Raw genomic sequence first — 72,089 nt, forward strand, 5'->3', positions numbered from 1 at the left:
TTTCAAGCAATACTAGACGTGCAGCAAATTTCTTCTTAAGTATCACCATCCATGAATAATATACCCTTATTTTGAAAAGAACCTCAAAGTCCGCTAGATGGACAATGTTGAAGATATTCTTTTGAAATAAGAAAAGTTTCTTGCAAAACATTCATGGCTTTGAAGCCACGTACTCAGGTGCTCATTGTATCACTGAGACCAAAACACAATTAAGGACCCTTTTTTTTCCGAAAAATACTAATTAGTCCCGAAAAATCCTGGAAATTTGCAGAAAATAGCAAATTTCGATACGAATTCATAGGCGCATAAGTCATTCAAATTGGAGATCAGAGCAAGCTGAACGAGCCCTACGAAATGATTGTTCGTTGCGCAGCATTTGCAGTTGCATGCAACTCACAATCTCGACTTCCGGAGCTCGGTTCTCCCTCTCTTGACCTCCAAATTTTGTGATTTCGGTGTCTATAGAAACCTTGGATAAGGAACCCTGCATTAGAATCAAAATCGTGCAAAATGATGAACAAATGAGATCGAAACATTGCTCCAAAGATCGTTGTTCATCAAAGGATGAAAATGAAATCCCTTCTTTCTCTCCTCCTCCTTTTGTCACTGAGCGTGAAAATGATTTATCAAAGAATGAAATCCCTATATTTGAAGGAGCATTTTAATTCTTACCCATAATACATTATCCTTTTCCTATTAATACGTTCGCCCGCCACTTTTAACGTTGAGTGAATAAAATTCTTTCCAAGTATTCTGCCCATTTCAATTCTTCCTTTCTCTTTTTCTCATCTATTCTCTCTTCTATTTCTCTCATGTACAATTCTACCTAGAGCTACAGTAAAAATCCCTTTTCCTCACTATCTTTGTTTCCCTTTGTTCCTGTTTCAGAAATCCCAACCAACAAAACAAATAAAAAAAATGAAATTCACACTACATACCTGAAATTGGTCGACAATCGAACCAGAGCAAGGTCGAGCTCTTCATTGTAAGAAGATTTCCTACCTCGACACTTCTCCCTTTCTCCCCCTCCCCCCGGGGTCTCTCTCTCTCTATGTTTTTGCTCTGTTTCTTCTTCGATTCCAGAACACAGTCCCCCAGCCCAAAACAAAATAAGGAAAAAGGAAAAGAGAGAAGTCAATGGCAGTGGATTCTCACGGAAAATGAGGGGAGGAATGTTTGGCCACGTGAGGCCCTTTGAAACCTCTTTTTTTTTTCCTGATGCTCCAGCCATATGTATATGAACATGTAAGTATATGTGTATGCATATATATGCTATTAAATTAAAAAAAAAATGTCAAGTCTCACATTACTATCAGATTATACAGATACGATTACATTTATATTCTTTTTTTATTAAAATATCTTAGTAATTCCTTATTTTATTGTGAGAATATTAAATAATAAAAGCAATACTTTTATTAAAGTAGCTTACTAATTTCTCATTTTATTGGAGAATACTAAATAATAATAAAAATATTATTATCATTTTTCTGATTATATAAATTAAAATATCCAACTAAATCACATTTATATTTTCAAATAATATAATTGAAGTATTAAACCAATCAAACGTAAAACAATGGATGGGTTTCATTAGTTTAAAAAGAACTAAAATGATGCATGCACTGTATTTTGAAATTGTATTGAATTCTCCAACTTAATTTAACTGTGTTAATTATATCGTTTTAAGTTACTTTTTAATTGTATTTTTCTTTCATGATCAACTCACACTCATCTATATAATATTTCCTTTTCTAACAACATTGTGTTTTCTAATATGATATTATAAATTTTTACATAGATTACGGTAAAGAAAAATAGTTGCTTTAATCAAAAAATTTATTCTTCTATTACTGTTTAACATGCCCTTTTCGAAAAAAGAATACTTTTAGAGGGGATAACCGTTTCGTGTCATTTTGAGAATAAATATGCATGAATATTAAAATGATACTTGCTTCACTTTAACAGGACATGACATGTTTTAGTTAATTGAGTAAACAGCTAAAATATGTAATATTTCTTTTGGAAAGAAACACGAAACTATCAGTTTGTTGATCGGATGATGAATGAAAAAGAGATTTCTGGCCATAGTGATTGTTGATCCGATGATGAATGAAAAAGAGATTTCTGGCCATAGTGATTCGTGTCCAGAATCATGTCCCGTCGAAAAGCTAGCTAGCTGCTAGAACTTAACTCCGTTAGAGGAACAACCTAGGAAAATCCTACTGTCCACATATTGAACGGTGTTCGAATTGAACTTCACATAACCCGGTCAACTTTGATATATCTTCTTTGCAAGATCATATAGAGTAGTCTATTCCTCCAAAGCCAAAAGTCATGTTCTATAAATTTTTCCTTCACTAGAAAGCTCATTAATTCTTGCTTCTTATTCAGCCAGGCTAACATCCATTGCCGAAGAAGATGATGAAGAAGAAGAAAACTGGCGGCCGGTGAGGCTACTGATGAAGCTTTATCAACAATATATATGTTTCTTACCTGGGGCTGGGGGCCGGCGAAGCTGCTGCTGAAGCCATTGACGGGGGCTGGCTGCCACGGCGCTATCAGTGGAGGTTGTGGGCGAAGAAGAAACTTCTGTGGGAATGGCCGGCCGGTACCAAAAGATAAAGGACCGAATATACGAAGAAAGCTCTTTTTTTTTTAATTAAAAAAAAAGTAGCCAGACTGTTTGGACTTGGCTGTGTTGGACAGTCGCGAAACGCGCACAGATTGGTTTTGGGATTTCTGAAAATCAAACCACCTCAACAGTTCACTAACAAGCTATTATATTATACATTTTATTGTCATAATCTCATTATCATTCAAATTTAGTATAACTTAATATTTTATTATTATTATAGGTTTGCGTGTCCTGAGCTACTTACTGACGTGCTGGTGATTAATCAAAACCTAATAATAAATTATAATACAGATTTGCGTGTCGTTGATCTCATCAACATCAATAATCAATAACAAATCAACTAAAAGGGAGCCGTCACTCCAGTCTCGAGTTAGTATGTCTAGACCCTCAAAATATACTTAGTAATGCACTCGAGACATAGTCAACAGTATCGTCACAATATACAGAAATAGCAACCTACATTATGGCCACAACTTTAATAATATCAAGAGATCTCTTCGCCATTCCACTTTCTTAACATCATCAAGATGCTTATTCATTTGATCACTACATATCACGAGTTTGGACTCTCATTTCCCACCTTTAGAATTTTCCTTGCATTCGTAACCACATGTATATATAAAGACACCTTTTAAATTGATCAAGTGTTTTGACTCATGATCCAAATTTGTTAAATCATTATTAGTTTGGCCAATATAGATCAAATTTTCAGACTCTGCCCTGAATTGGTTGATCATAAAAAAAACTTATTTTCAATGAATACACTTTCCTTTTTTCAATTATCATATTTGATAATAAGAGAAAATTCGATAAGCCTTAAAATTTCAGGCATATCTCTAAGTATACCCATGATTGCTCTTAATCCCAACTTTGGTCTTCATTGACCGAGAACACCATATGAGGCCAAATACCCCCACACTTTGAAATATTCCAAAATCGCTTTTCTATCCTTCCATAACTCATATGGAGTTGTCTTGGGTTTCCTTAACAGTATCCGATAATGGAAGTGACTCATAACCAATCAAGATAGATTTTTCATATCCACTGACATATGATCTTTCCTTTTACTAACCCCTAGTTTCACATGCATAACATAAAACATCTATTTTATGTACTATGTCAATATACTGTGAAAAATATCAAAAGTCATCACTTTTATCACTACTATTTTCGTTATGAGAAGCACTTCTATTTTTTGTATCACAAAATTGAAAGTAGCAGAGAAAACTCAGTCATCTCCAATAAATAAAAGTCAATTATCACCAATTACTTTAAATTATGCAAAATTTATGGAATTAGATGAAAACGAATTTTAATTGTTCTACAACATTAATCCTTCCACTGAGTGTATCATACGCATAATAATGTTTGGAAAATAATTTTGCACATCCGTTACTATGTGACCAATTTAAAATTATATGCAAACACACTCATGACCAAGGAGGCGCAAGCAAATAACTGCCCTTTGATATCCTTTAAAGACAATAAAAATAATAAAAGAAATACATGGAGACAAATTAATTGCCAAACAGACACACAGTAACTCCCACATAAAACCCACATACTTTCCCTTTATGGGCCAATGCTGGATCCATCAAGGAATAATATTTGAACAGAAGGAAGAAAAACAGAGACAGCGGACGGTGCGATGACTTTGATGAGTTCGATCACCCAGAAAAAATGCTCCCCTTTGTAAATCTAAAAAACAGATTGATGTAATAATTTTGAGATAAAAAGTAAAAAATCGATAAAGAAAACCACCGTCCGCATACTATGGAAATCAACTTTGGGTCTAATACTAATATTAGAAATACTCAAACTCAATATTTCCATCAAGGCACGCATGATAGAAGATAGATAATAGTGTACCTCGAACTTAACGGTAGCTCCACAACCATCTCAAATAACTCTTTTCGATTGTTGGGGATTTGTACCTGAGGGCGAATGATTTGAAGACGACGACGGAACCGAATTCGGATTCGAAGAAGGCGAACTTCGGAGACAGTCGAAAAAGACAACGTCGATCACGAATTCGGAGTCGAAGAAGATGACAAACACAATCTTCGATCAACAATTGCTTAGAGGCATGGGTCAATGCTTTCCGAAAAGAATTATTCGCCCCCACATAAAGTTGTAATTGGATTTCTGGCGAGTCTCTTCGAGAATACAACGAACCATTTATGTGTTCTACAATTAGCAGACTCTTAGAAAGCCCTAACTCTCTCACTCAATATTCTGAAATTATTTTGATTAATCGACCATATTGACTTTTGGCACGAAAGCCTCCATTATACATGGTCAATAGGCACCATCAAGGAAAAAAGACGTGTCTTTTATTTGGGACATATCTCACAAAGAAACTTTTTAAATAAATAAATAATTAATTAATTAATTTAACTTTCAGTCAAATGGTAGTTCGTCCCAGAATTACAACAATTTGTGTCCCTCACAATCATTGGTACTGTTTTGCATAAGGCAAAAGCACAAAAGACTTTACCATTATATATACATATACGTATATGTATGTATGTATATATATTAAATTCAAATTTTTTATTTCATTCACTAAGTACACGATTACACGAATAATTAATCGAAAAATAAGCCCATTAAATTTGCAATCTAATTTTTCAACCGATCATAATATTTAAGTATATATAAGATATCTCCTAAAATTAAAAAGATTTGCAATTTAAGAATAAATAATTAAATTAATAATAAAAAAAGAAACGGTAAAAGGAGAGACGGAAGTGAGTCATGGTGGAAAGAAAAAGAGGAGAGAGAGTTGAGAAGTTGAAAAAAAAATGATGGATTAGTGGGTAGTTAAAAATAATGTGAATTGATTAATTTACACTCAACTTCCGTGTAATTTAATTGTTCATAATTTTCGACCTTATTTTACTATGGGTAATATTGGAATGGAAATGTCGCCCAACCAACTCCTTCTCCGATTTGTAAGTAGCGCAGTAGCGCAAGCCTTCGCCATATAATTAAGAGGTTTCAGATTCGATATTCGATAGGACTACCTGTAACCATTTAATAGCTATTAGGATTTCTATTTCATTGTATCAAATCCATGAGCCTCCCTTATAACCGAAAAATATATTAACAAACTATCTATTTTAATTTTAGGGAAAATAGTAATATATGGCACAACCTCGGGTTTTACGTGGTACTATCCTCAAAAATTCTCTAGACAAACAAAACCTTTCTTTTTTGTATTAAATAATTTGGCACGTCAATATATTTCCATCCAAATTGATGTTTTGCTCAGGTAGCGTGCACATTTGGCGGATCGATCACGTGTGGACAAAGCTCGTGTAATGCAAATCAACAACGCATCTTAATCACTTGTGTTAACCTTGAAGATTTTTACTTCATTATATTATATTATATTATATATTGCGCATCGTATATGCATAGATTCAGTTTAATGATTTGAATAACTCTACAAGTCACTATGAATTAATGATTTTGCACATATAAGTTAATATTTGATTGCATAATTTTATTTTTATAATTCATAAAATAAATCGTACAATAAGATAATTATAAAAAGAGTTTCATTACTTGTTAAAAGAAATATTCTTGTTTAGAGGTCATTATATTTATACTGAAAATTTTAGCTAAGTTGAGTTTGAAATGCTAGTTTTACTAATCTAAAAAAACTAATTGATACACGGGCCGTGCGGTAATTCTTATTAATCTTTATGTCAGAGAGAATAAGTAATAAATGATTAATATAGATAAAAATAATAAACATTACAAAAATTATATATATAGTCTACCAAATAGAAATAATAAACATTACAAACAATGAATGGAGTTAAATAAATAAAAATTATGATGATAAGTAAATACTTACTCGAAATTCATGAAAATGCAAATAACATAAATATTAAGAGATAATAATCCTATAATATATATATATATATTTATTTATTTATTTATATAAGAAGAGTGGTATATGTGTTAAGGTGTTGGAAAACAATAGTGCGTTGAAAGAAGATGTGCAAAATGAATTCTCAAATATTCTATTAATGGGGTATAAAGCCCATTAAATTTGAAAAAAATTGCATATCTCAAATAATTCTTTTCGATTTTCGAGAAAACTTTTAGTTTTTCAAAAGACAATTTCATTGTAGTTACCACGTACAAATAATATGGACATGTATCCATTATCATTGAATATAACCCAAACAAAAACATGGTGATGATGCATCTATATATAATATAAAAGCAAATGAGCGGAATCATAAGAGCTCTATTTGAGAACCCTCTGCTCCTGGGAAAATATCATCAATTGCTCGAATTACTCCATTTGATAACCCTTAACTCCACATGAATTGACCTATCATTTTTGGTTAGATGAACTTATATTATATTTTATTGGTGTTATATTAAACGAACGCTATAAATTTGTCTAGACTATTTGCATATAATAATATATAATAAATTGCTTTTACAAAATTAGAAGTTTCCTCGATAATCAGAAAGAGCTCATCAAAATACCTGATATGTTTCAAGTTTAATGTGCTAAATTCTCTATAATATCGGGAATTTTTTATTTTATCCATAGTATTTCTATTCACTATGTCTTCTTCCTAAGCACTTAGACATATTTAAAGATTACGATCTCTCTATAAGCATACTGTTCGCTTTATATGTTTAGAGTACGTGTTTGTTTTATTATGATCATGGTTTTACTTATGTGGTTGTTTTTTATATATATTTTTATCTATATCCATTTGTAAGTTACATGTGTTGGTTATTTAATTTGTAAAAAATGTTGAAAAATTACTGCACAACACGCGAGGATCAACTATTTTAAATAAAATTGAAAGGTTGATTAACCTGTAGTTAAGGGTTCACAATACAGCTTAAGTGCGCGATCACACCTTGCACCTCAACTTTTATATACTGTAAAAATGATAATGATTTTATATGTAATGTCTTTGCAAATTATGAAAAATTAGGAGAAAAATAAGAAAAATTGATCTGGAGGTGTGTTCAAGTGATAAGAGAGAGATGATTCGGCATATAGAGAAGCACAAGCGCGGTTATAATGGGCCAAAACCACGAGAATATATAGTTTTATCGAATAATCAACTCAAAAGGTTACATGTTGGATCGATCGCTAGTTGGGATCTATTTGTAAGGATCGAAAGAGATTAGCATAATCTCGACAAAACAATTGAAAGGAGATAGCTTGCACATTCGTGTACGTGGTTCGGGCACATCGCCGCACGTCTACAGGCAAATGAGGCTTTGTCGGTTCTTCTTTTACAATGAGCGATGAAACCATAGAGTACAAAGTGTTCTCCCAAACCCCGATTACAATATTCTCTCTCTAAATCCTCTTTTCCTCTCACCCATATGTAATCTTATATAAGAAAAAAAGAATAAGGGAAAATAAATCCCATATAGGAAAGAAATCAACAGAGTAAGGAAATAATAAATTAGCCAAATCTGTTGAAATTGTGCTAGATCTCGCCCAGGGATTCTGCTGATTTCTGCAATCGATTGTTCGGCTTACCACAATCGATTGTCTATGACTTACGTCCTCTTCAGCCTATTCAAACTGCAGTTGGCTCTCTGTAGTGCTGCAATCGACTGTCTCAACTTAGGTCTTTCCAATTACCTTCATGTCTCGGAGTGAGAATTCGAGCCACACTCAACATTACATAATACAACCACCTACTTATAACCAAATAATATTTTACTTGGCAAATTAACTATATTTTCTAAATATTAAATCTATATGTTTAATTTGAAGATGAACATGGAGTGAAATATGTAGCTGAGAAATGCCGACTTTGACTGGCTGTAGAGGACTTGTGCCGTTCAACTTTCTATGATACCATGAAGAAATTCAATACAAAATAAGGAGGGTTGAAATGTATAGTAGTATGAAAGTGGTTTACGTTGGCCATAATCAAAACCATAGGAATTAATAATTTAATTAAATGAGCAATCCAAGAGATAACATAATACGTCAAATCTATTAATAGGCTTGGTGAAATGACTCAAATAGAAAATAAATAAACTCAAATAGAACCGGATCAAATTAAAGATACTTGCAATATAACTATATAATCTGCTAAATAAGATTTTTTTGATAAATTATCTATCTCCCAAATATATTTATAATGGGTACATCCTCTTCCACATCTTAAACAAGAGAGTTTTCAAAGTGAGAGTGAGTAGGGAAGAGAGACATGTAACGAGGGAAACGTAGAGAGTAGGAGAAAAATGTGAAAAAAAAAAAAACTTTGACCAAAACACAACATGCATGAATGAATATTATAATAACAAACGTTACCTTATTCCTGTGTTAGTAGCTGGCTCCCTAGATGCCGGCCATATTTATTTATTTAGGTCCTATTGCGTTTTTTTATTTTTATTTTGGTGGCCATGTGGATGTCATATATTAAATCGAATTTGTTATATGATCACTGCCCTTGGCTGGCATGGACTCATAGGGAAAGAAAAAATAATAAAAATCTCAGGCTCGTAGCAAAATCTAGTTAATTCATGTAATGTTATACACTGATCATCCGGTGCACTAACTAATTAAAACAAATCATGTTCTCCACAGAAGACGGGTCTTGAGCAGTTTAACTAACTAGATGACCGATCCGCGCATATGGGTGGGTTAGAGGTAATTCGCGTCAACAAATTTTTTATGATTGTTTAAAATCTACAAATATATAATATAATAATTAAAATTGAGAATGGACATATAGTTGAAAACGACATATCATGTACACATGCTGATTTATATAAGAAATATTCTTACACATATTTCTCTTAAATTCATTACTTTAGATCACATATTTACATAATGCTTATATTCATGTTCTTCTCTTTATCACTGATTTTTTACTTTTTTTCCTCTCACATCAATTTCAATCAAGTTGGTCCTTATTGCAGGTACTTTTTTTTCATATCGATTTATAATTTCAAAGGTTTGCCATATCATATGTTCATTGCCCAGCGATTTCACACGGTCGTCTCTTGGATCCTTTCACGCTTTCGATGGTAAAAATAACAACATGAGGTGTTTATCCAATTATTCTTTCTATTTTTCCCTTACTTAAACAATATGGTACAAATTTGCTCCTTTACATAATTAACAAAACAAAATTAATTCTTAAATCATTGTACCTTTTGATAAATGTCCATACATTCAAGCAATACGAGGAAAATAATTTTTCAAACAATATTTCAAGAGACCCTTGCATCCCCTAGGACTAAATGAAATTCGTATATCACTTAATTTTTTATTTTTATTAGAAAATTATATCTTCTTTAGTATAGTAGAGAAACTACAAAGATCCAATCAGAAAAATAAAGAAAAGGCTATAATTTAATAAGAAGATGAATTTAATAGTTAAATTAGTTTAGATAAATTTAATCATTAAATACTATTATGCTCTGGCTGTCTTGAGTAACTGCTTGAGGGACTTCCCGCTCTTCTTCTCGACCTCTAGTTGACAGAGGGTCTCATTCAGGTTTCAGCTCAGCTCCTCAGTCCTCGCCCTCCAGTCGACCTCCAGATTTGGCTCTTTGCCGCCATCATCAAGCAACTGCTCAGGCATGTCCCTATTGAGGTATCGCTGCACCAACATTTTGATTTATGGAGTCCCGAATGAGAATGGTTTCCCTGTTGGTGAGAACACCGCGATTCCAATCTTAGCTCCTCACTGAATAGCTAGCTCGCTTGCCTTCTTATAGATCATGGCCCTACACGAGAAATTCGACATCATAAGATGTTAGAGCACTGGAATCCGGAGTTATGCAACTATATAATCGGAATAGATGAAGTATAAAACATAAGCTAGCCTAGGAATGAGTTGAGCAGCATGAATTGATGTGGTAAGGGCAATATGTAACCAGACCATATTTGCTAAAAAATTAATGAGATATATAATATAATAAATTAAATTGTATTAAAATTACATGAATATAAAAAATTTGCAAGTGTGAAAAACTTTCATACTATTCTTCATAGAGCTCACAAAGATGCCATCTCTTAGATTTATATATATATATATATATATATTCGAGATATATAATATAATATATTAAAATATTAAAATTACATGAATATAAAAAATTTGCAAATGTGAAAAACTTTGACACTGCCCTTCACAAAGCTCACAAAGATGCCATCTCTTAGATTTATATTAATATTATATATAGGATATATTGCACAATATAATCTAACGTTGACAGATATTCTTAGATCTATCCCAACGTTATTTTTTTACCTGAGATATTATAACGTTGCTAGTTTGATGTTACCATATATCCCCAATGGGATAGTTGGTAAAACAAAAATAACAACGTTAGGATATCTCAGGTAAAAAAACGAAGCTTGGATAAATCTAAAAATATATGTCAACGTTAGGCTATATAGTGTAATAAACCCTTATATATATATAGTGTAAACTGAGAATATATATATATATATATATATATATATATATATTCAAACATCGATTTTGTCATGAATACAAATTGTTTTCTATTGGAGTAGAGTATCCGTCTTGAAGTCTTTATGATAAAAATCCTATTATCTATGGAATTGATTATTGGGAAAATTACAAAAAAAATCTAAATTTTGTAAAACGTCTCAGTTTTATCCTAAATTTTGTTTTGTAACAAAACAAACCATAAGTTTTCTAAATTGTCTAAAAAATGACCTCCGTTATAAATTCCGTCAATTTTGCATACGTGGACTGTTAACTTTAGACATAAATTAATAAACAAATAAGATAGGTTAAATAAAAAAATTCAAATTTTCAAAAAAAGTCTCAATTTCATCATAAATTTGGTATGTAATGAAAAAAATCATATGGTTTATCAAATGATGTGTAAATTTTGTGGGTCTCATGAAGTCTACGTAGGCAAATAAACGGCAAACTTAACAGAATGATAACAGGATGGCAAATTTGAGACGATTATCAAAACATGTGATTTTTTTATTACAAAACAAAATTTAGGACAAAACTGATACTTTTTACAAAACTTAGGTTTTTTTGTGTAATTTGCCCTTCATTATTTTGGGAAGTCATTGTCGGAATAATTGAGTTGAAAGTGAATGGGAAGACATGCATCCAAAGGGTAGGCGATACCTTTTTTTTTTTAGGGGAAAGGATATATTTTATGAATCAACAAATATAATATATATTAATTGACCACATGATACTGTCAACGCTTAACCCAATCACGACGCTGCTAGAGTCTATCCCAGCCATGACACTGCTGGTGTTTGTCCTGGCCATAGAACTATTGGGTAATAACATACCCTTTATTAAAACACCAACAAGGAAAACTAGCCGCACATCGTGCAAAAACCGATCACAATCGCATGATAATGCACAAATCAAACTCGATAACAGATCTTCCAATACTAACCAAGCACATGTACAATTTGAACAACTCATAAGCTCCTCTAAACGGAGACCGAAGGAAAATAGAATTGAACACGACCATAACATCGGACTACATTGGTAAATCGTTGAGGGTGAACGTCCGAGAGGCCAAAATTTTTAACTTGGGCTAGGGAAGAGAAAGCAATGACCATCAAGGGCTCTAGAATAATTGCGCTTGAGTCGGCTTGGTACGTCAAGGGTGACTTGAATCGATGCTGAGCTACAGGGGAATCGGATGGCAAAAGGTCGAGGTACAACGATGCATCGATGGTGAATCGGTTAGGTGGAGGACGAAGATTTGGGGCGGCAATGGAAAGCAGAGGTGGAGTGGATGTTGATTGACCGAGAAAGAAGAAGAGAAATGATCTTCGAGAGCACGGGATATATACTGCAAATATATATTTCTAAAATGAAGCAAATATAATTTATACATTCGGCTATATATATTAAATAAGAAAATATTGTGAATATATTTTTTCGACGAATAAATATTTCTTGATAAAAAATATGTAAATTTCCTTACTATATGGAAGATGATGTAGATTCATGAGAGAGCTCCGTTTCTTCTTTTTTTTATGACATGGCGGCGTGAGAATTTGGTTCGGACTTTATTTTCATATAGATATAGATATAGATGTGCGTGGGGACTTTTGTTTTTGGTAAGAAGCGGAGCCGAAACCCGATATATGTAGGGGACTTAGATAATGCTCTAAATTGCATGTAGAAATACATGGCAGGTTAAGCAAGACTTTTTCATTTTGTGATCTTTCACCCCTGTAGAATAGGAAGATTTCATTTCCATATTTAGCAACTAACGTAAATAATATATTTAATAGCGAAAGGCCCAACAATTTACACGTGGACGATCCTCTCTATCACCCGAAAGAGAAAAGATTAGTAATGCCCTAAAAGATATTTTTGGTCCTCAAATTTTGATAGTTTTACCATTTCCATTCAAAATTTTAATTTTTGTCTTCAGCTTTTGGGATGGTCCCATGTCCGAGTAGGCCCGTGAATTTTCCAACAAATGGTACTAGAATTAGGTTGTGAATATGCGTGAGTCTTCAACATGCCAAGCCCGTGTTCGAGTATGGCAGTATGCTCGTGGCAAGATGAGTGCCCATAGTTAGGGATGACAATTCGTGTCATGTCGTGTCGTGTTTACACGTGTCGTATCTAAACGGGATCGTGTCATCGAATTCATAATCCGTACACGACACAATTATTAAACGGGTCAAGTTTTATAAACACGAACACGACCCTTTATATCCGTGTCAACCCGAACACGATACGTTTAAACCTGTTTATTGAAACGTGTCATAATAGGTACACGTATTCATAAACGATGCGATTATAACCGGTTATCCGAACACGTTAACACGAACTGTTCAGGGTTACATGTAAGGATATTTTGGTAATTTTAATTACATAAATGGGTTAACAGGTTACACGATTAAACACGTCTAAGTAAACAGGTTTAATCGTGTATAATCGGGTTACACGGGTTCAACCCGGTAAGACACACTTATTAACCGTGTCTAAACGGGTTGAACCCTTTTAGACCGAATATCAAAAATACACAACCCGAACCGTTTAACTCCGTGTCGTATCCATGTCGTGTTATCGTGTCGTGTCAAATATTACCGGCCCTACCCATAATCCAGTGCGGAGCACCGAACGGGGCCCATTACTCGAGTATGGCAGTTGACCCGTAGTCGAGTTGGACTATTGTAGCCCAATGAGGGACCTTGTAGTAAGGGCGGGTTTATGGGCACGTGGTATGTGTAAGATTACACGTTGCCACGTGAGAATGGGTGTTGGGAATGAGGGCCAATGGTTTGTCCCACGTTGAAAACATGAGAAGAAATCTATGGGTATATAGGAGGCATAGGCCTAGCAACCTATTGACTTAAGTTTTTGAGTTGTGGATGAGCCCATATCCAAGTAGGCCCGTGGATTTTCCAACAAGATGGCATTTGGGTTTCTTTTTTCAATTTTTATAAATGCCAATACTGTAGAAATTCCTTAGGAAATTTGATTAAAAAATGCAAGAAGCATTCAAAGACTTGACCAACAAAGAAAGGAAAATGTTGAAAAATTAAAAATCAACGAATATTTTCGAAATAATAATTTCTCAAGATAAGAAGAGCTGATCGAGGAGAAAGGGAAAAGGTTGAAAAAATTAATGAACTTTTTTCGGTGAAAAGAATTAATCAATAACATAAATTTGCTAGGAAAAATCTGAAACGAAGGAACATATGCGGTAAACTAATGATATATGGAAAAGCTGCCCCATTATCCTCAGTAGTTTTAATGAGTAACAACTTGTATGGAAAAGCTCATGTACCCATGCAAAATGATATATCACATTGAGTAAACTGAGGAAATTTTGGTCACTAATTATATACCTGGTTTTAAGATTATCATGTCGTATATTCCAATTTATGGAAATGTACCTTAGACATGCTTTCTCGCAAAGCGCAATAGACGAACCTCTCGACTGCTTTCATTCACAATTTTGTCAATAATTTTTTCTTTACAAGTCCCGAACCTTCAAAACTGATAATTAATTCTGTCTTTCGGTTAGCACATAAAATCAAAATAACAAATAGATCATGTGGCACTTCAGACAATCAAATTTTTGCATTCCTTAATTCTTCTTGCAAGAAAAATTCCCTTGACAGAAACCACATATTAATACCAAATTATTCTCTAATTTATTCAATAGCAATTTCTCGAGTTCTATGACTATAAAAAAATTACTCGTGATGGAAATTTATAAAATGCTATAAAAAAACCGAAATTTGAAATGGGAATATATATATATATATATATGTGCAAATCTTCAAAGGGAATAGAATTGGCTAATTATAGGTACTCCTTAGGTGTTTGGCTCGTGATACTGTGGTCGAGAATCTCGGATTCCCGCCCACAATCCATGAACTTTCCTGCGTTTGACAGGAAAGTGGAGCCCGGGAATCCCACTTCGGGCTTTCCCGGGCTCCTAAATTTTCCCCGTCGACAATAAGGTGGAGTTGACGCTCTTGCCCCGTGCAAGAGCGCCAACTTCAATTTTTTTTATTTCAATATATATAATATATAAATATTAAATATATTTTATTTATATATACTTATATTTATATTTCATATAAATATTATATATTATATAAATACTATATATTATATATTTATATCAAATTTATGTAAATATTAATATAAACATATAACAAATACTTAAATATAAATATATTTAAAATTAAAAAATAATAAAATATAATGTATGGGTTATATTTGTAAAATTACTTTACTTTCTCATCGATTTATTTAATGTACCAAACGTACATAGTAATCTCACATCACCTTATACTTTTCCAAATACACAATAACTTATCAAACACAGTAATACCATATTCATTGTAATCTGATATTCCCAAGCATACTTTCTCTGCAATCTAACATTCCCTGTAATCTAACAATCGGCAAACCAAACTCCCCTTTACTAATAAATTAGGACCTCAATCTGGTAACATCACGTACAGAGAAAAAATTAGAATTGCACGGTAAAAGTTTTCATGATAAAATTATAACAATATATTTAACACTGCATTAGTACTTGAAAAGAATAAAATAATTCAATGTCAAAATTTTAATTTATGCATGTATTTAGTCACATAGAGACGCGCTTATTCACTTCATCTGCAATGACGAAATGTGCTCTTTTATACATAAAGGCACATCTTTTCTCTTCATCTATGCATATACAAGAGTGGCTAAGAGATGCGTGCTTCCATCGATGTGATACAATTCTCTTTTTATAATGCGTTTCAACTAATTTAATTAAAATTTTGGAATGTCTTCTTATTTTTATTTGGGTTGACTGCATCAATAATCATGAAATTTGCTTGATTTTTAAAATCTAGCATGAACCTTTTTTTTTTTTTTCAGAAATACATTGACGATCATTTGAGTATCAAATCTATCTTTCATCGATTTTTACATGACATTGCAATCGGTTGGTGAGATGATACTAGAAGAACATTAAACATTAAAAGTGAAATAAATTGCGTAAAAATCCAAAACAAAGAAAAATTCATAAAATTAAAGAAAAAATGAAATATAATATAAAAGTAGAAAAAAATTACAAATAAAAATTAGTATAATTCTGAAAAAATTTCAAAGAGCAAGGAAATTTAGAAATAAGGGTCGAACATAAATTCAAATAATTTTAAAAAATATCAATAAAATTCAAAGATTAATTACTTAACAGAAATCCATATATAATATATAAAACCCAAGACGCAAGATGTAGTTACGCCATATAACCCCGACTATATAATACTTAACTCATCGTTACATGACTTTTCAAATGAAGAACCTAATAAATTCTAAACAAAGATGCATGTATCTATGGATTTAAGTTAAATAAAATTTCCTAGATTTTATACATATCGGTCCAACGAATTTAGAAATTCTTCTCTACATTATATGTACCTAAGGATATAATTAGAGATCTTTTTAAAAAATTAAAAATTATCTTTGTAATTTAAAAGTTTTTCTCAAAATATGAAATGGTTTCCAATTAATTCAATGTACTACATGTCCTAAAATAGAACACAGAAAAATTCATTTTCTCCTCTACTTTTATTTCTCCCTACACCTTACCTTGATCCATATATCTCACACTCGGTACACTCTTACATATTTTAAATTTAAATTAAATTATTACTATTTCTATTATAATTTTTTTTATCCATAACATGTGTATATTATATAATATTTCTGGAATATAAATTTTTTGTGATCTTTTATTTACAGTAACAATCTCATACAAATTAAGTTAGTTCTTCCTATTCTAAATTTTAGTGGATAACTTTTCCTTTTATAGCAAAGCAACAATATATATATATATATATATATAAAAACAATACCACTTTTTTGTATGATTCAATTTTTTACAATTAAATCTTTCTTTCCTATATTACTTAGATTTACTATATTATCTATTTTAAACACATGAAAATTTTCAAAAATGCTATGCAATACGTGGTAATTGTATTTTGATAATTTTCAATTTAAGCTTTATTAATTTTTTATTTTATTCTCAATAAAACTCTAACATGTAATATTATATTAAAAATCGTAAATAAACATTTAAAATTTTAAAATGAAAACTTTTCTCAATTTAAAGATGTATTATAAGTTCCACAAAAAGTAATTAAAAATTGCATAAATTAAATAATCCTTACACCTCATACAAAGCGCGTGCATGTACCTAGTTTAAATTTAAAGAAAAACGAGGAAAAAAACGTAAGATTAATTTTGGATACATTCTTCGTTGACATCACGTGCGTTTTTACTAGTCCATATATAAGTTTAGCTTAATGAAACAACTTAATGACAGGCTGTTTAATGCAAGTTATTTAGTCAATGCTTAGAAGTTAGTGATAATAAGTATATATATAATTTATAATGAGCGAAAGGAGAACATAATCAGTCATCGGATCCCTCCTTGATCCTCCCTATTTGTTCCTACTCGAATTCAACATTTCGCCAAATACAAGAAACCTAAGGGCCCATTTTATAGTTCTCAACTTGGGGTGGTTTTGATAATTAGCGATTAAAAGAGTTTTACTTCTAAATAGGCCAATCCATTATGAATTTGAATGAGATGTTACCCATTAGACTTTCATAAGTGCATGTTTGGTCCGCAGCTTAGCACAGGTACATGGTCTTGGATGGAATATCATTCAATTCTTACTCTTAATTTCAAATCGAAAATGAGTGAATTATACTGCAATCTCTCTCAAATTAAAATTTCATTTCATTTCTTGCTACTTGGTTTGTATCTATCGACAAACAAAACAAAATATTTAATTGATAACTTTTTTCGCCACAATGTTAAATTGATAACTGTACTTTTGCTAAAATTTGCTTAGATTGATAAAAATCAATGTCAAAAATTTCGTTTAGATCAAGATTAAGTTCGATGCTTAACAAATAAAATATTACTACCAACTAATCAAAATAATATGCACTCACCTAATTGTTATTGTTTAGCGTGAAAAGTCCGAACTTTTTTTTTTTTTAAGGAGAGGAAGAATTGCTCCTTCTTCACCCTATCCAGACAAGAAAATTTTGTATAACATGTATATCACGCGTACAATTGTGTCATATGAGTTAACAATTTTTTTAACCAGTAGTTTGTCAAGCAATGTGAGTCAGTTCAAATGATTCAATGCTTGTTATCTTTAAAAGAAGTCACAGGTTCAAGTCTTGCAAATAAAGAAAATCCACTCTGAGAGAGTGTTAGTTGGGACTACCGAAGAAAAACAATAGTTTATCACATGCTTTATACCATTTATGCTGATATATTTAACAACCATTAGTTTATGATACGCGTCGCATGGTATACCCATTACCTAGCAGAGTTTGGCCAAACAAACATATAATTCAAAGACGATAATAAAAATTAAAATAGAAAAAGACCAGCAGGTCAATGCGGCTAAGGCTGGTCAATGTCGCTAAATTCAAACAAAGCACCTCGGCTTTCCCCGGCAGCCAAGTCAGTTCAATCATATCCTCGTCCTCAGCAAACGGCCCTTCATTCAGGGCCAAATAGCAATTGCAATATGAATGCCGAATTGCCGGCTTATCTTCTTGAGAGAAAGCTGTGGAACTTGAAGAAGCTTGTCGAAGATGAGAAGAGTGCATGCCGGTCGCTGATAGACCGCATCTCACAAGCCGTCAACATCCTGGAGCAGATCCGTAACTGTGCGAGGATCGCTAACCCTTGCCGATCAAGCAACTTGCTCCCAGAGAACGTGGATGAGATTTTGGCTACAATACGCTCATTGGACGATGCAACCGATAAGTTCCTGCTGGGCAGAGCAAAAGAATGCAACGGGCATTATCTGGTGGCTTGCTGGAGCAACAATTGCTTGGCCCGCCGGTTGGGATGGTTCAAGAAGGACAATTGAGCAGATATTTCCAGCTGCCACCATGGGTGCCCAGTGGAATAGTCCCCCTCTGCCCTTGCCTGACAGGCAACCCCCAGATGACTTGACAAACATCCGTCGACATTGCAGCTATAACTGTGATAATGGCAACAATCTGATGCCCACCCAAGATGAGGCTCGCCAAGGTATGTTCAATCGGTTGGTCTACTCAAAGGAAAGCCGTGTCCTTATCCTATATGGCAGGAGAGGCGCAGGCAAGACAACACTGATGAGGTATCTCTATGACCGAGGAGACATTATCAAAGATTACCCGTGCCGTGCTTGGGTTTCTATACACGAAAACCTCAGGTACAAGGACATTTTACTCGAAATGATAGGGCAGGTTGGCAAAAGCGGGACAGTAATAGACCATATGAAAGAGGAAGATAAGCTTGTTGTAGACCTTTTCAAATTGTTAAGCAGGTTTAACCGTTACCTGATAGTCTTGGATAATTGCACTCCCAAGATTTGGCCCAAGCTGATGGAATGCTTGCCGAACAAGGGCGACGGAAGCAGAGTCGTCATCACCACCTCCGAGCCAATACTCGGGTTTATGCAGAACCAGGGCAACATAAAACAGCGGGAGCCCACTTTCATGTCAGTCATAACGATAGATGAATTGAAGGCTCGTGAAAAGTGGAAATTTCTACTCGATCTGGTCAGGGAGAAGTCGTTAAATCAATATGACCAAGAACTGGAGGCCTGCATACAAGAGAGCTCACCACGGGCATCAGTTTTTCTGGCCGGAGCACTGAATACTCAATGGCAGGACAATGTTCAGCACTCTGTCGAATCAATTAAAGCTCGTGTGGAAGGAGCTTCCGACCGAAACCTGTCCCTAGAGGTGACCCTGAAATGGAGCTACCATAGCCTGCATCCTCTGGTCAAGGCCTCTTTCCTTTTCTTGAGCATCTTCCCCGAGGGAAGTGAGGTCCCATTGCGCAGAGTGCATTACCTGTGGCTTTCGGAAGGTTTCCTAGACAACGATGAAACGAACAGAGAATTGGCTCCACACCCGATGTCACCCAGACAGTTGGCCAGGGTGCTGTTTGGAATCTTAGTCAACAGAAAGTTGGTTGAGGTAACAAAGTGGAAGTTAGACGGGAGCCCAAAAATGTGCCGAATTCCAATCTCCGTGCACGATTTTGCCTCTGAAACATTGAAGAGCACGAGCCTTTTCAATGTCTATAACCATTCAGTGAACGGGGCGCCTTTGGAAGAGGGCTCCTGTGTCAGGAGGATGGTCAGCCACCAGGAGAGTGAAATCCCGAGGATGTCCATGCATCATCATCTCCGTGCATATGTGTCCTTCCACAAGAAAGCCGGAGGGAAACTAAATGAAGAGATCAATCTCCACTTGAAGACACTGACGGCGAAATGGAGCTTGCTGTTGTTGAAGCTGCTCGATCTGGAGAGCGTCTACAAGCCAAAGTTGCCCGACTCCATTGGGAAAATGCTTTATTTAAGGTTCCTGGGGTTAAGATCAACTCTACTCGATTCTATCCCAACTTCTATCAGTAAGCTGCAGTGCTTGGAGACCTTGGACCTGAAACACACAAACGTAACCAATCTACCCAGTTCCCTCGTCAAGTCCAAGCAGCTCCGACATCTTCACGCGAAAGAGGTACCGCTAGATGCCTTCATACCAGGGCTTTGTCAATACCATTGCCTTCCATGCGCTTGTGTTAACTGGCAGCAGTCTTCTTCAAACCTCGAGACCTTGACGGGCCTGTACATAGGCAGCAGCAATGTAGATGTAACCAGCAGCCATCTGTTGAGTAACCTACAGGAACTGGAGGTTACTTGCAATATACAGAAAACCACAGTCATTGAGCAACTCATCTCGGAAATGGTTTTCCTCCGGTCCTTGAAGTTGAACTCTACTGACACTGCCCATCAATACTCTTTCAACTTATCGGGCCACAGGAATCTAGAGAAGATATACTTGCGCTGCAAGTTAGAACGTGAAGGCAATCAGCAGGAACGGCCCCCTACTCGTGAGGGTGATCGTCCACCTCACCCACTTGAAGGTCGATTTCCTTTGGGGCTCAGGGAACTTACCTTGTCGATGTCTGCACTGGAAGAGGATCCCATGCCAATTCTCGGTGAGCTGGATTGCCTCGTTGTCCTCAAACTCTTTGCTAAATCCTACATGGGAACGGAAATGAAATGCAAGGGATTCCCTAGACTCCGCGTTTTGAAAGTGTGGAAGCTCCCTCAACTTGATCTGTTGACGATAGAGCCAAGGAGCATGCCCTGCCTCGAAGAAATGGAGATCAGAAGATGTCACAAAATGCAAAAGTTAGTCGGATCGGAGAATCTCCAAAGCACCATCAATGTGCTTGTATTATGCGACATGCCCAAAAAGTTCCGGGAGGAAGTCGAGAAACAGGAAATAATTCAGAAAACAACCATAAAACAAACCTCCGAAGAGTGTGATAACGTGAGTCATCTCCATTACTACAACCATCTGGATCATTAGTTAATATATCATTACAACATGTCTTCAGGAGCTTTATCATGATTAATTTTCTCCGTTTTTCTCCTCTCTTATTCCTCAGGAGGAAGAACCTGCACCAGCTCATCCTGCAGGTCAAGCGTAGCTGTAGAACTGCAGATATATCGAGCGGTGTGTTACTCAGCATCATCTGTTGAATTTTAACATCACGATCCACCACAAATCAAATGAACAATTTGGATTTGTGGGCGTACCGTGGTCTACTGAAGCTCGAATTGATACTTAAAAGCATGGGAGTGCTACTGCCGACTGAATCTTTACTCAGCATGGATCAATCGAGGAGTTCTTTCCCTTTCTCATTTGTGCTGTTCATCTTTCAGTTCAAAGAGTTTTTTCTCTGTTTTTCCTTCTTTTGTTTAATATGTGCACTGCCACTGTTAATATCGCTTGAGCATCGCTTGGTCCTGGTGAGGGCTGAGAAGGTGTTTTCAATGAGTTAGGAGTCCGTGCACTGTAATGTTGTACGTTGTTCTGTCTTATGTATTCATGGAGTAGAAAACCATGGAAACTAGCCGGGTTAAACCATGTTTAATGTTCTGGAGACAATTGCACACTCTTTTTTTTCCCTTTTTTTTTTCTTTTTTCCGGCGAACAAAGAACAAAAGCCTAAAATACAATTAAACTAACCAACATGGATTGGTTTAAGTGGTTCAGCACGTGCTCCGTTTAAGTAAGGTCTCGGGTTCGAGTTCTTGTGAATGCAGAAAATCTATATTGGGAAAACTTTACCCCTTAGTGGACCGACCCGGCTCGACTGGATTAGTCAAGGCTCAATTAGACTTCCGAATATTAGGGTTCATACCGAAAAGAAAAAATATATACTACACAAAAGCAGGATATGGCAGCCCAAAAGATATCGCTTAGTAAAAAGTTCTGGAGACTATTCGGTTGAGAGCCAAAATGTAGAATTCCCCAAGAGAATTAGAGGGACGTCCAAGCAAACCAATTTCCGCACACATTTCCTTCGGTATAGGTAGGAAGAACCCAAAGGCACCATTCTTGATCAATCAAAGCTCTGATAGAATAAACCAAGGGGGATATATACAGCAAACAATCCGCATGCTTCGTGATGAGACGCTGTTCAATTTCGGTTCTGAATCCACTTCTGCAATGATCTATCTGAAACTGAGAGCCCAAGCAATAACCACCCATGTCGTGCCGAGTGTCAAAAGGTTCTCGTGAAGGGAACATGTGCAGACTGGTTGGCGAACCAGGCCCTGCATGGCTGCACCTCCCGCTTGGCTGCCATGTCTTCAGTTCACCACCTGCTGAGATTGCAGCTCTCCTTCTTGGCCATGTCGCTAGGGCCTCATTACCCCGTCTTTCTTCTTCTTAGCTTACAATTATTCTTGTATTCAAGGCAAACTGTCTTCCTTTCTGCCGGGAAAAAAAATTACAATTTTTGGCTAAAATTATATAAATACATATTTCAGTTTTTTAAAAAACTTTTTTTTAATGGAGGTAATTTTCGTAAAAATCATGAATTCTCAATTCTCAATAAGCATTCGAACTTACATAATATCTATGACATGCGATACAAAAGATAATTTACAATTATTAATTACATTATAAGTCCAATATTTAAATCATATTGGGTCCGCTCACTCAATCTGTTTCATAATCTTGCAAAAAACTAAAATGAAAAAAAAAATTCTTTATGTTGTTATGTCTCAACAAATATATTGCTGTCTAGCAATTGAAAGTGTATGCAGCTGTAAGGTCAAGTTCATCCATCGATCCCATAGCATTCAGTAAGAAATGTATATAAAATGCACGGTGCATATAGTGTTCCGCGTATGATCCAATGTAAATTTCAAGCACCACTATTATGTTATATGGCGTTCATGGATAAGATCCACGAGCAATATAAGATCACTTGACATGACATTCATATTTTCCGAGAGAATTTTATGTATATTGTGTAACGTGATAAAATTGACGTGACTTGGCCAACAGGTACTGATAGACATATATTGTATTTATGAAAATGTTTTAAATAATTATTTCTTACAACAACATACTGGTATGAGAAATTAATAAAATTCTAGAGCGGATGCGAAAAATTGTCCCATGATTGGACGCTTAATTTTTTATTACATATAAATCCTTTGAGCATTAAAAGTACATTTTAACCTAGAAATATTTCAATTGCATCACAAATTAATCAGGCCACATCCGAACATCATGAACTTTTTCGATTGATGACGTGTCTTCATGACAAGTCACCACGTGTCCTAAAGGCTGACCCGGTTTAGTAGTGAATCGGCCAGTAAGTTAAAAAAAAAAAAGGAACAAAAATAGTTTTGAAACTGGACGAAGAAGATGGGGGGAGGAGGAGCCACCAGTCACCACAGCCCAAACAAGATCGCCGATGGCCTCTAGTGCCGCCGCCAACCTCGTCTGAGGGGGTGGTGGCCGGCACAGGGAAGCCACCACCCCCCTCCTCCCCCCATCTTCTTTTTCCTCGCAGAATTGCTTTTTTTTTCAACTTTATTTTATAAAAGACTTATTTTTAATAAATATCTATTAAAAAATATTTATATTACAAGAAATTTATTTAAAATATTTATTTTTCAACAAATTTTTCAACAAATTTTTATTGTTAAATATTTTTTACAATATCTTACAATTATTTTATAATATTTATTTTACAATTATTTTAGTAGTTGTAAATTACTAACTAGTTTTACTATTATTTTATTTTCATTATTATGTATTTGTAATTATTTCTAAAATTATTTTACTGTATTTCTAAAATTATTTTATTTGAAAAAAATTTATAATTTGCCAATTATCTTTTAACTTTATATATTTACAATTATTATTTCTATAATTATTTTATCTACAATTATTTTATTAATTGCAATTACAATTGATTTATTCTTACAATTACTGTATTTTTGAAATGATAGCTTGTAATAATTTGATTTATAAATATATAATTATTAAATTTTAAATTGACATATTAATGTCACATTATCCCAAATCAGTTTGGGCGGCCAATGAGGGTTGACGAGGCCAGTTGCAGCACCAACTTATGACCTTGAGGAAAAATAACAACCAAAGTTGATTGGCCAGCACCAACGCTATTATTGGCTCGGGAAAATAATAACAACTATCGTGAGAAACATTGCTTGCCTCCAACTTGCTCACAATGGTCATGGCACGCACACTGTGTCCTAATTTATATATCAAATACTACACATGTTTAACTATACAATATCAAAAATATAATAGTTGTGGTTGTATATAGTGTATACATGTAAGCTCGAGCCAATTATTATAAGCACTTGGGCCATTTAATAAAATATTATGAGTTTTGTTTTACCCACCAAAATAAATTTAGACTTATCATCCCTAACAGTTTGATTAGCCAATTAGCTCGAGCCAATTGTTTGAGGCCAACTTGTTTGTTGGTCCCCACCAAACAAGAAATCTTGTTCTCATTAATTTACAGAGAATATGTGTTTACATAGACGACATGAACGGGCCGAGCTCATTAAGAAACAACTGATGTAGGTATTTACATGACCCTATCAAGATATTTTGATAAATATTTAAATATACTAATATAGAATGTTAATGATGTACAATAACTACCAAGCTCTCCTGACATTCAGTCCACAATGGCCAAATCATTGTTTATTTTCTGAATCACGGTGCATAGAACATTGTGTATTTTTGCATAGTGAACAATTTATATTTGGAATTTCGTTCTTTCGAATGTCGATTCTCTTTAGCTTTTTATACTAAAGTGTATTATGGTCTAACATAATATATGAAATGGTTTGATTATTTCTTATACAATCTACTAGAGCGAAATGATCATCTAGAGCTAATCCAAACTACGCTCGCGATAATAGTTGGTTGGAAGGCATCGAACTGTTTGCTCATATCAAAATTTTTTTTCCTTTAGGATATTTGCTCATATCAGTTTCTTGTCAGGTTACTAATCCTACCTATTTTATTTATTATTTTACTTTATATATATATATATGTATGAAAACAAAGTCCGGGCCCGATTCTTACGCTACCACATCATTAAAAATAAGAAATGAAACTTTTTCGCTTTGCCACCCCATCAATTATGTATTAATGAAACTTTTATCATTAATTATGCAGTAGAAGGTCTATTATTTGCATATAACCTAAAAGAATATATATTATATACATTAGCTGCTACTCAGGAAATTTTTTATATTGTAGCAATCAAATTGTTATTCCTATATATTCTAGCAAAATATAGAGTTGGAAACCAATATTAATGAGGGTTTATAATATTTATAGAGTTGCCATTTGCATTATGGGCAAATATATTCTTATAATATTAACCATAATCAAAATTCCATTTCTATAATATTATTTGTTTATACAATCAAATATACTCTTATAATACTTATATTGTTTGTTTATTTATTTTTACTAATCTAACATTAAATATTCATAAGATTAGTAGAATATATAGATTATATTTTCTTCATTTTAGAATTATATATATTTGCAGTATATATCATTTGTTGAGACTTAGACTACTATTATCGATTATATATATGTAAAATATCCATTGGACCTATAAGCGATTGAGCCCATCTCTAACCCAAAAGCTCGAGCTGATAGATTGTAATACTCAATCTCTTATAAATCCATTGGATTCTTCTTAGTTTTTCCGTGTGGGATTTTTACTCTCAACACCCGCCCTCACGTGGCAACGTGTGGTTTTGATATTCACCTACACGTGCCACGTGGACTAGAACAACCCACCCTCAAGAACTAATTACGAGCCGGGACTGGACTTCCGTGCTCGGGAGGAGGGGGAACGACAATTGACAGTGAGGCCACGATTGGGCCGAACTAAGACGAGGCGGGTTTCTCTCCACACTCAGATTTCAAAGAGACCACGAGTTCCACACTCGGGCCAAACATGGGCGCACTTCGGCTGCCCATCGACAAAGAGACATTTCAACTGGCGTGATGTGAACCCACACACATGCGCGTGAAAGCGTAACCCGCTTTGATACCATGTAAAATATCCATTGGACCTATAAGCGATTGAGCCCATCTTTAACCCAAAAGCTCGAGCTGATAGATTGTAATACTCAATCTCTTATAAATTCATTGGATTCTTCTTAGTTTTTCCGTGTGGGATTTTTACTCTCAACAATATATGCCGTATATATCGTATAGTGGAACTTAGACTATTATTTCTTGAGATAAAAATTTCAAGAAAAATGAGTCTGGGCTGCCGATGAGGGTTGACAACGCTAGTTGGAGCACCGACTTATGACCTTGAGGAAAAATGACAACAAAAGTTGATTGGCCAGCACCGACGCTATTATTGGCTCAGGAAAATAATAACAACTATCGTGAGAAACATTGCTTGCCTCCAACTTGCTCACAATTGTCATGGCATGCACACAGTGGCCTAATTTATATATCAAATAATACACATGCTTAACTATACAATATCAAAATATAATAGTGCAATATGAATGAAATAGTTGTGGTTGTATATAGTATATACATGTAAGCTCGAGCCCATTATCAGAAGCACTTGGGCCATTTAATAAAATATTATGAGTTTTGTTTTACCCACCAAAATAAATTTAGACTTATCATCCCTAACAGTTTGATTAGCCAATTAGCTCGAGCCAATTGTTTGGGGCCAACTTGTTTGTTGGTCCCCACCAAACAATAAATCTTGTTCTTATTAATTTACGGAGAATATGTGTTTACAAAGACGACATGAATGGCCCAAGCTCAATAAGAAACAACTGATGTAGGTATATACATGACCCTATCAAGATATTTTGATAAATACACTAATATAGAATGTTAATGTTGTACAATAACTACCAAGCTCTCTTGACATTCAGTCCAAAATGGCCAAATCATTGTTTATTTTCTGAATCACGGTGCATAGAACATTGTGTATTTTTGCATAGTGAACAATTTGTATTTGGAATTTCGATCTTTCGAATGTCGATTCTCTTTAGCTTTTTATACTAAAGTGTATTATGATCTAACATAATATATGAAATGGTTTGATTATTTCTTATACGATCTACTAGAGCGAAATGATCATATAGAGCCAATCCAAAATACGCTCGCGATAATAGTTGGTTGGAAGGCATCGAACTGTTTGCTCATATCAAAAATTTTTTTCCGTAGGATACTTGCTGATATCAGTTTCTTGTCAGGTTACTAATCCTACCTATTTTATTTATTATTTTACTTTATATATATATATATATATGTGTATGAAAATAAAGTCTGAGCCCAATTCTTACGCTACTACATCATTAAAAATAAGAAATGAAACTTTCTCGCTTTGCCGCGCCATCAATTATGTATTAATGAAACTTTTTATCATTAATTATGCAGTGGAATGTCTATTATTTGCATATAACATAAAAGAATATATATTATATACATTAGCAGCTACTCAAGAAATTTTTTATATTGTAGCAATCAAATTGTTATTCATATATATTCTAGCAAAATATAGAGTTGGAAACCAATATTAATGAGGGTTTATAATATTTATAGAGTTGCCATTTGCGTTATGGGCAAATATATTCTTATAATATTAACCATAATCAAATTTCCATTTCTATAATATTATTTGTTTATAAGATCAAATATACTCTTATAATACTTACATTGTTTGTTTATTTATTTTTACTAATCTAACATTAAATATTCATAAGATTAGTAGAATATATAGATTATATTTTCTTCATTTTAGAATTATATATATTTGCAGTATATATCATTTGTTGAGACTTAGACTACTATTATCGATTATATATATGCTGTATATATCGTATAGTGGAACTTAGACTATTATTTCTTGAGATAAAAATTTCAAGAAAAATGAGTCTGGGCTCCCGATGAGGGTTGACAACGCTAGTTGGAGCACCGACTTATGACCTTGAGGAAAAATGACAACAAAAGTTGATTGGCCAGCACCGACGCTATTATTGGCTCAGGAAAATAATAACAACTATCGTGAGAAACATTGCTTGCCTCCAACTTGCTCACAATGGTCATGGCATGCACACAGTGGCCTAATTTATATATCAAATAATACACATGCTTAACTATACAATATCAAAATATAATAGTGCAATATGAATGAAATAGTTGTGGTTGTATATAGTATATACATGTAAGCTCGAGCCAATTATCAGAAGCACTTGGGCCATTTAATAAAATATTATGAGTTTTGTTTTACCCACCAAAATAAATTTAGACTTATCATCCCTAACAGTTTGATTAGCCAATTAGCTCGAGCCAATTGTTTGGGGCCAACTTGTTTGTTGGTCCCCACCAAACAAGAAATCTTGTTCTTATTAATTTACGGAGAATATGTGTTTACAAAGACGACATGAATGGCCCAAGCTCAATAAGAAACAACTGATGTAGGTATATACATGACCCTATCAAGATATTTTGATAAATACACTAATATAGATGTTAATGTTGTACAATAACTACCAAGCTCTCTTGACATTCAGTCCAAAATGGCCAAATCATTGTTTATTTTCTGAATCACGGTGCATAGAACATTGTGTATTTTTGCATAGTGAACAATTTATATTTGGAATTTCGATCTTTCGAATGTCGATTCTCTTTAGCTTTTTATACTAAAGTGTATTATGATCTAACATAATATATGAAATGGTTTGATTATTTCTTATACGATCTCCTAGAGCGAAATGATCATATAGAGCCAATCCAAAATACGCTCGCGATAATAGTTGGTTGGAAGGCATCGAACTGTTTGCTCATATCAAAATTTTTTTTCCGTAGGATACTTGCTGATATCAGTTTCTTGTCAGGTTACTAATCCTACCTATTTTATTTATTATTTTACTTTATGTGTGTATGAAAACAAAGTCCGAGCCCGATTCTTACGCTACTACATTATTAAAAATAAGAAATGAAACTTTCTCGCTTTGCCACGCCATCAATTATGTATTAATGAAACTTTTTATCATTAATTATGCAGTAGAATGTCTATTATTTGCATATAACATAAAAGAATATATATTATATACATTAGCAGCTACTCAAGAAATTTTTTATATTGTAGCAATCAAATTGTTATTCATATATATTCTAGCAAAATATAGAGTTGGAAACCAATATTAATGAGGGTTTATAATATTTATAGGGTTGCCATTTGCGTTATGGGCAAATATATTCTTATAATATTAACCATAATCAAATTTCCATTTCTATAATATTATTTGTTTATAAGATCAAATATACTCTTATAATACTTACATTGTTTGTTTATTTATTTTTACTAATCTAACATTAAATATTCATAAGATTAGTAGAATATATAGATTATATTTTCTTCATTTTAGAATTATATATATTTGCAATATATATCATTTATTGAGACTTAGACTACTATTATCGATTATATATATGCCGTATATATTGTATAGTGGAACTTAGACTATTATTTCCTGAGATAAAAAATTTCATTACACTGAAACTTTTATATTTAATAGGAAATTTTCAAATTAATCTATATGATATTTGCACTATATGTACTGTACATGTTTATTCGATATACTACCACCGATATCGTACATCAATTAGGTCGACTCGCAAGACTTCACCGGCATTTCACTAGGTTTCGTCAGGTTTTCTCAAAATCCATGGTGGTCAAATTCATATTTTTTTTCTCTATAAAAGTAATTTTTTTAGGATGTTATTTGGATGTAAGTTTGTTTGGTGGGTTTATTGCATAAATGTTTTTCTCTTTTGATCTATACCTTGATAGATTGTGAGGTGGTACAATCATATATTAAAAGAATTTGGATCGAAAGAACTAACAAAATTATCAATTTTGATAAGATTTTCCTTGATATGGAAGTATACTTTACGTATTTGACCAAGTATATTATTTTATTAATCAAAATTAATTTATTCTTTCTAATGAAATTAGGATTCATTGATGCATGTACGTATAAGAAAGTCTCAGATTGATCTGTTTTGGGCCTTACTTTAATAAAAAGCTTATATACAATTAATAAATTTTATCATCCAGTTGATGTTGAATTAAAGATATCGTTTTTTTTTAGTCGATATGAAGGTGTTTTTGTAATTTTTTGATATCCTTAACATTATACATTCGGTTTTAACTAAATTATATTTATGCATAACATGTAAAATTATTTAGATTAGTTGCAACCAAAAATTATTTCATTGCTCCCGCACAACGTGCGGGTCATCAACTAGTTTTTATAAGAGCAATATGAAATGATAATATTATTTTCTTGGACAATTTTGCCAATATGTACACGTCATTGTTTTTCAAATAGAACCGATAATAATCAATGTGAACTATGACTCTGTGTTTATTTGGTGTCTTTTGACGATGATACATGTTTCGTCGGTTCACACCATAAGGATTATTATTACAAAATAAACTCTTTCGCTTTAAAATTGGTTATGCCCTAAACTGTTATTTGCTCAAACTAACATATTAGTAAAGAAATATATCGTAACATATTCTAGGTCAATTAATAAGGTTGTATAGGTTGTATTAATATAATTTAATATAATTTGTTTCTTTATATAACTGATTTTTTTATAAATAACCCGTAATTTGAAATAACTATCTAAAATAAAGTTGAAAATAAAGTAATCATTAACAAAGTTAAAAATAAAAAATAAAAAAATTGTAAATTGTAAAATAAAAATAAAGTTGAATTTGAATTTGGTTTTTTAAAATCAAATAACTATATAAAGTAAAAGATATCTAAAATAAAATATTTTTTTGTAAAATAAAATATGAAATGAAATTATAAAGTTGATTATTTTATTATTGTAAAATAAAAATTTAAATTTAAATAATTGTAAAATAAGTCAAATAAAGGTATATTGTAAGATAATATTTCTTGTAAAATAATTTTTTTGAAATAAATATTTAGTTTATTATAAATATTATTTATTGTAAAAAACTGTAAAGTTTGAATTAAGTAAAGTAAAGTTGAAAAGGCAAAAAAAAAAACACACACACACAGCAGCGAAGAAGGGGAAGGGGGTGGCCCCCGGCGCCAGCCACCACTGCCCAAACCCCAACTTCAAAAGTAAATGATGTAAGATGAATCTGACGACTCAATAATTTTGTAGGAAAAAAATGTAAAAGTAAGATGTGAATGACTATAATATAAGGGGCAAAATATGTAAATTATAAATAGCCAAGATTAGATATTGAAATATCTAATGGATGAGATTAGTGTCCCAACATGGGACATTATTTAGCGTCCTGCTTTATAAACTTTCAATTCATACAAAAATTCTTATTCCACAAAATTATGGTCTATTAGTGATGCAGCAGAAGTAGCAGCAAATCGGTACCTGGAGAAAAATTGATTTTGATAACTCTATCTCAAGGGAAACAGCCTTCAGAGCAAAAGTCACCGCTTTGCCGTGATTTTTCGATATTTAAGGCAAATTCCATCGTTTAGAGCCTCAAACGGGCATTTTTATCATTTTTAGGGTGTTTTTGCAATTTTAAAAACATTTATTTATTTTCGTGCAATTTAGGTTTTTTTTTAATCCCTATTTAAGCTTTGTAAGCCCTAGGGCTAAAACGTTTTGTCTTTTTGATCAGTGGATAAAATTCAAAACTTTCGTGCTCTTTGTCCAATCTCGGAGTCGATTCGAGTTTGATGCCTATTTCCTGGTATTCATAGAATCAATAGGTAGTAGAAGGTCGTAATTCCGGTATTCGTGCGCGAATAAACGGGTCTGTGACGGGTTACTTGCGTGTACGTTGCGTCAATTAGTCCCTGTCCACAGGCTAACATTTTTATTTATCCATTTGTTCATGTTGTAGTTCTTTTGGTGGTTTCGTACGCACCACATATATATTGTAACATGTATATGTTCTTCAAATAATTTACCCATGCTAAGTGTATAGCCCTAATTTGTGAAAAAGCTTACAGGCTGTTTAATGCAAGTTGTTTAGTCAATTGCTTAGAAGTTAGTGATAGTAAGTATATATAACTATATATATATATATGTATATATGTATATCATAATTAATGAGCAAATAAAGGAGAAACTTACAAACGTGAGCGGTTCGGCACTTATTTTGCTTAAGTAATGTCTCGGATTCGAGTCCTTATGAATGCAGAAAACCCACGCTGGGAGAGTTTTACCCTTTAGTGGACCGACTCGGCTCGATTGGATTAGTCGAAGCCCAATTGGGCTTCGAGTACCAGGATTCACACAATAAAAAATAAAGGAGAAACACAAGGAATCGTTAATACAATTAGGAGGGCTGATTTATAATTTGAAGTTATTTATTTAATTAGTTACAACGGTCGTTGGTTCCCTCCAGCTTGATCCTCCCCAAAGATTCCTCCTAACTTTTTTTTTTTGGGCAATCAATTCCTACGAACTTCGAAGTCAACGTCTCGCCAAATTCAATAAACCTAAGTGTTTGTCTAGATTGCAGGATCGCCAAATTCAATAAACCTAATGGTTTGTCTGGATCCCTCCATAACCCACATTCAAACAATACATAAGGGCCCGTTTGGTTGGTAGCTTGAACCCGGAACATAGCTTTTAGATGGAATCAAAATTTAATTTCCGCTACGAGTATATTGATTGAAGATAAGCACCCACTGATGCCACGTGTCAAAATTTCTTTTCTAGCAATAGCAAAATTGTAATTTTTGGTTAAAATTATAAATAAATATGTTAATTCAAAAAACTTAATAATTTTTTGAAGCAATCATGATTTTTCAATTTTCAGTAAATTTTAGTTGGATTTGACAGGAAATCTATTGGCATGTTATACAAAAGCCAGTTTACAATTGTCTACAATATAAGTCCATTGTTGAATTATATCGGTCCTCTCCATTCTATCTGTTTTCGTCATCTTTTATTTTTATTTTTATGTATACCGTGATATTCGAAAACTCAACAGGTTCCAACTAATCCAATTCGAGCCGGGTCGGCCCACTAGGAGGGAAATCACTCCCTTCTGGGCAAATGGGTTCTTACGGTTCAATGTAGTTTTTTAATACCAGGAGCTGACTCCAAGTATGCTCTGTGCTTGCCTCGTATGAGGATCTTGCACATCAGAAAGGGTTCGAGTATGCTCTGTGCTTGCCTCGAATGAGGATCCTGCACACCAGAAAGAATTGTCGCTCAGATAGTTGATCCAAGGTAATTCTAGGGAATCAGTAGCATTGACGGATTAGGATCTTTAGGGTTAGAATGGAGTGTTGTGCCTGGGCGTGTTGCCGAGGGAAGGCATTGAAGCCAGTGGCCAAAGGTTCATGGTTCCGACTCTTGAGATTCCTGGTTCATCAATATTATTGCATTTCCCTAGCCTCACCAAAAATTGGTATCAGAACGCAGGAAAGCCTTGGAGGTCCCGGGTTCGAAACTCAGAAAAACAATGTGGGGGTCGTCCGCCGAAGTTCACCTAACGCGGAGCGTGGTGGGCCCAAGGTGAGTACTTGATGAATCTGTGCCCTCACATAAAAGTTCTTTCCTTCGGGGGCTTTTTTCGAGAATATAGGTGAAAAAAAGAATGATGAAAACACCAAAATGGATTGGTTCAAGAGGTTCGCTGCTTGTTTTCCTTAAGCAAGATCTCGAGTTTGAGTCTTATGAATGGAGAAAATTCATACTATAAGAGTTTATTATTGCTCGATCTGATCTTGAGAATACAACGGATGAACCCGCAATTTATAGGCGGGATTCAATACAAGCAGACAAACACAGTGAACACGGGAAAGTTCTGGAGTAGCGGAAATTTCGAACAAAATAATCACACCGACACAAAAAGACAAAATGCTACAGTAACTGCTACAGTGATTGCCGACAAAATACTACTTTATTTTAGGTTGAGGTAGTAGGGTTATCTTCGCTTTCGTAAGAGTCGATGTTGTTACTGTAATTACTGCCCATGATCCTCTTGTTAGCCATTTTCCTCTGCTTATCTTTTATCTTGTTCAGAGCCCAATTAATATCTTCAATAGTTAAGTCGTCATCCCACCATTCACGAACATGTGATTGTGTCGGTAGGACGGGTTAAGGCCAACTATCAGGATCTTGCAGGTTGGTAGTTCCGCTTGGGCCTGCTTGATCATTGGCCTAGGCTGTCTGCTGGGTAGTAGAACTGGACTGAGCCTGTGCTGGAGAGCTATCTAGAGGGCCAATGTCCAGCTGCATGAGGGCTTCTGGATTAGGAGAATATTGGTCCTGAGAGACTATAGGAGGGACAACATTTTCCTCATTGTAGTCTTTCAAGGCCTACTCTTGTGCGCTGATAATCCTCCGGATAGTCCCATTCCATAGGAATTTGGGCTGGTGGCCATATAATCTATGGGACTACGCCATTCTTCTCACAGATGATCCTTTGGAATTCCCTATATTCATCTTCATCTTCAAGGATATCTGTGAGCAAAATCTTCCAGACCTCTGAAGAGTAGGTCCGCTGGAATTCTGAGGGTTCTCCTGGGACTTGGGCTTGGGCCCGAGTGCTCCTTCTCCTTGCTGGACCAACATACCACATCTGTTGAAATAAGACAATGACATGTCTATCTCCTTGTGGCAGTGGTCTTACCCTTCTTGCTTCTTCGGTGAAAAGTTCTTCTCATTGCTGAAGTGGTTTGAACCATTCTAGGAATTTGATAAAATGAGTGTCCAAATTCCTAGCTTCAGTAGGGTAGCTGATCATGTCCTGAACTGCAACATAGCACCTAAAAAACCTGAGCATTTATACTAGCTTGAACTGGATGCCAATGGTGTAGCAATGGCATGCATACCAGTAGAACCATTTCATGTCTTCAGGGTATGGCGCAATGGCGGAATATTTGAATGAATGAATGTACGGGAATTGTGGATGCATTCCAAAAGGAAGGAGAGTGAGTCCTCCATAGTATCGAAATATCCTCCATTGATAATGCCAGAGGAGGTTGCGTGCCTCTGTCTGGAACCGTTTTTCCCGCACTAAGTCATGGACTTCTAGGGGTATATCTCCCCTTATTCTTCTAGGGCTTCTCCAATGAACTCCTGCGGCTTGATTTTGTGCTCGCAGGGTTGTGAACTGCAACATTGAAAACATGCAGATTACAGGCAAAACCTGCAGAGTTTGCCGAGTCAGTGCTTGTTCCTTCCTTGACAAGAAGTCTGCTAGCGTGTTGTGTTTCCCCTTGATGTGTTTGACTTCAACGTCAAACTTAGAAAACCATTCTGCCCACCTGAGCAGTTGAGGGTGAGGCAGCTGCTTCTGCTTGAACTGCAACATCTTGGGGAAGCTAAACATATCCATCTCCACCAGGAATTTGTATCCAACCAGGTGGAACTCGAACTTCTTTATCCCATGCATGACCGCAAGGATTTCCTTAAAAGTGGAGTGATAGTGCTGTTCTGACGGTTTGAATTTTCCACTCCGGTGTCCACATATATGGTGCTTGCCATTGAGCTCTTCAAGTAGGACCGTTCTCCAGTATTTGTCACTTGCATCTGCCTAGAGGATCCTTTTCCCTGTAGAGGGAATTGGGAGTGGAGGCAGGGACTGCAATTGAACCTTAAGCTCCTTGATCGCCTTTGTCTAAGTAGGACCCCACGCAGGGGCGTCCTTTTTTAGCATTTTCTCCAGTGGGCGAGTGAGCTTAGCTATCTTAGGAAGGAAGTCTCTGAGGGAGTTAACTGTCCTAAGAAACTATTGGATTTACTTCTTGGTCAGTGGCTCCTCAGGGTACTTGAGTAGCTCCTGAGCCACATGTAGCTCTGGTTGGTACTGACCATTGGCAAGCTGCATGCCAAGGAAGTTGATCTCTCGTTGACCAATTACCATATTCTTCTCAGAGAGCATAATTCCATAATCTTGGACAATCTCTGAGAATCGTTAGAGCAGGTGGATATGGGCTTCTTCTGATGGGCTGAATAGAAGGATGTCATCAATGTATACTAGGGCCTGGCCCATGATAGGAGCAAAGACTTGACACATGGCCTTCTGAAACAGCGATGGAACTGTCTTAAGCCCAAAATGCACGACCTTCCACTGATAATGGGCATTCGGGATACAAAACCCAATCTAAGGTCTGTTTTCTAGATGAATCTCGAGTTGCCAAAAGCTCACCTTCAGGTCAAATTTTGAAAACACCTTAGCCTCTGAGAGACTAGAGAAGAGGGTCTGTTTGTTTGGCAGTGGAAACTTGTCATCCTGTAGGAAATGGTTGAGGGGCTGGTAGTTGATGACCAGCCGCAGTTTTTCTCTGACTTGTTCAGACCGCTTGTTGACGTAAAAGGCCTCATAAGCCCATGGTGAATCAAAGGGCTCATGGCGTGAGAGGAATGCAAGGATTTATCAAAGGCAAAGCATATCTCCAAAGACTATAGTTCGGAAGATTTTTACAAATGTGAAAGCAAAGCTCTCTGTTTACCCTCGGCTCTCTCACAAAATTGTAAATGCCACCTTAGTCAGTCACATGTTTAACCCTCCTGATATAGCTCATAACGAACTGATGTTATTTGGTAGTTTTGTTGGATAAATGGCCTCTTGATGTAAATTCATTTTGTTTAATGAAAGTCTCTACCATTTATCCAAAAAAGAATCAAAGGGCTCTATGAGATCTTGCTAGAGTAACTCAGTACATTTAGCGGTGGCAAGTTTTTGATGCTCAGGATTCATTCCCGAGTGACTGGTCTTAGTAGGATTGATGTCATCGTTCTTTTTGAAAGGCAGTCTGACAAAGAACTGCTCATTTTTCCACAATGGGTGAGAACACTTCTTGAGGAACTTCGAATGAGAGTCCGCACAAGAATGCTGCTTTAGTTCCTGTACCAGTTCACTAAGGATTTGCTTGACTTCGTCTTCTTGCGCCATGAAGAGTCGAGGGGTCTGCACATACGGTAGAAAGTAGTGCTTAAAACGGACTCCTTCTAGCGTCATCCTAAGCTTGTTGACTTTGGTGATTATATCACAACCGACGACAATATCTTTCCTGGGCAGTTCTGAACCCAATACCCTAGTAATGATATTACATCCAGGAAAGAACTGGATCTTGATAGATCGGCTGATGAGATGGGTGGAGAACACCTCATTGGAGGCAGTGCTGAAGTGCTTTGTGTGCGGCTTCCAGCACTCTTTGGGTAGTACCGCCGGGTTCATGATCGTATGGGCAGCTCCAGTGTCAAGGAACGCAATAACCTTGATAGGTTTCGCGTACTTAGAAGTGTAGATTGAAACTGAAACATGATGAACTGAATTCATCAAATTTATCACTTTAGTATCCTCGGCTGCCATGTAGCATGTGTCTAAGTCAGACCCTGAAAACCCAGAGTCTGAATCAGCTAGAACTTCTAGGGTCGCTATGGAAGATGGCCCAGCTTCTTCATCCATAGAGAAAAGGGATTTCACATCATCTTTCTCTAGTGAGATTCATGTGGCATTCTCTAGCTGCTAAACAAGCTTTACCCCTTGCTTCGGAGCCCTTGGACAGTTCTTAGCGAAGTGGCCTAGTCGATTGCAAATATAACACTTAGAGGATTTGTACTTTTTTCCGAATCTCCACTTCTTCCTCAGGTACTTCTATTTCTTTCTAGAATATCTTCTAGGCTTTGCTTTGGACATTTTCCACTTCTTGTAGTGCTTCTTCTTCTTAGTTGGGCAGCTACAGTCCTTGTCTTTAAAAGAGCACTTGATGTATAACTAAGGTCGTTTGCAGGCCTTCTCTATTGACTTATCTCCCTTTAGGACTTCCTTGATGGCTTGCTTTTTCATGCAGGCATTTTCAAGGGCTACGTGGATCTCCTAGTGGATTTCTCCAACAGTGCAGTCAATGACTCTTTTGCCTCTTGTCTGCAGTAACCTTTTCGCTGGTCCTGCCAGTGATGCAGGAATAGAGGAGAGGAAGACTTGTTTTAGGGAAATATCTGCCCTGAGCTCATAGAATAGCCGGACCATGTGTTTGAAGTGCAAATCCAAATGTTTCCTCTTGTAGGAACAACACTTCATCTCAAAGAACTCTTTTCTTTTGAGCACTCTGAGGTCTTCAAAATGCCCTATAAAATGCACATGCAGAACTGGAGCTGGTCCTGCTCAGTTAGTCCTATCCACCAATTTCGTAATGTCCCAGTAAACCAGGATACAAACTCAGACATGAGTTCGTGGTTGTTTTGAATGGTGAGTGCTCGGGTGCTTAGGTAAGCTAAAAACTCATGGAGCCTATCTGGCCACCTGAAGTAAAGGATGTCGTCTAGGGTGAAGACGAAATTCTCTCTTGAGGGTGCTGCTGCTGCCACTGGAGGCGGTGGATCCGCCATTTCTGATCTAGCGTCCTCTGAATCAACTCCATCTCCCCTCCCCATCATCTTTACAGGGGGATAAGAGTCTTCTATTTCCCATGAGTCCTCTGACTCTTCGGGAGAGGTTTTTTATTCTTGTTCTTCCTCTGATGCTGAGTCAGACGCTTCATCCTTTACCAGCATCTGATCATTTTCGCACTGCTCCTTAAGAAAAGAGCTCAGAGGATTCTCTTTAGAGAAAACCATGAAGGCTTCTCGTGTTTCTTCTTCTTCTTCTTCACTATCTCCATTCTTCTTTTCTTTTTCCTCTTTGGGGGCCTAGAGGCAGATGAAACTAGTCCTGGAGGGGTTTCGAACACCTTCTTCTTTCTTTATGTTCTTCTTCTTGCTGCTTCTGTAGCCTGTCTCGCCTTTTCCCTTAATTCCACAAGTATAGCCTTTTTGGGCTGTTGTTCTTCCTGAGAAGGACAGAACAATGAAAGCCTTGCCGACTTGGCTCTTTCTCCAAGTGGTCTCTCCAAAAAGTTGAAGAGACTTGTGGTTGGGGAAGTTGGCGGTGATGGTGCTTGAGTCCCAGAGAGAATTGCAATCTGATTTTTGAGCTTACGAATCTCTTCTTCTTTTCGATCTAGATCAATCTGGAAATAGGAGACAGGAGGAGTATCCTGGATCTCATTAAAGATGCTTTTGGAGTGTACGGAGGAGTGACTGGATCTCTTGATGGTGCTTGTCAACCTTGTTATCAAGCTGGCTGACTTTTGAAGTTAAGGCGTCCACTTAGTTCCAATAGAGGAGAGTACATGGTTTTGTGAGACCACGTTCTCAAACTGCCAGTTAGGATAGCTTCTCCCCTAGTGACTGACTTAGGGTTTCCCCTTTCATCACGGTTAGTCAGATTTGGAACTTTAAAGGCATGGGTATGCCTTCCATCACCATCTGTAAACTGTCCCAGTTGGGAGAACTGTTCATCATAGCTTGGTGAGGTTAGACGGAACATACAGGTGGGAGCTGCTTGTGGAATGGCAGCTATTTCGCCTTTTTGCTCCATCTTATGGACAAGCCTCTCAGAAATAGAGGCTGGCATCATATCTTTGAGATAGTCCCGAATTTCTTCAAGATTCTCCCACTTCTGCTTCCTGACCCACTTGAGAATGGGCTTATAGCTAGGTAGCACCTTTTTCTTCTTCAGAACGGTCGATAAACCTGTGTCTGCACCCGGATATGTCTTGGGATCTGCTTTCTTCTTGGCCTCCCCTGAGCAAGGAAGTTCCTTTCGCTTCTTCCTGTAGCAGTCATCACAGTCGCCATAGTCGCAGACATCTCAGTAACAGTGTTTTCCTCCTGGTTCTCGGAAGAAATACACTGGCATCCCATTACTCATAAAAGAGTGGACGGGATGCATCTGCTTCTGCACCTTCGGGTTGTCACGTACTCCTTTTTCTGCCGACTGCATCATCATCATCGTTTGGAACATGGGAGGAGCAGATGGCTCTGGGTTCTCAATCGGACGGTGGCCGAAAGAGATCACGACCTTTTTGTCTGGTCTTTTTCCAAACTTGGGCTCGGAGGACTGGATCGGTTGAGCATTCTGATGGAGACGCTCATAGTTGGTGACCCATGTCTCTAGAAGCAGCTTCACAAGATCAGCTCTGGCGATCTGTCTGGGAACATGGACGCATGCAGGTGCGTTCACAGAATCCACAGAGATGATAAGGGCCTCTTCGGACCCTGGGAGCGAGAGATCCAGAGCATGGTTCTGGATCCGGTAGGCCATCTGGTAGTGGAGAGTGGCCGCCACGGAATCTTAAACATGAGAAGCTCCAGTGATCTGGAGCTGGACCTTGAGGGCTATTAGAAGCCGTGGACCTAAGAGAGCCATGTTGAAGTTGGGGAAGAACGTGACAAAGACTGTCCCAGCATTAAGGGTAGTCTCTATCGTCCCTATGCAGGCATGCTAGTACTCCAGAAATCTGGTGTCCAACAAAGCCATGCGTACCACCACGGGCAAACCATTCCTGCCGTAGTAACTGAGGGCAAGTCGGATTGCACCGAAGTGAAGATGCGTATACCCCTGAGAGATCCACTGTCATGGAAACTTTGGAGGGATTTGGAGAGTCACGAACTGTTCAGCTTCCGAGGCTTGAATAGGATGCTGGTCAAACCTCGTAGATTGGACATATTCCTTGACCTAGTGAGGAGACTAGCGAATGAGCTGTCAGATAGATCTGATGGGAGAAAAGGAAGGTTGTTTAGAGAAAGCGGTATATGGGTTTATGAGATGGAGGTCAATAGAAGAGATCTTGTCATCCTCATTGAGGTAAGATACCTCATAATGGGCATCTAATTTACTTATGAAGGACTTTTAGAAGGAAGTCTCAACGGAGAGGGTAACATCGGTAGTTGAGGGAGTAGTTTCAGAAGAGGAGGTAATGGTGTTTGTAAACTCCAGGCATTGGGAAGTCAATTGAATTTACTATTTAATCTTCAAATTCAACGGCTTAGTTTAATTAAACTTCCCGCATTATGGGCTTTTCTGAAAAGCAAACGTTAGACCGAAAGGTGTTCCTCTCCTTTTCAAAGTAGTATATTAGGTGTATTTATTAACTGGATGAAGTTTTGGCAAAAAATTAAGAATGTGCCACCGTAGCTTTTCTTTCCCCCCCTTTTTCCCATCTCTCAGTAGCTAATTTGAATATCATGAATTAGAATGAGTATAAGTACTGCTTAAAGAAAACAATAAATTAAAATCACTATTGTTAATTATTTATATAAGAAAGGGGACGTGGTATTCCTGAAACTTTTATGACATGATGAATGGAAAAAAAGAACAAATAAAGAGTATAATTAAAATAAGGACTCTTTTTTTCGATGGAGAAATAAGGACACTTTAAAATGCTAGGAATGAATAAAGACTAAATTTGTGACAATATTTCAAAATTTTTGTGCAGACCAGGTTTCACATATGGGGTCAATTTAAAATCTTATACGAACTTAATTAATTTTATATGTAATAAAATTAAAACTTGCAGCATTAAAGAAGAAGAGGAAATTAGTAAGCAATGAAATAGAAAAATAGGAAAACTCAAGACTCAAGAGCTGACATGGGACCTAATAGTTAATAATGTGCAAAATGGGACTTCTTTTCATTATATAAAATTAAAATACATGATAGAAGAACTTGTTTTCATATTCTAGAAACTAAAAAATTCAACTGTTTCTCACCAAAAAAATGTAACATTTACCAATGAATAGAAATTCCAAGAAATTTTTTATTTATCTCTTGTCACGACACGAATTGATGGAATAATAATACGTAGATTGTTCTTGTATACCCTATTAACTCATATCCTTTGCTTTCCTCTTTTTTGAGTTGGTTTCTTCTGAGCAATATTTGTATGAATTTTGCTAGGTCGTAGTCTAGTCCCTGAAATTTTTTATTAATTTTACTTTATTTTTAATTATTTTAGATTTTAGTATATTATCTTCACGGACTTTTTAAAATCTTTCTCAATGATCTTTAATTTCTAAATTTATTTTTTACTTTTTGGGAAAATCTTTACTAATTAATTTTATTTTTTTAGAATTTTTAGATATAATATATTTATTTTATGAATTTAAGATATATGTTGAGTAAACCTTTTAATTGTTATTTCGTGAGAGAACGAAGAAAAGGAGAGGAAGAGGAATATCATGTAGTATTCATATATATATTCAAAAATATATAGGTTATTGATTTTGTAGACAGATATGTGTCAGCTCCTAATCAAATAAATTAGGGGTGTGCACGGATACCGGATATACTTGGAACCGGTTGAAACCTACCCGTTAGGGTAGGATCCAGATAGCTCGCATTGAAAATATGGTAGAATCCGAGTATTAAAATAAAGAACCAATGAAAACCGATTCCGAATCCGGGTATTGCATATAGGTACCCAAAACCGGAATCAGAACCTGTATCCAGACCCGGATTCACTAATTAAAAAAAAAGCCTATTGAACTGAAAACCTGAAACCAAACCTAACCAAACCAGTACCCACCCTATCGTTGTCTTCTCTCTGTCTGAGATCTCCAAACCTAATCTGAGCTCGATTTCCCCCTTTCTCATTCTCTTTCTCGATTTCTAATATGAGCTCTCCAAACCTAGCCGCTGCTCGCTATCTTCTCCATTCCCAATGTATTCTGGATTAATCTAAATCTATGTCAAAATTCTGTTTTGCAAGATTGCTGATTATGTATGAGACATTTTCAAATTTATTTAACGACAAAAAAAATTTACAAGTTACAACAGGGTATCCGGAACCTATGGTATAATATAGGTTCCGGATTTAGGATTCAACAGGGTAGGGTCCGATTCTAAAATTTTGGAACCTATTCCTTACAGAGTAAGGTCTGGATATCGTAAAAAAATGGTACCCGGATCCAAACACCCCTAAAATAAATATGAGACGGAGATAGGAAATGAGGGCAGAAGATGTGCATTTCATATCTAGCACCATGTTGCTTATGGGGTTGCACCAATCTTTTTCAATTTGAACTATTTCTATGGCGCTTATGATGGTTTATATGACTAGATAGGATAAAGACACAAAACGAGAAGGAACATAGATAAGTTCTAGGTATTCTCTTTTGTCGAGGGTCAAAGATTAAAAATCACACATCAAAACCTGAGAACTGGGTAGAGTCTCGCGGTTTGAGCAGGTACTTTAATTAAAAAAAATTAATAGCATATAATAATTTCTCGAGATCATGTTATTTTTTTAGAAATTTCTTTTTAATATCTATTGAAAAGTTAAAAATACTTTCTAACTTTATAGGAAATATTTTAATATTTATTCACTATTTTCAATATAAAATTAATTGTTATGATTTATCAAATTTAAATATTCAAATACATGAATCGCTTTTCAAAAAAATTCATTATCAATGATCAGCAATTGGAGCTCCCATGACTCGCGCTAAGTACATTCAATCACGAGTTAAGAACTATCAGATAGAGCTTTCATGTATTGAGCTTCAGCTTTTATATATTGTAATAGATAGATATGCTCATCACATAAGATGGTTTTTCAAGATTATATCTGCTCGTCGGGTTGGGACGGGATAAAGAGGGGTGATTGAATGGGAGTTCAAATCCTAAAAATATTGAATATCCCAATCATGTATTTGGTGTAAAACAAGATTTAGGATTAGGCTATTTGCGTGAACTGACCAACGTGTCCATGAAGATATATGGTCTTTTAATTTTAAAAAATATTTAATTATTAAAATTACATATTAAAAAAAAGGAACAGGAAGCACGAATGAAGGAGGAAAAGAGGGAGGAGGGAAGTTGGCCCCACGTGGGCACCACCGCTTCGGCGAGATCGCCAGCAACCCCAGAAGTCGCCAACGACTTCACTTGGATGGTGGTGACCAACGTTGGGGCCTCCAAAAACCACCGGCGAACTTGAATCAGCCGTGGTGGCAATTTTTGGGGCCGCTAGCAACCTTGCTGGGAAGGCGATGGTTGGTGTGAGGCTATCGACGCTCCTCTCCCTTGTTCAACATTTTGATGGCACATTTGATGAATTCAAGGGTAGAGCTGGGTATTTCTTTCATTTTCGTCTTAAGGGAAATTACATTGCAGTGCCAAATCCTCTCTATGGGGAAGAATGCCCTTGCTTTTTTTTTTCTAATAATTACGCCCATGCCATTGTGTCTTATTCGGCATGCTGAATTCGCATGAAATAGCAACACTCTCGTCTTAAATATAATCTGTATCCCCTCATATCCACCGCTGACCTAAATTATTTGCTTGATTATATCCGATTAAATCCCAATCCTTATCCCTATCCCTATCTATCACAGCCAAACATAAGAATTTTGAAATCCTTATCCAAATTCTAAACAGGTCTACATTAGTTTACCCTTAGGACATGCATTAGCCCATAAAACCAAATTTTGAAATATGCTAAATGTTCTTGGAGATGGGTTCATTTCCGAAAATACTTTATACAATAAGCATTATACCACTAGTTTCTATACTCCTTTTACTTTTGTTCCTTGTCTCAGTAACCGCTAGTCTTTCGATTTTGCTAAATTATCATAAGTGGCTCCACATGAGATCGACGGACTACTTGCTAGTAAAAATTAACTTGATGTAAGTGTATCCATCGATTTCTATAATACTTACTATGCTAGAACAACTCAAGCGTCAAACTTACCACATGATCACTAATTAATGTACTGTAAAAGAACAATGTGTGAAACTGAACTGAAGAGGCGACATCGTGAATTAATTTTGGGGGGTGGGGGGGGGGGGGGGGGGGAGGGAAATCGATCACAACTCCCATGAGAGTCGCGATCACAATCCGGCTCTTGAATGGGATGAAAATCATTCTATGAACTATGCTGTGGCTTGTCAACCATCATGTAGAGTTTAACACGGGAAACACGAATTCCGGCGGGCATTATGCTAAGATTTCGTTAGCATAGAAATGACAGAACCTTGTTCAAGCTGGAAGTGGTCGGTCAAGCCGAAATGTGCCATCAGCATCCACACTTGGGTGAGAAGCTCTCCTCCACTTCTTAGCTGCTTAGCGTGAGAGCTCCCAGGGCACTGCTTTGCGGCGCAGACCAGGAAGTGAAACCACACGTCAGCGATCATTCTCCAGTTGCGCTCACAGAGTGCTAAGTCTCTTTCGACGATGATCAACCCTGACTCGAGCCTGCGCCCATCAAACAAAACTGATTTGCTGATACTCCCTTTCACTTTGAGAGGGTCCACCGCCGTTTTCACCCCATAGAACTCTTTGTAGGCAGCGCCAGGGGACTTGATCCCATTAAAGAAGCCTGATGCCTCGGCTAAAGTGTCTTGGATCCTGATGTGACTGATGCTATTGGGCAGCATGGTCGGGTGATTAACCAGGAGGTAGACCATGTAGCGCGACAATAGCCTGCTCCATACTACATTGTCATCTCGGAGATTTTGTTCTTCAGCTTTCTGGCACCACAGTTCAGTGGCGATGTGCCAAATCAGGATGCAATGGTCGAATTCTAATTGCATGCTCCATGACAGCTTATGATCACTGTCGCGTATATTATGCTTCCTCAGAATATCTACTGCTGTTTCTCTGTTCCAGCCGCCAATTCCTGACCCGCCATTCGCTTGGTCTATCTGCCTCCTGATCGAGGAAAGGATGAAACCCTTCAAACCTTGGCTAATGACCACATAATCGGTGTACCAAGTCTTCTCTAGATTTAGCATCTGATCCAGCAACACATGGAGTAATTGACGAGTTCTGGATTGGATGACATATCTGAGCAGACAGAACTGACCCATGGAGTTTGACCACCTGGGCTGTTTGAACCGAAGGAGATCTAGACAGGGAATTATGCGCGATCTCTCTCTGTGACGGTGCCAGTCGTTGGCTGGGAACGAATACACAATCATGCAGAGGGAAAGCAACTCCTGAACACAAACTGAAGCCAGCAATATGAGTGTCACGACTAGATCGACCCGGGAGTAGTCCTTCCATCTTTGCCGGGCAAAGAAGATGAAGATTCCAAACATGGAGAAGGTTAGTATAACGAGCAGTAAGCGAACAAGGACAGCCCAAGGACGGTACAGCAGGTTGGCCTTGGTGTGGAGCTGCTCGTACATGAAGTGGAGCTCAATCTCCACCACTCTGAAGGCATCCTTCGCTGACTGGATCGACTGAAATATGTTCATGCTCATGATCTTGTCATGATCGCTCAGGATGAGATTGGCAAAGAGTCGCCTGAAGCTGGGAAATAGAGCATGCGCTCGTACTATATCCTTCGGGTCATTGCTTCCGATTGAGGGATCCATGGGCTCGTGAACCTCAGAAATCTCATGGAATCCCAGATCATAGCCCTCCTCCTGCCTCAAGCAGTATTCCTCGGTGAACTTAGGATAGTTCGGTCCAGGATTAGGAGATTGCATGGACATCTGGAGCTTCTCGGTGCTTGCATTCCATAGGACCCAGGTCTTCTCTCCACACTTGACGGATGCTACTCCGAGCATGACCAAGGATAGATAGCTCAGGTAAGAATGACCACTCCACGCCATCAAAATAATGGAAAACGTCCCTGTGGATTGGGCAATCACTCCAAGCAACTGCCGTTTCCATAGTTCATTGTCTTCCAAGGAGTAGGCGGTGATCGTATCAGGTCCACCTAGGAAGAGGGTAAGGATAGGCCCCCAGAACGCGATCAACTTGTCTTGTTCCTTGAGAGAGCCTGGGTTCTTGTTAATCAGTCCGAGCTGAAACGAGACCATCCCCAACACAAATATCACAATTGCGTCGGCTGAGGAGTAGCATAGCCACAGAAGGAATTTAAGGGGAAGGGAACGGAACCGAGCCCGACGGCTGAGCATGATCAGGTTGAGCAAGATCTGATTGAGCAGCATCAGCAGAACCATCACTCTCAGACCCCACTCGTCCCAAAGTTTCCTTAGACCTGGCAGCCCCATTAAGCTACCTCTTCTTCTTCACCAATTGCAACTGATTAATGTGAGATGAAAAAGTTTATGCCGATGTGAAAAATTTTTGATTCGAAGATGAACAGATAAGTATCGGTATCCATAAATATATCAGTACGAGGACTGATAGGGTCAAGTCAGCTCTCACAGGAAGCCCTTCTGGTAAGTCCACGCCCCAGTCTTTTTATATAAACCTTAATTTCCAGCTTGCTCTCTGCCGATCTATTTCCCATACTCTCTCGGGGCTTAAATAAAATACATGAAAAGGCTAATCAAATTTCATGCCGGTTGGCAAACTGATCTGTCAGTGGATGTAGTATAGGAGTATGAAACCCGGTCGAAGTACTTTGAAACTAATTGGAGGTGCACACACGTGCGAGCACGGTGTTTCGAACTTTAAACTCTGATACTATGTAAAATGATTAAATAGCTATAGTTGTCTACTCTAAAAATTAACTTTAGTCACTGTCTAGGCTTCGCATGAGATGGATCAAACTCAGTCAATAAATTAAATTAAATTAAAGGCTAAATCGTGATCTGATAAATAAGATATACATAGTAACGTTAGGTGGCTCAAGGTTTAGATCTAGATCAAGTCAAAATTTTTTGGCCTCGGGCCACGAGTTTGCTCATTTGGTTTTGGTACCCCCAATCACAGAGGAAATGAAAAAAAAAATTATCGGGGTATAACGTTGACAAATATTGTTAGATCTATCCCAACGTCGTTTTTTAACTTGAGGTATCCCAACGTTGCTATTTCTATTTTACCAACTATTCCCTGGAGATAGATGGTGACATCAAATTTCTGTTTTACCAACTATCCCCCTGGAGATATATGACGACATCAAACTAGCAACGTTGGGATACCTCAGGTAAAAAAACGATGTTGTGATAAATCTAAAAATATCTGTCAACGTTAGACTATTTGGTATATATACCAAAAAAAAATTACCGTAAGTCAATAGTTGAATGATGGATGGGAAGCTAGGTGAAAATTATTTTTTGTCAATATAATATCACAACGGATAGAAAAGGCCTTCCGATTAGTTTTTTTCAACTAATTTTATTTTGCATGTTTGTGACAGCGTGCAGTTTTCGTACTTTCACGAGCAAAGAGAACTCGTTAATGTAATTAAGTAAGTAGAAACGAACGGTCGGCTTCTCTTCGTTCATCTCCCCTCGAATCGGAGAATAACTAGAGGAAAGGTCGGCTTTCAGTACAATTTTCCTTTGATTTCTGCATTCATTTTCCTTCGAATCCTCGGTCTTGCTGTTTCTGCTCAGTTCAACTGAGCTCTCAGTTGAATGCTCTGTTCTCTCCTTTCCATCTTTGGTCCAGAGGACTGCACAGCTCGATTGCTGAGAAGATACAAGCTCGAACTTGTCTCGTTGGGCAGGAGGGAGGAGCTTGGCTAGAGTTCTTATCTTCAGAATCAGGCATTTCGATGCTCAGACATGAAGGAATCATTAATGATTAATACTGATCGTCAGCGTGTGGAATGAATTTCCAGAGTTATTAATTCAAGTTCACACTTCAAATTATGCTTACCGGAAGTCCTCACTAATATTATACTCCTCTTCGTTAAGGGATTGGAACCTTGGACTAGATTAAATGTAAAAAAGATTAAATCGTGATATTGTTTTTTGGAGAAATATTTCGACTTTAATTTTTAACACTTGCTTTGGATCATACTATGTGGACTTTTACTGTGAGCATTTTATATTTAGACTTAGATTTGTGCTTTAAGTGAGAATTAAGAGAACTACGATGATGGTTTTGAAGTATTGGAAATTCGTCTCTCCATTATGGTACTTAGGTTAGACATTTTATAGGGTTTATTGTACCATATAGCCTAACGGTGACAGATATTCTTAGATCTATCCCAACGTAATTTTTTTGCCCGAGGTATCCCAATATTACTATTTTTGTTTCACCAACTATCCCCTGGGAGCTAGAGAGTGACATGAAATTAGCAACGTTAGGATAGCTCGGGCAAAAAATCGACGTTGGGATAGATCTAAAAATATCTATCAACGTTAAGCTATATGATGTAATATACCCTACTTTATATCTATATATTCTTAATATTATTTTAAAAGTCCGATTTAACCCATCCAACTCCCGATCGAATCCATAAACTCATCAACTCATACCTTGACCAGCCGGATCACCGTTCTGGTACGGTTCTAAAAACTATGCTTAAACCACGTCCTCTAATAAAGTAAATGGGCTCAACTGATCATAAAGTTTGAATTGGTTGATGTTGTTATCATAACTAGTTATATGTCCAGGTTCAGTTTTTCTTTTCGTTTTTCCAAAACGATGTGTTTCTGCGTTTTGCCCGTCTAATCTAACGGTTTACGTGAATATTCTAAGACTAATGAGAAATGCTCTCTTGTATGGTCTTAAAGTGATTCAAACTGGGGTTTTTACCAAGTGATGAGTCGTGCAGCTGGACCACCAACACAACCATATTACATTTGTACTCTGCTTTTTATTTTAGAGTGTATCTACCATACGGACCCTCCTTAAAAGGGTCCTTTACAGAGATCTCGTTTAATGGCAAATATGACATTGTGCTAAATATAATACAAAACAGAAAATTGATGCATTTCTATGAAAAAAAATAATTCATCTAAAATTAGAAAATGTGCAAATTTTCTGTTTTTTATTTTTATTTTTGCAGTACTTTCAGAAAAATAGGATCATCATCAATATACAAGAAATGATTTGAGGTCCGTTGATTAGTGGTGGCGAGGGGGTGAGATTTTCCCACCCGCATCCACTTTCTTTTTTTATTATATTTTTAAAAAATTATAATATCTAATATGTATTTTATAAAAATTCTCATTTTATATTTTTATATGTGTATTTATTTCTTTTAATAATGACATGAATATAATTTTCGACCGACTATTTTCCACGACTCTCACGAACATCCTACAAGCTCATGGGACAATATATTCCGGCCACACGCTACTTTCTTTTATAATAACGAAGCGTGTCCAAAGTCATGAATACCGTACAAGTTCATGGGTAGTTATAGTTCAACCACATGCTTCATTTTTTCTTTTAATAACGAAGGCATCTGCGTTTCGGCCGACTATTCCCCATGACTTACATGAACACTATGCAAGTTCATATGACATATTATAACTCAGCCCCACATAAGTACAAGGTGCCCGATAAGGATTATTAATCTTGCATAATTATGATGTATCTAGACATTTTTTAATCCTTATTTTTGTTACTTTTCCCATATTCTTAATTGATTCTTGAAGTATTTTCTCTCCTTTTCATTCGTATAGAGGAGAATATGCACATGTTGTGCGTGGTAAAATAAAAATTAAGCGATTTGGAGCTTGTTCCGCTTAAATAAGGTCTCGAGTTCGAGTTCTTGCGAATGCAGAAAATTCACTCTAGGAGAATTTTACTCCTTAGTGGGCCGACCTTGCTTGACTCGATTAGTCAGGGTCTAATTGGACTTCCAAATATCAGGATTCACACCGAAAAAAATTGTTAAAGATGAATATATATGTATATATACCAACAAAATACAAGTCGAATTTTCAAACCGCCATGTCATCAATAACAAAAAAATGAAACTCTCTCACATTATTACGTCATTGTTTATAAATTTTTAAAAAAGTTATATGGAACGTCCTCTATGAGCAGCAAAATATATCAAGAGAATATATACAGTATATACATATAAGCCAAAATATATCAACGGAAAGTGCAAACCAATGAATACATATGTATACCAAGTCTTTCAAATATATATTGCATGCCATATAAATAGAAAAAATATCAACGAAATATACACATATTCAATATATACATAAGCAACAAAAATATGTAGATGTATATGTATATATCAATTGCCGTATAAGTAGAAAGGGCGTTATAACAATTCTACAAATATTTATGCGTATATATTGATTCCGTTATTTAATTTATGATATTTATCTATATATATATATATATATATTACACGAAGAATTTGAATCTAAGAATTTGGAGCATAGGGTTAGCGAGTAAAGGTAAATATGCCCTCTCCTTCCCATTAACTAAATTGAGTTTGTACTTAGGAGAGACTAAATTCATGCTGTAACATGACTATTTTTTCATTCATTTATCTCTTTTCTATACATGATATTACAAATTTTGAGGTGTTACAATGATTTATCGTATGTTAAAAGAACTGAGACATGGAAAAGATATGTGGACACTTAGAGTGAGATTGACAAGATTGTGCCGATGCCGTGAACATAATGACTAACTAAATCATTAGTCTTAATATGATTTTCCTTGATGAAAATGTATGTTTTTGCGCTTTTTTACTAAATATATATTCCTTTTCATAGAATTGATTATTTATTAGATTTTGCTTCTAATGAAATTAGGGTTCTTTAATGTATGCAAGCGTAAGAAAGTCTAAATCAATTTGTTCCAACTGTTATTTCATGAAGGAGGCTTATATGTTGTCACTTAATGAATTAGGGTTCATTATGTTTCAAAATTTCTTTTTTGTTTCATTCATATAAATATTCCGACACGGTAAATTTTTCTTCCTCTTCACTCATATCTATGTATGTTTTCCTCCTCTTTTTTCTTGGATTATAGTTTGATTTATTGTTATAATCGTTACATATTATTCTATTTTATCCGTTTATTTTATCTTTGTTAGATGCAATTAATTACTGTGCTTGAATAATTAATATGTATTTGATATGAATGATTTGCTCTAATTTGTTGATATCTATACAATGACATAATTCATCCGATTTATGATAGTTAATATTTAAATAAATATTTGATAAGATTAATTTTGCAAATAATTAAAAATTAATTATTTAATTATAACAAAAAAAATGAAGATTGCTTTAACGTAAAAAATAAAACAGTAATCATATATATACATCACTAGAATAAGTAAAATTAACTTATACATTTATAAAAAGAAAAATGGCTTAATAAAGAGTGATTTCAAGTATTTTCTTTTCTTTTCTTACCGAAATATGTGTTCTAGGCTAATGGGGTGTTAAGAAAGAGAGACTTTCTTATTTATTTGGAAATTAATTAATTAAATTGATTTTATATGTGGTTTCTTGAGATTTAATAAGTTTTTTTAAATACTAGCAGGTAGGCGCATGCTTTGCACGCATACCACTATATTAATGAAATACGAATTGAATTTTATTATCTTTTCATGTATAAATGTAATTAATAAAATTATCAAATCATTAAAAAAATATTTAACCTTACTTAACCAAGTGTCTTTCTCCTTCTTCATGGACTTCATTTGGTACTCTCTAAAGACTTAAAGTCCTCACAGATTATAATTACTTGCAAATGGAATATTATAACAGAATAAATTATTGAAATGCACAAGGTTAGCCATCTAATTTTGTTTGAGTAAATAACTTTCATACCTTTTCAATAATATGATAGTCTTCTTAACGATTTTTTTTGTTTTTTTGTTTTTCAGATACCAATGCTTTTGTTTGTTCTTCATGGACTTCATTTGCTACACTTGATGATCTACTGTGATAAGAGAAGCAACAAAAGTATCTTTCCAAATTTTCTCATTATTCGTAATATGAATTAATAACTGTATTCTATGTCCAATGGGATATTAAGAAAAATTAAATGATTGAAGTACATAAGATGGGTCATGTATTTGTGTTTAAATGAATTGCTTTCGTGTTTTTCACTGCTATGATAAGTCTGTCTAGTGAACAACTAATTATTTTCTTTGTTCATCAAAGGATGTGATATATACTACTTGCTAGGTTGATCTATCATCAAAGAGAGTAATAAGCATGTAATTTGATTTTCTTTTGACGGCATATCCATTGACTTTTGTGGGTGAATTATTCATGAACTTTATTTCGTAATATGTAACGTCTGTTATATATTGTTACCCTTCTTGCATGCATGGTATAATGGACTTTGCATCGTCCAATAATTGCCACTGTTGTTACTGTAGAATACTAATATCACTGGTGACACTTTTAGTAAAATGCATTTTTTTTGTATTGACCGAAGCGTGATATCTGACAGTAAACTTTTTGATTTTTTTTTTTGGGTTAGCATTTCAACAATTTTTAGTTCTTCATAGTTGGTGTTGATATTTATCAAAAGATTTTTCTTTTTCTAGATAAGTGCTGGTATCTTCATTCCCACAATAAAAATGTATTTACACTTACAGTACTGTCCTCCACCCATGTACAATCCCGAAAATAGGACCTAAAAATGAAAACATGAAAGCCCAAACGGACTGGGCAAAGCTTATAAATACCTAGAGGCATGCAAGCCCGTTGTACTAACAAACAGACTGGCTAACTTAGATTCACACACCCAAAAAAAAAAAAAAAAGAGTAACTCACAACACCTCACGAAGTTGAAGCATACCAGAGAACGGACAACCAACAATCTTATACTGCACATTAGGGAGAGTTGCAGCTCTGAAACGAACCCTCTCAGCCACTGACAGAACAAGTCCATCGGTTTCCATTTGTTTGTCCAAAAAAATCCTTTGATTCAGTTTTCTCTATATAAGATATATATATATATATCTATAAGATGTCTAGGCAGATTTCTTCATGTTAGTTTCTAATTTCTTCCCCTTCCACCTCAAAGCATAAGCATATTTCTTCACTCCAATCACCCACTAATTTTTGCAGTAATAGCATTCCTTGAATTCTGTCCCAAACGCTTATCATTGGACAAGTAAAAAAGACGTGGTCTCGAGTTTCATCTCCATTCTTGCATAGCATACAAGTTAAATTATCAATGCGAATTCCGCACTGCTGCAACCTGAGCATAGTAGGAAAAGCCTGTTAAATATCGGAGGCTGGCAAATGAATTAGATCCCAGGGATATGACCAGAGAACCATATTAATTTATGTCATTCAACTTTACTTCTACATAGTTCTAATATCTTGTCAAGCCACAGACAGTTTAAATCTGGAGCAATCACTCCACAAAACTCTGTCATTGTGTGCAAACATAACAGAAGCCGGGACAGAAGCTTGTATCAAATCTGCCTGAGCATCACTACTCCATGGCCAAATTGTCCATCTTTATAAACTAAACTAAGCTTTTGTTCAGATGAAACTAAAGGGAAACATCCGCCTATTTTTACAAAAATCTACTAAAGAACCATCCCTACACCACTTATCATGCCAATTACTTGCCCGTGTCTCAACTTTAGTAATTTCCTCGAACGCCATGAGATATTATATTTAGGTTTAAAAGTCCATATACATCTATCCTTGATCAGATATTTATTTACCCAAGCCAACCATAAGGAGCATGAACATACCAGCAGTTCCTTAAATACAGTAACTTCGTTCTAGACTTCAAGCTCCTTAACACCCAACCAAACTTCTCTTTTTGGTAAACAGACTTCCAAGCATTTAACCTTGGCGCCCCTAGCAATGGAAGCCACACCTTTCCGCAAAGAAAGCACTGGACACTTGTTAAACCATTTTAATAACTTTCTTAGGCAAAATAAAAATAGAACAAAATAATTTGCCATACTAAGCTGAGTTGAGAAACTGTAGCCTTCCTGCATAAAGCAAATAGTGAGGCGTCTGACTTTTGATTCTGCCATTAAGCCTCTCAGTATGAGCTGAGCAATCATTCCCAACAACTGAACAGGCAAAAGACAATGATACCGCAGAAATGTGTGGAGGAACCCATAAATTTACAACATCGAAAGTGCAGATTTATTCTTAACTAATAAACCCCACAATATAATATACTCAAGCTCAAATACGTAAATAAATATATCAACTTTCTAGGCACTACATGAAGCTTCTTCTCATAGAAGATACAAACTTAAGTGCACGAGTTAAAATATATATATATATATGTAGAAACACGACATAGCAATTCAACCCGTGCAACAAGCTCAATGGATCAATTGTAGGTTACTTCAGACTCACCCAACAACTCCATCATTCTCTCTTCTTTTTTTTCCTTTTTTTCTTCGGAACAACTGGGTTTTTGATAGGGAGGAGGGTACACGAGCAGGAGGTTTTCTTCTTCCTCCTCCCTTCCTGGACCTGGGGCAACGATCATTTTTTTTCGGCAGCTCAAGCAACCTTTCTCCCATCCCCTCAGCTCACGCGACTCCCTTAAACACACGGAATCAACAACCATCAGCGGACTCTCGGACGGTTGGACCCAACTTCCCTCAAACTCTTCCTTTTTCCTTTCCCCTCAACTGCCGTTTTACCTCAGTTCAACCGGACTTTCCCTTAGCTTCCCTCACCCTCAGCTCTCATTTTGACTCCTTTTCCCGTAGCTCACAGAGGAGGCCCGAAGCTCGTTTTCCCTCTATTCGCCCACAGCTACACCTCACACTGACTGCACCCTTTCTTCCTCTTCTTTTTCCCCTCAGTTCGGTCAAACGAGCAACGGCTCGAAACCTTCAGCTGCCACTCTCTTTCTTGTTCCAGGAGACCCTCATCTCTTTTCACTGACTTCCTTCTATTCAAACCCCCTCCCACGAGTTCCCCTCTAGCTCAGGCACTCTCATCTCCTCAGCCTGACTCCTCCAGTTCACACGCACGTCCCCCTCAGCCCCTTCCTTTCTTTCTCCTTCCATTTTTCTAGTGGTTGCTGCCACTGGTTGTCACAGCTCGCACAAACACTTCTCCGACCTTCTTTTCATTTGGCCACCACCATCCTCAACCCTCGGTGTTTACCTCTGTCGTGGTTGTTCTCTCCTCGTTCTCCTTGCAGGTTTGCACATTGCTGCCTCGGTTTTTCGAAGCTTTTCATGCCCGTTTAGAGCTTCTCGGGGTCTTGGTCGCGTGTCGTTGCCGCCCCTCGACCCCCATTTGGAGTCCTAGAGCTACGTTGGCGTCGGTGACCTGCTGTGGTTGCCTTAGACAGTCCGTTCCAGCCACTGTCCAAGAGGTTCGTGAAGTCATTCGGGCACCTATCGTTACCGGTTTGAGAAAGGTATAATATCCTGACTTAGTAGCATGCTTAGGGCTTTATTATCGTATATTATCACTCGTTTAAATGGTGATAACGCAAAATGAGCATTCGTGAATCGTGGTGTGGGACGGGATTATTCTAAGACTCGATTTTATAGAACTTTTCTAACTGTTGCAGTTCAGTCCCTGCCACTATTTTCATTTTTTTCGATCAGCCCTAAACTTTCAAATCCGTTTCAATCAAGTCCTGTGCCAATTTCAACACTTTCAGCTCAGCCATTGAACTTTTCAAGCGATTCGAATCAGTCCAAAGAACTTTTCTAACTGTTTCAGTTCAGTCCCTGCTGCCGTTTTCATTTTTTCGATCAGCCCTAAACTTTCAAATCTATTTCAATCAAGTCCTGGGCCATTTTCAGCATTTTCAGTTCAGCCACTGAACCTTTCAGGCGATTCAAATCAGTCCGGAGAACTTTTCAATCTGTTTCAGTTCAGTCCCTGCAACTCTTTTCACCTTTTCAGATCAGTCCAGAGAGCTTTTCACCAATTTTCAAAGCATTCCCTGACTTTTTGAGCTGTTCCAAATCAGTCCCCAGAGTTTTAATCGAATTTTCAAATCAGCCCCAGTTCTTTTTAAATTATTTCGATTCAGTCCTTGGGCAATTCTAGCAACCCGTCCCACTTGGATCCCCGACCGACAATAAATATATTCTTTTAATACGTTCTTATCTCGTTAATTATGCGTATATGACGTGATAATACGTGTTTTTTTGTTTCCCCGCCTCCATGAGTTGGCGCCGTGTTATCGATTCGATTAAATATTATGTTTGTGTATGCTTGAATGTTTGCATGCGTTTCTCGCAATCATGGCAGCGCTGGCTTCGTAAAATATGCATTATAATCATGATTGATATATAATTACGTGCAACCGTATTTTTTATTTGGCTTTGATCGGATGATAAACCAGAAAATTAAGTTTCGTTGTGACCATTGTGCTGTGTTCGTGTGCCTCATGGTGTTTGAATACATTTTTAATGGAAACCCCACATGAATCGATTTAATCACGTAAAGTCGGTTAACAATTAGATTTAATTTCAAGACGGTCGGAAATTAGAGTTTATCAAGTGGTCTATCAATGGCCATTCCGACGGCTCAAAATCCGTAAACTAATGCATTCGGCAAGTTTTAATTAACTTAATCAATAATTCCACAAACGGGAAAATTGGGATGTTCATTCGACTAATTAATTTACTTGGCCCTAATAATTTTACATGAACTGGTAATTAACCGATAATACACGTCGATAAGTTGCAAACATGCGTTAGTGCCCTTTTCGAAACTCGCAATTTTACAAAACCCGAGGCGCGCGGTCCGATGTGGCATGGATGTCTAAGAAGGATTTGCGCATTCTGACTCGAGGTCTCACCTGATTTCAGGTAACTCGAGTCGGGATGTAGAAGTTCTTCTTAGATCACTTTCGGATAGATTGACCGCTTCTTTGACTATTTCGAGATAGATTGACCGCTTCTTTGAAGAATGTTGCATGAATCATAACTGTATTTAAAATCTAAGGAAGCTAGCTAAAGTACCTATAAGCATGTCATAAAATAAAAATTCCTCCATGAACTTGGTTTTAAAGCCAATTTTAAATGAGATTTATTATTCTAATGTGTATCAACAGAACCGAAAGCACCACATTTGGCTATACAAATTACATAAATTAAGAAGTTGTGGCTTACTTTTTGCATTAGTTTGTAAATCTGTAAGATAAACACTCTTGCATCTCTTTGTACTGGCAGGTTCTTCCAGATTTGCAAGTAAAAGATATTTCAATTCTCATTGAACTTTTTACCAATTATCACCGTAATTATATACACTTGGCATAGAAGAAAACACTCTACTGTATTAGGCAAAACTGCAGGGAAAGTCTGGCACTTCACGTATAAATATATGTAGATTGAATAAATAAATATGAAACATATTATTACCAGATTTTTATTCTTTATTTAGTAATTTCCACTGCTTGTCCGAAGCTTAAGCCATGGGATGTGATAGCGGGTACCTAAAAAGCCACCAACAGGTGCTTTATGCCCAAACATTCGAAATAGGCTTCAAGTCTTCTTTTCTTCCCTGAAACAATAGATAATTAGGAAATGGCATTATAAAAGGAGCTCCATCAGTCTGACACCAATGTATAAGTTCCACTATGAAAGATAAACAGCTATCTATACTGTTATCTACGTTAAAAAGTTATTAAATTAACATGTGTATTCATTCCATAAGGCAAGATAAAGAAGATATAGGAATTAAAATTAAAGTAGCAAATGGACGTAACAAATATACCGATAAGCATTTGGTATGTGTATTTCTCAACGCAACAAGACTAATTACTAAACTTGAGTTCCTAAAACGACGCCCTCAATGAAAAAGACATTTACGTCCTCAATAACCGGTTAATTATTTTTAGATAACGGGATATCCTTCAAGAAAATTAAATTGTCACCAGTTTTGATAAATGCAAATATTAGCCATTGGTGACAATTAATAAATTAAAATTAACCAATATAGTATTAGAAAAGACTGCAAACAAGATCTTATTTTCTATCACATGATCTCATACAAGCTAGGAAGGTATTCCTCCACGAACCTTAGCACCAGAAGACCATAAAATTGCATTTCTGTGCCATAAGCATGTCATCGAGCAGTTAGTAGGCAGAAATGCAGATTCTCTGGATCAACCCATGTAGATAGCAACGTATACCGAGGTTGTGAACGTTCTGTGAGTTACAAGATCTCACATGAGCACTTTCTATCCACTTCATCCAAGAATGATGAGGGAGCGAACTGCTTATCAAGATAACTGGGGCAGAGCGAACGAACTTGATGATGAGAAAGTATTCCTTCAAGAGTGGGAATAAACTGATCTCGGAACATCAATTCGGGCAGTTAGAGTTGACAGAAATCTGAGTATGAGAAAGAAAATGGCGAGAACTGATGAGAAAGACGTCATGCAAGAAAAGGAGTTATCTAATCCTCGAACAACCATTCCGCAGTGAGAGTAAATGAATCTGGTGATGAGAAAGAAAATTAATGGCGAACGAACCTGATGATGAGAGAGACTTGATCCTGCAGCATCAATACGATCAGAGAGAGTAAATGAATCGTGTGATGAGAATGAATATGGCAAACGAACGTGATAATGAGAAAGACTCGAACATCATTTTGGGCAGTGAGGAGAGTAAACAATTGGGTGGTGCGAAAGAAAATGTCAATTAAGATGGATGGGAGGCAAGAAGGAGAGACGGGCCATACTTATAAGTTGGGTTGGATTGATAAGCCGTTGGTCCGGGCAGTAGGCGTCTGTTCACCCGAAGGGGCTGGGTAGTTTATTAATTTATTTACTATCTTTCTAATAGGTAAGGGGCAGTTGTATTTTGAAAAAAAAAAAGTTAGAATAATTTGTTTTACGGTAATAGCAAATAAAACAAAATCCCTAATGAAAAAGACTCTTTTTTTCAGGGCAAAGGTCGTCGTAGATATTAGCGTTTCAAAAACGAAAAGCCTTGAGAAGGAGAGGGGGTACCATTATCTTTCAATGAAAAGGTAAGTGCAAATTTGACTTAGGGGTATAAAAGGAATTATAAAAAAAGAGAATAGATGGGAGGGTAAAATGAGAAATAATAAATGTGAAGAAACAAAAGATGAGCTTCACGCTTTTATATTTACTATAGAAGTATAGATAATGGAGTTTTTTGTAAGTTTTATCTATAGCAATAAATGTTAGAAATGAATTTTGAGTACTATATACTTTTCAGTACGCATCTTGGTTATGTAATAAGTCTTGATTTACCATAATGATTTTTTTCTTATTAAAAATCAAATAAATTATTTTCATATATTTCAATAGCCTAACAAATATCGACCGAGAAAATGACCCAATAAAATAGAACATAACTTTATAACTATTAAAAATAAAATTTAGACAAAGCATAAAAATATATTTGCTTCTACATCATAAAACATATATTAATTAATATATCATATAAGAAACTTAAGATATTTTTGACAATGAAGACTATTACTATATGTTGAGATTATGTGTTATATTAAATATTGTATAAATTATAATCACACAGTTATTGACTGAATAAGCTTTTATCCCGGGACAATGCGCGGGCACTTGCCCACATTTAAATTAAAGGTAAGAGTGCAAAAGTACGTGATTTATTGTTTTTCTTTTCAAGTTTAGTACGTTTACAAAAATTTTCAATATGTAGTTTAGTTTTAGTTTCAAACGGGGCCAATCCAATGAAATTGGTGGCCCTAAAGCGAAACTTTAATGCGAGGCCTATTATTAATTATTTAATGATATTATATAAATTAATATTTAAAATTAATTTTTTAAAATTACTATTTAATTTTTAAATTATTTTTCAACTATATTTTGAATTTTATGCAAAAGTCAAAGACACACTACAGGACAGTGCTTCGGTTGAATCTTATTGCTTTATACTTCTTCACGAGCCAGGGAGCTGTAGTGCTTCGGTTAAATCTAATTGCTTCAAAACTTTTCTCACGGGCCAATGAGATTTCTTTGTAATAGTAAGAAACAAAATTAGGGGAGAATGAGAATTATTAGTAATTTAATTAGGAAAATTAACTTTTGAGGCCTTGTTTATTATGCAAAAATATATGTAATTATGTAATAAAGTTTTAATTGGCCTTTTGGGGGCCTGGAGTCATTGCTTGAGTGGCTGTACCATTAACCAGCTCATGATTTCAAATTTATCATGAATCTATTTTAATTAATTTTTAATAGAAATATCTAACATGACATGTCGACTTGATAAAAATAATCGTACTTACTATTTCGAAAAGACCCAAATTCTTTTTCCAGCATTGTATTTGCGCCATTGTCATCCATATTACTGGCACTAATAGTAATGTGCAAGTATGAGTACAATTACTAGACCTTTGATCTCTTTTATAATCGAAAAAGTAGGGAGTACAATGCATTAGAAAGGTGCATAAACTTTAGGGAGCAAAATGGTCTCATTGTCAAACCTCAGGAGCAGTATGAAATTTGCGTCTTCCACCCCTTTCCCTTTCCCGCCCGGAGACATTTTTAGGGTTTATTATTACTATTAGCAGGGGTTTAAGCTTTCACTGCTCCACCGTCTCCGGTGGCTACGGGGGACCGCAGATTTGGTGGCACGGCCGGGAGAAATCCGACCAAATCTCGCCATGGAGGTCGACATGGATTCCTCGCCTAGCTACTTCGACCCCGAAGATCTCACTATCAGGGAGCAATACCGCCGATACGGGTACCCCCTTCAGCCGTCCCCTTTTCCTTCCAAGTAACTCGTATGCCCTAGGACCTCGAATGGCACAATGTCTCCGTATAATTGCTTCGATTAGCTTTAGCTTAATAGGGCAATGGAAGAATATGCTCGATTATGCATAACCAAATGCTCTGCTAAATATCAGTTATGTATGCTTTCTGCGTGACAATGAGCAATCCAGTTAGTACTTTTCGACTACACTACCAGCAAAGCCTTCATGTCGAGGGCGGAGCGGGAATTTGAGAATATGGAAGGCTAATTCTTGGAGGCAAGTTGAAGGAGAAGATACGAAGTTTAGGGGACAGAGCAGGATTGAAAGAGCTATAAATTCAATAAGGGATAAAATTTATGTAAGTGTTCTATGAGAAATTTAGGGGGCTGGGTGGAGATGGGAACTTCCTTTAGCTTAGAGGGAACTTATGGCGAATAGATGGTTGAAGGGTGGACATCCCATGAAGTTGAAAAAGCATGGAAGACAAGGTGGAATCTGTTTCACATGATGCGAAAGAAGGGATTCCTGCTTGCATTCATATCTATGCATATTTTATTTTCTATAGATATTATACTTTGATATCATCAGTTCTGTCTGTGATTTTGAACTTCATGTGTGTTTAATTTACTGCAAGATATGCCTTGTGCTTATACATATGCATGTCTCCGAACATGGCAATCCCCTTATTTCCTTTGCATTGGCCCTTGCTTAATGTTATCAGGTTTCCCTGTGCATCTATTGGATAATAACATACATTTATTAACTATGTAGGAAAAGGCATCCTACTTCCGACATTTCGCCACAGCAAGAATATTCTTCCTCTAGACAAAGTAGACTACTCTATGATGGGACAAGTATCCACAGCCCAACTAATGCTGCACTTCTTCTCGAGGATATCAAGCAAGAAGCTGGGGGACCCAACACTGATTACCTCGAGAGAACTCCATCGAAGATGCAATCTTCTTCCAGGAGGAGATACTCCATTGCTAGTAGTGGGACTTTGGAGGCAGAGACAGGTTTTGATTCAGTTCATCACGCGAGAATTCATTCAATGAAAGCTGTAAAGGAAGAGGACGAAGATCCATCGGGAGACAGTGGAGAGACAACCTTTCCTCTCTTTGCTTCGCTTTTTGATTCTGCCCTTCATGGTAATCGGAAGATGTTTACTTTTGCATTTCCGATGAAAATTTGCATATGCTGTTCCCATGTCAACTAGTCATTGTATTTTAATTATCACTTGCTTATTTACATGGGCATCCTTCAAAGCATGAAGAAAATGCTGGTTAATGGTTTGGAATTTAGTGTTTATCCTTAATACTCGCGGGGAATTGATTAAGTGGTTAACTGCATGCCTCCTGAATATTAAAATTGTCTTTGAGTGCAGGCTGAGAGTTATGATGATTACAATAGTTTTCGGCAGCTGATATAATCAACTCACATTACTTTTTCGCACACAAAACTGCAGACAAGTTAATATTCTGAATATTTCTGTGTGAATTCTTATGGCAATTATATGTCCTCAGGTTTGATGCCTATTCCAGACCTAATAAAGCAATTTGAGACATCTTGTCGAAATGTTTCAGAGTCCATCAGGTAAGTTTCCCGTCAATATAGACATTTTTGTTATACTGTTCTGTTAAGAGTCTTTTGATCAATCTAACCTTGCATGAGCTGCCAATTACGTGCAGAGATGTGATCCCATGCTTATAATAGGCTCTCTATTCTCTAGCCTATAAGAGAGTTTCCTAGCTCTTTTTGGAATTCTTACTTGAATTTACCAGTTGCCACCTGCCAAAATATTAATTAAAAGATTGCCAAATGTGTAGATTGAATTAAAATTTTCCCCCCAGGAACTCTCATGTCTATAAAAATTTCTCCCCAGGAACTCTAATGCATCAGATTTAATGTTTTCTGGCCTTTTCCTTCTGCAGCACAAAAATAATTAGAGAAAATTACAGATAGACTTTTACTTACACTGAGAAATCTCTGTTGCTTCTAAAGTTATGGGTCAACTGTGAGGCATCGGGTTGTCGAGGACAAGCTAATGAGGCAGAAGGCTCATCTCTTGCTAGATGAGGCTGCTACATGGTCACTCTTGTGGTACCTGTATGGGAAAGGTAATAAACCTCTGACCAATAATAATTGCTTGTGTAGAATGTTACTCTACTTAGTTGATATCACTATTGTTTTTCTAATGCCACAGATGTGTAAAGAATGTTCCTTATATAAGCTTAATTTTATGTTCAAGCTTTTCTATCTCATTGCATTTAAGTTCATCACAAGTTCTGCTAAATTAAGACTGCACATGATCTACTATGTGAACATAAAAGGCGGAAATCTTATCTGGTATTAACCTTGAGAAATTTAACCAATTGGCGAAGAGATATAATATGAATACGGTTACAATGTTTCTCTTAACTTTTAGCAACTTTCTTTGTAATTAGTTTTTCTACCTGTGGATTGTAGTTATTCTCCGTATGAATGTAGAATTCGTTAAGATCTTAAACGTTATCTACCAAGGAATGTTGAATCCATTAGGGATGAAAATGAACTAGTCTTTTATCAGCAATGTGAGTATAAATCCTATATACTTAGTTCATTGTGTACTAGTAGTGATGCTGACTACGTCAAGGTGGCCATGCTCGTTCTATTCTTTTCCTATAGCTTAAAGAAAGAAAAAGGAAAAAAAAAAAGAACTGCAGAAAATGGCTAATAAGGAAGTCAGAACTTTTCCCCTTGATCTGTGTGAAATGTTTGGTGTTTTTATTTGTGCATGGATGTCTAAATTGCTAGTTTTTACCCCTTGTAATTTTCTGTGCATCTCAATGATCTCTCTCACTTTTGTGATTTTGACATTTTTGTATCTCTTGCAGGAAATGAAGAAATTCCGAAGTATTTATTTCAGGTAAAATCCACTTGAAATTTTTTTTTTCTGGCAGAATATTATTAGCTTCGATGAGTTTCCAGAGAAGCTGCCCTGACATGTTTTGCTAATACAGTCTCCAACAACATCGCATTTAGAAGCCTGTCAATTTGTTTCAAATGATCTTACTGCACAGCTATGCCTTCGGGTTGTTCAGTGGTTGGAGGGTTTAGCTTCCAAAGCCCTTGATCTAGAAAGCAAGGTGAATAGTTTATCCTTTTCAGTCTGGGTATGTTTTATGTGGTTTATGAGAGGTAATTTATGATTCTTTCCTTTTAGAAATTCCCTGTTGTATGCTGTCTTAAAATCAACAACTTCAGGGAAGATCTCTGCGTTTGAGAATATCAAGACCAACTGGAACTTGATGCATGAATTATTTTGAATTTATACTTTAAAACTGCTTCTATGACATAATTTATCTGGCAAGTTATAAATAGAATTGCTTTGAGATGAACTTTTTCCATCATGCCCTGTTCTTCGTCCCACAAATGCTGACGTTGTCAAATCTTGGTTATAGATGTCTTATATTTGAAATTACTTAAATATATTTAACTATTTTAGCTTATGAAATATCTTTATCTCACCAAGCCAAGTTCATACTGGAAAGTAAATCTATCATTATGGTTCCACTAGTTCTATTAAAGCCACCTAAAACATGCCTTCAATGTGGAAGGTTTTTAGCATCATCAGCGAGTGATTGTTGTAGAGAACTGTAGTAGCAGATGCCTCATACTGTACTTTGTTTCTTGCTACCTTTAACGATGTTTGGCCATGTTTAAAGACAGGCTAACAGTCATACTAAGAGTATAGAGTTCATCAGATGTACTTGATGCTTCTTTGATCAATCAATTTCAGGTGCGAGGATCTCATATTGGACCTTATCCTTCAAGTTTTGGAATCTGGCATCATACCCAGAGATTTCTAAAGAAAGGTGCCACACGTGATTCTAACACTGTTCATCACTTGGATTTCGATGCTCCGACTCGTGAGCATGCTCACCAGCTATCTGATGACAAAGTATCCTCTTGCATCCAACTTTATTTTATCTACGTAAAGGAACCTTTTTTTTTGTTTTTTTTGAAATAATTGCCTTTTATGGTTGTTCTAGACTATACCATGTAATGAGTAGTCCGTTTTGAATAGGTTATTTTTCTTTAAAGCTGAAAGTGTGATGGCCAGATTCTTTTCTAAGGACATAGAAACTATAATTAAAAAAAGAAAAAAAAAAGATTTGCAACTCGATGACTAGAGGTGCTTCTTATCTGATCTTACGTTTCTAGTCCATATTACCTGCGTTTTAGCTGCAGTAATTCTTTTAAAATTCAAACTGGCAAATGTCAATTGTTTGCTTAGATGAATGTACATTGAATTATCCAAAGTATTTGGCGATATATCATTAATGTTTTAAGCTGTTCAATTTATTGCTCTCATTTTTCAGTTGCTTTTACTCTTCGTGAGAAACATTTAATCTCAGGAACGAAGTATTTACTTTATTCCTTTAAACTGTTTTCTGCTACCTCGGTTCCTTTATGACATAAGTTTTGCTCATTTATTGCTTCTACATAAACTCATCAGTTTTTCTCATCTCAGATTACTTCTAATGTACTCTAATAGTAGATACTTCAACTTTTCAGAAACAAGATGAATCACTTTTGGAGGATCTTTGGACTTTATTAAGGGCTGGGCGACTGGAGGAGGCTAGTGAGCTTTGCCGCTCTGCTGGACAGGTTATTTGACTCATGAGAAATATGACTTCAAATTAAATTATTCATATAGTTCCACTCTCTTTACTCTCACTTCCATTTCTGCAGCCATGGCGAGCTGCAACACTTTCCCCCTTTGGAGGGTTGGATCTATTTCCTTCTGTTGATGCCCTAATGAAGAATGGGAAAGATCAGACACTTCAAGCTATTGAACTGGAAAGTGGTGTTGGACACCAATGGCGATTGTGGAAATGGGCTTCCTATTGTGCATCAGAGGTATATGCAAAGGATGGCTTAGAAAGTCTTTAACTAGCAAAGTAATTTAATTTTCTTTTTATGTGTAATTGACATTTTGCTATGGGATTTGTCTATTATGTGTATTATGATCTCAATTAGGAACGAATATAGGACTCGTACCGGACTGACTCTGTTCAGTGTGATTGTGAAACTTGCACTAGATTTTTCAATATTCTTTTCAAGTGCTGTGTGGACTGGTTTTAATGTTGATTGCAATTTGCTTTGATTGGCTGATGTCTCCCTGTTTCTTATTGTTGTCACTAGAGGATTGCTGAGCAAGACAATGACAAATACGAAGCAGCTGTGTATGCAGCCCAATGTAGCAACTTAAAGCGCATTCTTCCTGTTTGTACCGATTGGGAGGTTTGTGTTATCTTTCAGCGAATGCCAGTGTTTGTCTGTCAGAATTCATATATTTTCCAATCTTGATGCAGTAACCTTTTAAATACCGAGGTATTCTGTTTAAAAGAAATTAGTGACATGGTATTGTTCTGATGGTTTTCTGTGGCTTGCAAGAATCTTCTTTTTCATATGTCTTGACTTGTATAGACTTTTAGCTTCATTCAACTGTATAACAGACTGCATATAAGCAATTTGTACAAGTGGCTTGAGTGAAGATGGATGGACATGACCAAAAAACCTGGTCATAGTGTTATAAGTTAAAATTCATGTTTTGAAGTGTGCATCACATAAATCCATGATTCAAGGTTGAAGCCCAATATGATATTGGCTAGGTCCTGAACAGTGATGAATTAGCTTTGGGAGCTGTAGTTATGAAAGACGAGTTTTGGCAAACTTTAGCAGGCCAAAGCCCCTCTTAAAAGTGTAATTCTTCTAAAGATTGGAAATAGGAAAGATCATTTCAGGGATCCTCAAAAAGTGCTTCTAGACAGTTTCTGACAACTCTTAAGGAAAGCTGTTTTCACTTTTCTTCCATCTGACTAGGGTTCTCAAGTTATGAGTTTGTTTGTTTCTTTTTTCCTTTTTTATGGGAAGCTTCTTTTGAAGTAAATTGAGCTCCTATGCTGCCCTCTTCTTGTACGATATCATTCATTATAAAGAACATCCGGCGGAAGACCACCAAAGTAAAGACTAGTAAGCAACAGTATGATGCAGGTGTAATGTAGAAAGCTATCAAATGCATTCAGGTCCCAATTTTTAGGGTGCTACCACTTCCAGAATTTCTCATCTGCATCTACTGTCTAGATGAATCTGTAGTACTTGGGTGTGTTAGGACCTATACTCGTAAAACATACTTTGTTGCTTCTGATTTCTAAGGAATGAGCTTTTGTTACGATGATTATGCAAGTGCCTCTTTTTTTTTCTTTTTTTTTGGGTCCTGCTTAATTGTTTACAGGAGTAAATGATAAATTGACTTGCTCAACATGATTGCAGTCCGCTTGCTGGGCAATGGCGAAGTCATGGCTAGATGTACAGGTTGACATTGAAGTGGCCCGTTTGCAGCCTGGTGGAATGAATCAGTCAAAATTTTTTGGGGATGATAACGATGGAAGTCCTGGAATTGAGGGTTCTTCTCAGTCTTCTGTAGGGCCAGAGAGTTGGCCACTCCAAGTTGTGAACCAGCAACCACGTAATCTATCTGCCCTCCTTCAAAAACTTCACTCAAGGTATTAAAGTTTCTGCAATTTTCCATGCATATTTCTTTATTGAGTGAAGAAACCAATAGAACCAAATAAAATGGGAGCTCTTATCTTTTCCTTCTTTATCAAGTGATATGGTGCATGAAGCTGTCATGCGTGGATGCAAGGAGCAGCATCGACAGATTGAGGCAAGTCGCATAATCTTTGTATAATTCAGATTTTCCAGAAGTTCTAGTACTGTTTGAAGAGTAGAGAGATTTTTCACAGTCCTGGAGATATTCTATACAGATTCACATTTGTTTGAAAGAGACATTGTCATTTCTCTTATCTGAGTCAATTTAATTGTGCTTACGCTATCTAGTTTTTACAGATGAGACTTATGGAAGGGAATATACCAGCTTTGCTGGACCTAATTTGGTTGTGGATTGCACCTTCAGAAGATGATGAAAGCATCTTCAGGTATCTCCATTCTGTACCGTTTCCAGATTAAATGCTTCTATAAATATAACTTAGGTTTCATTGATGTTTGAAATATTAAATTATTGGAGACTCTGCATGCTGGCATCCTAATACTTTCAGAAATCTGTACTAATGTGCGAAGGATGATCATTCTCTACTCAACTTGACTGAAAGGAAAGATTACCATAATGTCCGTCCTCCATTTTGATTAAAAAGGAGATTATTAAGCTGGGGATAATTAACCACCCACTTCATCTCCTTCCACTTTTTTCTCCTATTCTCTACATATCCAATTCATCTTTTTTCGTTTTCTTTTGTTTCCTCTACAGTTTTGGTTAACAGTAGCTTATTTTCACTATTAATCATATTTTGTTGGTCAATATTTGTGCACAGAAATGTATTTCTTGGCAATTTGCACTCCTTTGTATTATATATGTTACAGCCTATTTTGTCATTCACCTTCACACCGACAAATCTGCATCTTCTTAGTAATGTTCAATAGCGTGACTATTCAGTTACTTGATTAAAGATATAAGATACCTAAACATCTTGCGGATAGTCATTTTTCTTTCATCCTTTGTTATGTTGGGACTTATACAGGTGTAATGGTAAATTTTTCTTTCCTCAGGCCTCATGGTGATCCCCAGTTGATTAGGTTTGGTGCCCATCTAGTGTTAGTGCTGCGGCGTTTGTTGGCTGATAAAGTCGAGGATCCTTTCAAGGAAAAGATTATGGCTGTCGGCGATCGCATTCTTCACATGTATTGATCGAACATCCCCCTTTTCAATAATTGATCTTACTATAACCTATGAAATCTGGATTTATAGGTTTGCATTGTATGGATGAGTAAAATTGTGAGTGGTCATTCTTGCTGACATATCATTGTTTGAAGCTTCTCTACATTTGCATGTCAACATACTTCTCATTATTCCACGTGAAGAGAAACTCCTCACTAGATCTTTCATGGGTCTGTTCGCTTGACATAAATTATTTTCCTGGAAAAAGCTTTCCAAGTTTCTCATTTCTGGTCCACTGAAAATCTTTTAATTGATGGAAATTGATTTTGGTCAATGAAAAAAAAAATGACATACTTATCGATATACTCGCTCTGAATTTTGTGTTGGGTTATCCAATCTTAGGTATGCAATGTTTCTTTTCTCAAAGCAGCATGAGGAGTTGGTTGGGATTTATGCATCTCAGCTTGCACCGCATCGATGCGTTGACCTCTTTGTTCACATGATGGAACTTAGACTGAATAGCAGGTATGGATATCATTTTTGTTCTTTGGTTTATATCTAGCATGTTCACGTACTGCTCTGTTGTAGAACCGCCCAACTATAATTTGATCTGAGGGAAACTCCAGCCCAGTACTACTTGTGGCTAGATGATATTAGCTTACAATTGTTCAATTATTTTTTCACCTTGTTTTGTTTTTTCCCCAGTTTATATCATTGAATAGGAGCATCATCTTTTTTCTAATGAAAAAATTATAGTTAACTCTGATGATTGAGCTTACCTTTTCAACTTCATTAGTAAGCTAGTATTTTTAGCTGAGATGAGGATTTTCTTGCAATGGAGCTGTAATATCCTCGTGGTAAATTTATCCTTTATAACAGTATGGGTATTGGAGTATTCAAACCTAATTCACATTTGTAGAACAGAAATATCTCATATTTCTACATTTATGCTTTTCTTAAGGTTTTTTCTGAAGTGACTACAGATGATTTAACAAGCCATCTTACCTGATGCTTCATTCAGATATATGTGTAAAGACAGAGACATTTATTTGTTGGTTTACTTCCTATTGATTTGGGGTTGACGTGTTTCATATGTTCATCCTTTGCTACAGCGTCCATGTCAAGCATAAAATCTTCCTCTCCGCTGTTCAGTACCTGCCTTTCTCGCCGGAGGATAATGATCCAGAAGATGAGCCTAAAGGCAGCTTTGAAGAAATTATTGAGAGGTATTGAAGTGCTTGATTAAGTAGATTATTGCTTGTTTAGTCCTCAACTTTTCTGAGTTTCACAATGGTTGATTGGAGCAGGGTCCTATCAAGATCTCGGGAAACAAAACTTGGAAAATATGATGATGCATCAGATATTGCTGAGCAGCATCGGTTACAGAGTCTCCAGAAGGCCATGGCCATTCAGTGGCTCTGCTTCACACCTCCCTCCACTATTGCTGAAGTGGAAGCCGTCTGTTCTAAACTTCTACTTCGCGCTCTGATGCATAGGTAATCGGTGTATGTTCAGTTATTGAGTTAATAAGGAGGCAGACCAAGGAAAAGATAATAGTTTCAGTCTAAAATATTGGACTGAGCTTCTCTAGTGGTTAGCTTGAAATATCTTTCATTGTTGTTGGTCTAAATTCTTGTGTTAGAAGAAATAAGTCTATTCAACTTGTCTCGTAGCTAATTTTGTAGTCTTTGTTGGATCATATAATCTTAGATTCTGGTTCTTTATGCAGCAACATACGATTTCGGGAATTTGCTCTTATTTCTATGTGGAGGGTTCCTGCAATGCCCATAGGTGCTCACAAATTGCTTAGCTTTCTTGCTGAACCTTTGAAGCAATTAGTCGAGAATCTTAATATTGTTGAGGATGATGAAGTGTCTGAGAACCTGAGAGAATTTCAAGACTGGGTAAGTTTCATGTTGATATGACCACACTCTTTTTCCATTTGTCTTGTGGGTTTTCTTCTTATTCTCAATGTTCTCAGTTCTCTTAAAAAGTTAATGGTAGGGAAAAGTTTGTTATTTTGAATATAATTTTTTATGCTGAATATTGTGAATGTTTTGCCTTGGATATTTCCCAGAATGAGTACTACTCCTGGGATGCCACATACCGGAACTGGCTTAAAATTGAACTGGACATTGCTGAGGTTTCTTCCCATGAGCTCTCTCTGGAGGAAAAAGGAAGAGCCACTGCAGCAGCCAAAGAAGCTCTTGACTCATCCATGCGACTGCTTCTAAGTAAGTTCCTCGTACTCTAGTTCCATTTTGATGCTTGAGTTCAGAAAAAAACTACCCAAGTCAAGAATCTGCATTGGATTTTCTCATGGATGCTTTTGGTAACTTGATTTCTTTTTATAAAGAAGTCCCTATCAATTTATTGTGGCATCCTCATACAATTGTTATTGCTTGGATAATTTTAGCTCAATTTTCTCAACAGGGAGAGAGTCTCCTTGGTTGGCCTCTGCTGGAGACCATGTTTATGAGGCTATAGAACCACTGTTTCTCGAGTTGCATGCATCTGCGATACTTTGCCTGCCATCTGGCGAATGTCTGTGTCCTGATGCTACAGTTTGTGCTACATTGATGAGTGCTCTGTACTCTTCAGTCAGCGAGGAAGTTGTGTTAAACCGCCAATTGCTGGTATGTTGGTCTTTGGTAACTGATTACATTTTTCCAAAAAAAATAATATATATAAATATGAAGAGCA

At 36.2% G+C, this 72,089-nt stretch overlaps 4 protein-coding genes across 8 annotated transcripts in view; 2 read left to right on the forward strand and 2 right to left on the reverse strand.

Moving 5' to 3' along the window:
- LOC116212543 (protein PHLOEM PROTEIN 2-LIKE A1-like) overlaps positions 1 to 2,722 on the reverse strand; it is a 7,477-nt gene extending 4,755 nt beyond the window's left edge. For 2 of the 5 annotated variants that reach the window (XM_031547213.1, XM_031547212.1), the window contains exons 1-3: positions 2,497 to 2,722; positions 939 to 1,071; positions 1 to 484 (exon numbers count right to left, since the gene is read on the reverse strand). The exon at positions 1 to 484 is cut by the window's left edge and continues 298 nt beyond it. The gene's annotated coding sequence lies outside the window, so the exon portion shown is untranslated. The remainder of the gene's footprint in view (positions 485 to 938; positions 1,072 to 2,496) is intronic. The other 3 variants (XM_031547207.1, XM_031547209.1, XM_031547208.1) reach the window with 3 other exon arrangements.
- Positions 2,723 to 18,474: 15,752 nt separating this feature from the next.
- LOC116210406 (putative disease resistance RPP13-like protein 3) lies at positions 18,475 to 22,124 on the forward strand. Its single transcript, XM_031544275.1, has 2 exons — positions 18,475 to 21,516; positions 21,635 to 22,124. Exons 1-2 carry the CDS (start codon positions 18,904 to 18,906, stop codon positions 21,674 to 21,676), a joined length of 2,655 nt encoding a protein of 884 aa, XP_031400135.1. The 5' UTR covers positions 18,475 to 18,903; the 3' UTR covers positions 21,677 to 22,124.
- Positions 22,125 to 45,065: 22,941 nt separating this feature from the next.
- LOC116211632 lies at positions 45,066 to 47,492 on the reverse strand. The gene has a single exon (XM_031546096.1). It carries the CDS (start codon positions 47,366 to 47,368, stop codon positions 45,347 to 45,349), a length of 2,022 nt encoding a protein of 673 aa, XP_031401956.1. The 5' UTR covers positions 47,369 to 47,492; the 3' UTR covers positions 45,066 to 45,346.
- Positions 47,493 to 61,461: 13,969 nt separating this feature from the next.
- LOC116211409 (nuclear pore complex protein NUP107) overlaps positions 61,462 to 72,089 on the forward strand; it is a 13,379-nt gene continuing 2,751 nt past the window's right edge. Inside the window, exons 1-20 of the mRNA XM_031545777.1 lie at positions 61,462 to 61,656; positions 62,438 to 62,814; positions 63,190 to 63,259; positions 63,668 to 63,783; positions 64,540 to 64,571; positions 64,666 to 64,791; positions 65,445 to 65,606; positions 66,224 to 66,316; positions 66,401 to 66,568; positions 66,854 to 66,952; positions 67,985 to 68,217; positions 68,321 to 68,378; positions 68,561 to 68,649; positions 69,278 to 69,409; positions 69,789 to 69,911; positions 70,499 to 70,612; positions 70,694 to 70,882; positions 71,116 to 71,290; positions 71,464 to 71,620; positions 71,820 to 72,022. Of these exons, the coding sequence (XP_031401637.1) occupies positions 61,577 to 61,656; positions 62,438 to 62,814; positions 63,190 to 63,259; positions 63,668 to 63,783; positions 64,540 to 64,571; positions 64,666 to 64,791; positions 65,445 to 65,606; positions 66,224 to 66,316; positions 66,401 to 66,568; positions 66,854 to 66,952; positions 67,985 to 68,217; positions 68,321 to 68,378; positions 68,561 to 68,649; positions 69,278 to 69,409; positions 69,789 to 69,911; positions 70,499 to 70,612; positions 70,694 to 70,882; positions 71,116 to 71,290; positions 71,464 to 71,620; positions 71,820 to 72,022 (2,796 nt within the window). The 5' untranslated portion in view covers positions 61,462 to 61,576. The remainder of the gene's footprint in view (positions 61,657 to 62,437; positions 62,815 to 63,189; positions 63,260 to 63,667; positions 63,784 to 64,539; positions 64,572 to 64,665; positions 64,792 to 65,444; positions 65,607 to 66,223; positions 66,317 to 66,400; positions 66,569 to 66,853; positions 66,953 to 67,984; positions 68,218 to 68,320; positions 68,379 to 68,560; positions 68,650 to 69,277; positions 69,410 to 69,788; positions 69,912 to 70,498; positions 70,613 to 70,693; positions 70,883 to 71,115; positions 71,291 to 71,463; positions 71,621 to 71,819; positions 72,023 to 72,089) is intronic.

The sequence above is a fragment of the Punica granatum genome, chromosome 6, assembly GCF_007655135.1.
Source record: "Punica granatum isolate Tunisia-2019 chromosome 6, ASM765513v2, whole genome shotgun sequence".
In the NCBI taxonomy this organism is placed as follows: Eukaryota; Viridiplantae; Streptophyta; class Magnoliopsida; order Myrtales; family Lythraceae; genus Punica; species Punica granatum.

Coding starts and splice junctions, on each gene's coding strand:
- LOC116211632 (XM_031546096.1), bottom strand. CDS start 47,368: ATGGGGCTGCCAGGTCTAAGGAAACTTTGGGACGAGTGGGGTCTGAGA.
- LOC116210406 (XM_031544275.1), top strand. CDS start 18,904: ATGAGATTTTGGCTACAATACGCTCATTGGACGATGCAACCGATAAGT. Junction 21,517..21,634: donor CCTCCGAAGAGTGTGATAAC/GTGAGTCATCTC, acceptor CTTATTCCTCAG/GAGGAAGAACCTGCACCAGC.